Source organism: Thamnophis sirtalis, unplaced genomic scaffold, assembly GCF_051295495.1.
Source record: "Thamnophis sirtalis isolate CommonGarterSnake01/CBP01778 unplaced genomic scaffold, rThaSir2_p1.2 scaffold_4, whole genome shotgun sequence".
NCBI classification, from domain to species: domain Eukaryota; kingdom Metazoa; phylum Chordata; class Lepidosauria; order Squamata; family Natricidae; genus Thamnophis; species Thamnophis sirtalis.
Genome location: NW_028261384.1, coordinates 112455070 through 112527158, shown reverse-complemented (window position 1 = coordinate 112527158; position 72089 = coordinate 112455070). Strand labels below are relative to the sequence as shown.

Below are 72089 nucleotides of genomic sequence, written 5' to 3'. Positions count from 1 at the left end.
GAGAGGGTGGTAGCGGCAGGAGAGGGTAGTGGCAGCAGAAGGAGAAAAAAAACCAAAAAACCCCTTAAAAAGTTATAAAGAATAAATTACCCAAGGCAATAAGAAAATTACAAATATATTTGGGGAACAAGAAGATAGATTATGTTGCCAATTTCACAAGCCACTAGAAAATCTTATGTCATCAAATTAAAGGTAAATGCACCAAGTATTTCTATAAAGAGAAGGAAAAGCTGTTAAACTCAAACTCTATGTGAGCCTTTTACAACTTTGTTAATTTGAAACCTAAAGACTTACAAGTGATTCCACCTCTAAAAGGGCAAAACGGGGTTGATTGTAATGACAATGTTGGTCAGGCCAATCTATTCAATACATTTTTAGTTCAGTTTTTGTGGATAGCAATGGTTGCAGTCTCTCATTCGCAGGTCAAATCATAAATAGTTGTAGCAAATATCTGAATATTAATTTTACAGTAGATAATGTTGAATTAGCATTATGTAATCTAAAGCCATCACTATCCATAGGACTAGATGGAGTATGTGCTTTTTTTTCTTGCAAAAGCTTGCTACTGTCCTAGCTCAACCTTTCTGTACAATTTTTGAAGTATCATTTTGAACTGATCTATGGTCATCAGCTATAGTTATACCAGGGGTGGGTTCCTGCCAGTTCTAATGGGTTCGGTAGAAGAGGTTCCACAAATCTCCCATACCGGTTAGAACCCGTTCCTCACAGAACACCTGCCCCCCACCCCTCACTTATTTTCCCCACCAGTTCCATCTCTGTTCGTGGGTGGTACCTTGTGTGGCATGGCCGGCCTCCTAGAATCTCCACGGGTGTGGCTGCCAGCAAAGCATAGGGGCATTCCAGGGTGTCCCCCCACTGGTTCCCCATCTCCCTTCCTGGTGAAGTTTCCCAAGGTGTGGTTTTCTTTCCATTCCTTGTACCCGGCTCCTGCTGAACTCCAGGAAGGAGGAGAAGAGCCTTTGGGGAGGGTGGAGGAGGAGGGAGGAAGGTGGGGCCATGCCAACTGGGCAACTGGCAGAGACAGGAAGATTCTCAAGAGCACCAAGAACCTTCCTGCCTATGCTGGACTTCACGCTCTTCTCCACACGCTCCTCACGACTGCAAAAGATGTCCAAAAGCAGCAGGGGCTGTCAGGCTGGAAGCCCAAGGCCCGTTAGCCACAAAGCCACTTCTGGACATCTATTGCAGTTGCGAGGAGTGTGCAGAGAAGAACATGAAGTCCAGCAGAGGCAGTAAGGTTCTCAGCACTCCCCAGTCACTTTTGCGGCTTCCCAGAGTGCCCACAACCTTCCTGACTCTGCTGGACTTCATGCTCTTCTCGGGGCACTCCTTGCAACTGCAATGGACATCCAGAAGTGGCTTTTGGGGTTAATGGGGCTTGGGCTTCCAGTCTCTGCCCCTTCTGGATGTTTATTGCAGTCACGAGGAACATGCAGAGAACAACAATTCAAAGGCTGCCTGATCCCCTCCTCGCTCGCCGGGAAGCGAGGAGAAGTGCGTGAAGTCCAGCAGAAGCAGGAAGGTTCTTGGTGCTTTCGCAGCTTCCCAGAGTGCCCAGAACCTTCCTGCCTCCACTGGACTTCACGCACTTCTCCTCGCTTCCCGGCGAGCGAGGAGGGGATCAGGCAGCCTTTGAATTGTTGTTCTCTGCCTAAATATTCAATTGAACTGTACCTTTCACTGCCATTTTTGACTTAGAAGACTTTTGACTTTGCACACATATTCCACAGAATTATTTTAGTATCTGCTTGGATCTCTAAGAGAGCTGTCCCATTTGGAAAGCTGAAGCTGCATTTATCAGAGGATCTAAGCTCTCTCCCACCTTTGAACCACTGGATCTTAATGGGCTGTGATCCAATTACATGGCAAGCAAATTGCAGCATCTTGCCTTCATCTATTGTCTCTGGTTTAAGAGGTCGGTCAAATACCCGAGGCTTTTTAGGTTCTGAAATGTGATAACATTAAGAAAGCAAGAGGAGGAAACTAGTTAGATTGCCATTAATCTTAATTTTTTTTAAAAAAGTACATATCAAGGTAAGAACAATATGATGCAATGAATTAATTCAATTTTCTCAGTACAATTTTTTTATCGGAAAAGGAATTTTCTGTTTGGTATCATATTGAATTCCGATATTTAGTGACCATGTTTTAAGATGATATACAAAATGTTTGATATGCAATATCCACTACCTATCTTTTATCCTAAATGTAACATGAATATTATCAAGATGAAGGTCATTTTAAAGATGGATGGATGAATAATTCTAGCTGGAACATAGATGGGAGACAGTGAAATGAATGCACATTTTATTGGCATACTTTTATCTATAGATGTAGATGCTGGTGAGTCATAAAATTGCATGCATGTATGTAAGTATATATGTATGTATTTATGAATGAATGAATGAATGAATGAATGAATGAATGAATGAATGAATGAATGAATGAATTCTGGGAGTTGAAGTCCACAAGTCTTAGAGCTGTCAAGTTTGAACACCCCTGGAGGTTTTTTTTCTAAACAGTTATGGGTGCAAGGGTCTTGTAACTTGACAGCTTTAAGACTTGTGTGCTTCAAATGCCAGAGTTTCTAAGCCAACATTTTGGTTGCTAAGCAAGAGCGTTATTAAGTGAATTTCACCACATTTTGAAAGTTGGCCATACCCACCCAGTCACATGACTGCCAAGCCACTCCCACCCCAGTTACATGACCACCAAGCCACTCCCATAAAACAGGCCACACCTACAGAAGAGGTTCTAAAAAATTTTTGAAATCCACCACTGAGTTATACCAATCTTTAAAAAGGGTGAGTTTAGTAGAAAATTATAGACCATTCTTTCTGTGCTGTGTTACATGCAAAGTTATCAAATCAATTATAAACCAATCCATCGTTCACTTCTTAGAAACAAATAAATTGCAATCCGACAAACAGTTTGGCTTTAGGAAAAATTCATCCTGTAATTTACAATTTTGCACTGTAAAAACATCTGGACGACATGTCTTGGTCAAGGTAAAGCTGTAGATGCAATTTACATTGATTTTTGTAAGGCTTTTGATACAGTAGTACACTGCTGTTAAAATTAAACTCTTAAAACATTTCTGAACCTTTGTACAAGTAGATTGCTACTTTCCTGTCTAATAGACTGCAGAAAGTCAAAATAGGGAACTTACTGTCTAACCCTGCATCAGTTAACAGTGGTGTTCCACAAGGCAGCATTTTAGAGCCCACATTTTTTTTTGCTTATATCAACGATTTATGCTATCAGCTTAAAAGCAATTGCGTCCAGTTTGCAGATGATGTAAAATTATTTAATACTACGGAAAATTCTGTTGTTTTGCAAATTGATCTTGACTCTGTGTCTGAATGGTCATCTATTTGGCAAATTCAAATTTCAATTAATAAATGCTCTGTCTTACATATTGGTAAATGTGATTGAGGCAGAAGGGGGATGCTCAGGTAAACCCACCCAGCCCCAGAAAGACCAGGGAGTTACAATAGAACTTCATATTAATTTGTACTTAACCTTGATACACTTTAATTCTTTACTTCCTCATAAATAGTACCGATATTACTGGAACTGTGTGGCAAGCTACTGAACAAGGGTGGCCACAGGAAGACAACTGTGGGTGTAAGATAGTAATTGCAAAACCTCTTTTACTGCAAATTAATATAATAACTTCTGTTTCTGTAATTTTCCATAATGTACTGGTTGTCATTTCTCAGAAATATGTACTTCCCTTTTTCCTGGGACACGCGTCAGTTGCTTGCGAAAATGCCCGTCACAAGGTGGTTATCTCAGGGGTGAACCCTGCCACAGCAGAACTGGGAGAAAAGTATAAAGTAACTGTCTTGGGGATAGCCCAGGCAATTCAGATTTTGGTGTGTGAACACTCTGAACTCGATGCATCAATAAAACTGTCTCTCTTGCACCTTCATGGTCTCGAGTCCTGTTCCTTTTGTAGGTAGATTAAGCCCCAAACTCTTGATCTGCTGCAACATTACCTGGTGACTGTGGCAGGACTGCAAGAGGTCTTGGGACCCTCTGGAGTGTCCACCCTGGTGTCGGGGCTCACCCTGTTGAGGGGAACCTCCCTGGCACCTCCCTTGATCCGAGGGACTTCCCAGCGATGGAAGGCACTGGCAGCAGTGGCTGGCGATTCCAAAAACCACCAGAGAAGGACCAGAGACCAGGACCCTGAGGCTGGCTAGCATCGCAGGAGGGAAGCCCCCAGGCAAGTATTGTGGGGACCCCATTAGGCCCGGACACCGTGTTGAGCCGGAGGCGAAGCCCGATCTCCCTCGCTAGGTGGAAGGTTTTGGGAGGATTGTCTAGTGTGTGAGTGAGTGTGTTTGAGGGGGGCTACTCCATTTCCTTACAGTGACCGTGCCTATCCGGGACCCTGGGTCAGAGCCTGAGTGGGGCAATCGTTAACTCTCTTTGTTGTCTGGTGTCCTGAGAGGACCATGGGAGGTGGTAGCAGCATCCCCCTCACCCCCCTCCAATGTATGTTGAACAATTTCAAGGCAGGGTACATGACCCAGGACTATGGTATTGAGTGGAGCAGGCACGAGCTTAGGAAGTTTTGCGAATCTGAATGGCCAACTTTTGGTTTTGGATGGCCCAATAAAGGCACCTTTGATCCCAACATAGCTCTAAAAGTCCATCAATTGGTGTTCGACCCCAATTTGGAACACCCAGATCAGGCCCCATATATTGACATGTGGTACAATCTCTTGAAGAGATCCCCAGCCTGGCTGCAAAAATTCAAAAATGCATGATTATGTACACGCAGGTTACACTCCGAAAGTGTCCCAAGCGAAGCTCACCCATCCTAGCCAGTGCCCCGGAAGAACAGCCCCAGCCACTGCCCTACATGCCTCCACCTGGAATGGCAGTGGGAGGAAGAGGATCGGCGCTACGGCCCACAATATCATGATCATACTCCTTGGGAGCTACCCCCCGCAGCTCAGGTGATTCTAGGGCATCAACTAGCCACTCGTCAGTAGTGTGCATGGAGAGAAGGCTGGACGCCATGTCCCCCATGGTCTCGGAAGGAAGCCCCTTCTAAGGGTAAGGGGATTTAGAGCCTCTTGGGACCCCAGACCCCCTGAGGGCAGAAGATTTAGAGAAAAAGGAAGAGGATTCACAACAGTGGCAGGGGGCTGTAGGAGGGATGCCAGAACAGGGCGAGGACCAGCCGGTCGCAGCTAGAACTCGAGCCAAGAAGGACGTTCATACACTGATGGCCCCCTCCGCCAAGTGGATCAGTTCCTAGTGGATCCAAACAATCCAACCCAAATCACCATGGCATCCCTGTTTCAACATGTCCCTTTTACCACATCGGATCTGCTTAATTGGAAACTCCACTATGGGCCCTATAGCGCCACGCCGAATGAGGTGGCAGATTTGGTTAAAATTATTGTGGATACCCACCATCCTACCTGGTTGGACCTCCAGCAGCTGATGGCCACCCTGTTTAATGCAGAAGAGAGGGAGAAGATTAGGATTGCAGTCTCCAACATTTTAAAGCCAGATGTCCCAGCCCACACCACTCTGCCCGACTTTACCGAGCAAAACTTCCCTTCACGGGATCCCGGATAGAATCCCTATGATGCCCACCAGCTGACACTCCTTGGCAATTATCAGTAGTTAGCTGTCCGTCTGGGAGGAAAACCGGCCACTAACATGTCTAAGCCCAGCCTGATCACTCAGGGGGCTACTGAAAGCCCTGAGGCCTTTTACGTCCGGCTGGTCGAGGCCTATCAAATGTATACTCCCATCGACCCCACTCTCCCAGAGAATGCCCGGATGCTGGCTATGGTGTTTATCTCTCAGTCGGCCCACGACATCCGCCAGAAGCTCCAGAAGCTAGAAGGGGTGCTTGGAAAGTCCCTCAGTGAGCTCATGAAAGTGGCCAGAAAAACTTTTGTTAATAGGGACCTTTTAGAGGAAAGGAAAAAGGACATTAAGATGCAGAAGAAAGCGGAACTTCTGGCAGCTGCCATTAGTGGCGGCTGCCAGGTGGCAGAGGAATTAGGGAAAGGGATAGGGCCCCACCCTTGGGACGGAACCAATGCACCATCTGCTAGAACACGGCCACTGGAAAGGGGAGTGCCCTCATCGGGACCGTGCCCCACCCCCAGAGGAGAGGGAAGACGACCGCCCCAGGATGCCAAGGGACCCCCCACCCCTGCCCAACAGGCCTAATAGGCGTGACTCCCAAAGGTGCCCTTTTAACGGAATGTGGTGCTGGGGTGGTAGGGGGACCTCTCCTAGCACCCCGCTCATTGGATTGGCAGAGGTTGAAGAATGGGACTGAGGCTGATTGGCTTCGACCAGCCTCCCAGAACCTATGGTCTGTATTAATGTCGGAGGCAAGAATATCCCCTTCCTTGTGGACACCGGAGCAACCTGTTCCGTTCTGACTCAACCCCTGGGCCCAATTTCCTCCCAATCCATCAACATCCAAGGGGCAACAGGGACTGCACAACAACAATGCCTTCTGGAACCACTGGTGTGCACCACTGGAGGCCGGACTTTAACTCACAAATTTGTCTACATCCCAAGTTGCCCCATTCTGCTTATGGGTCGAGATTTGCTTTGTAAACTACAAGCACAAATATTTTTTGATGAGAAGGAATCTATGGGGCTGAAATACGGCAAGGTCCACCTAGAAATGCCGACCGAGGAGGCTTGGAGGATCATGGTGGTTAGGGAGGCCACGGGAGAAAAATGGAGGGACTTCGGGGTTTCTAGTTTGTGGGCGGAGGATAACCCTCCAGGGTTCGCCTCTCAACACGCCCCTATAATAGTCGAAGAACTCCCTATGAGACCCCCCATGTGCATCCGCCAGTGGTCGTACCCCCAGACCATCGTGCAAGCCATCCAAGAGGTCATTCAGCTTTATCTCACCCATCGCATTCTGGTGCCTATAGACACCCCAATTCTGCCCATTCCAAAGGGGGATGGACGCTACCACCTGGCACAAGACCTTCGCGTTGTCAATCTGGCAATAGTCACCATCCACCCCACGGTGCCTAATCCCTATGTGTTGTTAGGGCTCATTCTGCCAGGGGCAAAATGGTTTTCTGTCATTGACTTAAAGGATGCCTTCTTTGCCATCTCCATCCACCAGAAAAGCCACCACCTGTTTGCCTTCGAATGGGAAAGCCCGGTCATAGGCCGTAAGCAACAATATACCTGGACACGCTTGCCCCAATGTTTTAAAAACTCTCCCACCTTATTTGGCACCACATTGGCCATGGATTTGGAGCTCTTGGATATTGCCCCATTCGATGTGGTCCTCCAGTATGTAGATGACTTGTTGGTCACTGGCCAAATGGAGGAAGACTGTCATGCCAACACGGCTGCCCTGCTGCTCCTTCTCCAGGAGAAAGGCTACAAAGCCTCCCATAAGAAGGCCCAATTAGTCCAGTTGGAAGTTAGATATTTGGGTTATGACATCCAACAGGGGCAGAGGACCTTGGGTCACAAAAGGAAGGAGGCCATCTGCCCACTGCCTGCCCCTAGGAACAGGAAAGAACTAAGGGGCTTTTTGGGAGCAGCTGGGTTTTGCCGCATTTGGATTCCCAATTTTGCGCTCTTGGCAAAGCCTCTGTATGAAGCTACAAAAGGGAATGAAAAGGAACCGCTGTGGTAGGAGAAGGAGGAGCACAATAGCTTTTTGAAATTGAAGCAAGCCCCAACCCAGGCCCTCAGCTTAGGGCTTCAAGACCTTGATAAACCTTTCCAGCTGTTCGTTGACACTAAACAGAACGTGGTGGTGGGGGTCTTGACCCAAAAATTGGGAACGTGGTATTGCCCGGTGGCTTATTTGTCAAAACAGTTGGATCACGTTGCAAGGTTGGATCACGTTGCAGCTATTTGAGAGACCGCCTTCTGCCAATTACCTCCCTGCGTCCCATCAGATCGCATAGAGTTGGCCTCCTCCGTATTCCATCCGCCAGTCAGTGCCGACTGGCGACTACTCGGAGGAGAGCCTTCTCTGTTGCGGCTCCGACACTATGGAACAATCTCCCCGTGGAGATTCGTACCCTCACCACCGTCCAGGCCTTCCGCACAGCCCTCAAGAACTGGCTAACCCGTCAGGCCTGGGGATAATCTTATTTCGCCCCTCCCGAATGCTGAGTGAATGTTGAGTTTTATTGTCTAATTTACTTTGTGAACATTTCTTTTCTCGTATTGTCCTACACTCCCCTTCCTTTTTGATTGTAAGCCGCCCTGAGTCCCCTCAGGGAAAAGGGCGGCCTATAAATAAATAAAACAACAACAACAACAAGGGGATGGCCAGCTTGTATTAAGGCTGTGGCTGGAACTGCCCTCCTCATTCAGGAAGCCAACAAGCTCAGCTTTGGACAACACCTGGATATCTACACTCCCCATGCCCTTAGGGCCGTCCTTGACTGAAAGTGTCATCTCTGGCTCACCAACCCGAGAATGCTCAAATACCAGGGGCTTATTACACATAACCCCTTCATTAAGCTCGTCCAGTTGTACGCTTTGAATCCAGCTACTTTATTGCCTGAGCTGGATGCAGAAACCACCCACAATTGCTTACAAACCATCGAGGAGACATACGCTAGCCATCCAGACTTGAAAGATGAGCTCCTCCCCAATCTTGATGGCACCCTTTTTATGGATGGCACCAGCTTCCTACACAAGGGCATGCACAAGGCGGCCTATGCTGTTGTCACCCTGGACAAGGTGTGGGAAGCTAAGCCCCTCCCTCCTGGCACCAGTGCACAATTGGCCGAGTTGCACGCCCTCACCCAGGCTCTTGAGTTAGCCTGCGATCTGCGTGTCAACATTTATACCGACTCTAAATATGCCTTTCTCATGGTCCAGGTCCATGGGGCTTTGTACAAGGAAAGGGGCCTCGTCACAGCAGGAGGGAAAGTACGCCCCCCAAATTTTGTGCTTCTTGGATAAGAAGGTGGCAATCATGCACGTCCAGGGGTATCAGCTGCAGAAAGGGGAAACAACAAGGCTGACCACGTTGCCCATGCTGCGGCTTTGCAACCCCTCTCCTTGTAAGCCACCTGTCTTACCTTGTGGTCCCCGCCACAGGAAACTCAACCCCCTGCATACAATCTCTCCGAAATCCAACAAGCTGAGGCTATTGGGGCTGAACTCCTAGATGGATGGTGGGTTTTGCCAGACAAGCGGGTGTTTGTTCCCCAGCACTTAGCATGGGAAGCCATGTCCTCCCTGCATAAGTCTCTGCACTTAGGTAAAACAGCTTTAGAGAAAGCCTTGGCTCGGGAGGCCTTTATCGATAACCTGTCCAGCCTGGCAGCTACTGTTGCCAGGTGTGTGCCGCTAATAACCCATGTCAGGACCCGCTCCTCCCCTCTGGTCACCAGCCCAGAGGGGCCTATCCCTTTGATTCATTGATGATTGATTTTACTGACATGCCACGGGCAGGCCACTACACAGCCATGCTGGTTATTATTTGCACTTATACTGGTTGGCCCGAATGTGTCCCAACTAGAACCAAAAATGCTTTTGAAGTTACCCGTGCTTTGCTGAACCTCATCATCCCTCGTTATGGCCTGCCCTCACGCATCTCTTCAGACAATGGCCCCGAGTTCATCCACAAGACCACTCAGAAAATTGCTCAGATAGCAATAGCAATAGCAGCAATAGCAGTAGACTTATATACCGCTTCATAGGCCTTCAGGCCTCTCTAAGCGGTTTACAGAGAGTCAGCATATTGCCCCCAACAATCTGGGTCCTCATTTTACCCACCTCGGAAGGATGGAAGGCTGAGTCAACCCTGAGCCGGTGAGATTTGAACCGCTGACCTGCTGATCTAGCAGTAGCCTGCAGTGCTGCATTTAACCACTGCGCCACCTTGGCTCTATGATGTTGGGGATCACTTGGAAGTTACACTGTGCTTTTCACCCTAGCTCGGGTGGCTGGGTTTAAAGGGCAAATCACACTATTAAGGATAAGTTGGCCAAAATTTGTCAGGAGACCCACCTCAAATGGCCCGATGCCCTCAGCATGGCGTTGCTGGCAGTTCGGTGTGCTCCTACCAAGGAGCTCGATATCTCACCCTTCGAGTTGTTGTACTGACAGGTTCCTAATTTGCTCGGCCCACAGGTGCTGCCCACCCCCCAGGTTGCCGACTTGGTGAAACTCAAACAATTGCAGTCCCTGAATGCCATAGTCCACCAATAGCAGCAATACATCCTTGCCTGCCATCCTCATGTTATTGTAACCCTGGTCCATAATTTCCACCCAGGACAAGAGATCTGGGTCAAGGACTGGAAGAAGAAACCTCTGGACCCCAAATGGCGTGGACCATATACTGTTGTTAATTGTTGTCCCCTTGCTGTTAAGGTTGCTGAAATTAAGCCTGGGATCCACTGGTTGCATCTCAAATTGGCCGCTCCCGCCACATGGAAGGCCTCCAGCGACCCTGAGGACCCCTTGAAACTAAACCTTTGAAGGAACCGCCGGATGGCCACCCCTTCTGCTGACACTCCAGATGCTGTCGCTCAACGAATGGGTGGTGAAGTACCTGCAGGTGTCACCCCGGATGCTGACACCCGACGCACGGGCAACGTACCGCATCTACTGTGGAGACTCTGCCCCCACCCCGAGCCACAGCACAACCATGGAGACCAGCCAGTGCATGCGCCAAACAGCATACATTAGGAGAGGTCTGATGCCTGCTGTTTGGGTGGTGGCGGCACTCCTCCTAATCTCTATCCTCATTAACTCTATGTACCTTTATGAGGCTATCTTGGCTAAGGCCTGGGACGAGGAGCCATTGGGGAAATGGGATTTTCCGGAGGACTATGACTATGACCTCCCCCTTCCCCCCATTCCTCCTCTTCCTAAAGGGGGAATGAGGCCACACCCCTGCCAACCACCACTTTGCCACCGGTTGAGGAAATGGGGCCAGGGCCTTTCCCTCCTTGTGATAATTGCTTCTATCGGGATCAGGGAGTGCACTTTATACCGACCGCTGGTTTACAGACTGTCATCCCGAGGAGATACTTTCCCCTTGCACGCAGGAAGGGATAAATTACTGGCAGTGTCAGATGGACCCCAACATCACCAGTTGGGCCCCGCACGACCGATATAACTCCACAATCATGTGCCACTATAGAAAGCCCATCCAGAGACCCTTTCCAGACCCCTTCCCGGAAAGAGGGAGGACTTGGGAAAGACGTGCCTCCCTTCTTGTTACCTTGAAGATCTATTACACCATACTCCATCCCAAAATCCCGTCCCAAGTGATGGTGACTTGCCAAATCACAGGCAATGTAGGAAGATGATGGTTCATGGCTTGGTACCAAGCGGGCACTAAATTAACCAACTCAGAGGCCCTAGGGAGGACTATAACTTCTAATTTCAGTTTTAAATCTAGCAACTTGACAGTCTGGGTAACGGACCCCAGGGTGGCAGAGTCATACCAATGCCAAGCTGGAGACACCTGGGAACCTCTCTCCACGACAGTGATGATTACCAGCAATTTGGCAGGGATGGTGAAGGTCACCCTGGTGGACAGCCTGAACCCTGGTAAGACCACCCCTAACCCACCAGCAAAGACCCCCAAGAGGGTGGAGATAGTCATCAAACAACCCACCCCAAGCCCACCAGTGAAGGTCCCTAAGAGGGAGGAAGTAGTTTTCAGAGATCCCCGGGCCATCCCAAAGGTTCTAACCCCCACCCACATGCAATGCACTCAATGTTTGCAGGGCCCCAAGAAGGACACCCTGAAATTCAAAATGGGAAAACCAAACTTCTGTCACCAATTTGACCTCCCTAATTGCACCTTTGGCATACAACAATTCTGCATCTACAACCAATGCAGTGGAACTGAGGGGGTGCTGTGCTATCTCTCCAAAGCCCCCAGTGTGGATGAATATGGCCCTTGCCTCACTAAGGCCAAGGTAGGGCAACGGACTATTGTAACAATGGTCTACCACACGCAGGCACCGTCGGATTGCACCCCTCAAAAACAAATATGTGTGTCTAATGGCACCATGTACAATTACTGCATCCAGCAAAACAAAGTCATTTGTTAACAGCCAAAGTCTCCGTGTGGGCTGGCCTGGCAAAACTTATAAGCCCCAAGGAAACTAAGCTTTACCACATTACTTCGGTAGTTGCCTTGAAGCAAGGGCAGCAGCCCATCACAGTAACTTTTGGTGTATGTGCTGCCATGGACAGGGTGGCATACTGGGGCTGTGGGTCTCAGGCATGGAGAAAAACATACCATAACAATCATAAGTACCTCTGCCCCCGATCCCGCAGATATATCCCTGGGAGCCCTTACCCAGATCCAGACCACTTCTCCCCTTGCCAGTCACAAGTCATCAGATGTCAGAATTGGAGCACAATTGTGGCTACCATCGCTGTCATTGTATTTTTTTATTTTATTCTTGTTCTCATTTTGGTTTAACAAACTCTAATAAATAAAAATAAAATAAAAAGGGCAAGGATATTCCTATTCTAATATAGCCGAAAAAAGAAGCAGGCCCATAAACTATCCCATTAATAAATCACTATGAAAAACATGAACATGCTCCAAAATAAACTTTTCCTTTAATAGCCAAAGGAGCCATAAACAACCTAACAAAATACCGTGCGTGTATGTGTGTATGTGTCTGTGTTGTGTGTCTGTGTATCTATGTCTGTGTGTGTATATACTTTGGGAAACATATGGACACATCTGGTTATATTAATTAAAATTTACATTCAGGTAAACATCATTCACATTAAACTTTATAGAACACATCCATTCTTTGATGTTGAAACAGGGCTTCCTTTTTCCATATAGAGTTCTATGTATAAATTAAGTTAAATTAAGGTCAAGGTGATTTTTATAAATTCTAGCAAGATAAATTAATGTACATAACCTCCCCCAAAAAGTTCACAATAATCTAAAAATATTACATTTAATACAAAAAACCCAGTCACTATTCCTTCCTCACCAAATTTTCCTTCTTATTCATTTCAGGTCTCAGTAAAATGATGTAGCATTTGGGGGAAAATATGCACCCCAGTAGACCAGCACTGGAGGATAAGATAGAGAAGATCTCCACAGCTACCATGTATTTCCCTTTGGTGCTTAGGTAGGTTGGAACAAATGTCAGCCAAACGCTGCAAAAGACCAACATGCTGAAAGTGATGAACTTGGCCTCATTAAAACTGCTAGAAAGCTTCCTGGCTTGGAAAGCAACGTTAAAGCTGACACTAGCCAGGAAGCCCATGTAACCCAAGACAGAGTAAAACATGATAACCGAGCCTTCATTGCATTCCATTATGATTTCTTCCTTCAGTGAGTGCAGATCTGTATCTGGGAAAGGAGGAGAGGTACTCAGCCAAACAGTGCAAATCCCAACCTGGATGAAAGAACCTGAAAGGACAATAGAATTGGACAGTCCTTTTCCTATCCATTTCCTCAGTCCAGAGCCTGGTTTGGTTGCCATAAATGCCAGAATCACAGTCATGGTTTTTGCCAATACAGATGAAAGGGCCACTGAGAAGATAATGGCAACAGTTGTTTGTTTGGAGAAGACAAGTCATATTTTCAGGTCTTCCCATGAAGAGGAAGGAGCAGAGGAAGCAGAGTAGAAGGGAAAGGAAGAGGATGCAAGTGAGGCTCCAGTTGTTGGCTTTAACAATTGGAGTCTCTTGATGCATCCAAAATATACCAAACATGAGGACTGTAATCAAAGAGAAAACAATGGCCAAAGCAACAAAGAAGATTCCTAAAGGTTCATCATAAGAGAGATAGGTCAACACTTTGGGAATACATTGATTTTGGATGTTGTTGGGATATTTATTTTCTGGACATTTCATGCAGGCATCCATATCTGGAAAAAAGAAGAAAATATCTTTCCAACAAACCCAACTTTCTATCAGTATAGAATATAGAGTGTAAAGTTGATGCTAGTACATGTTACATATTTTGTGAAGAGAGGATATCAATTATTTTAAGGAAAAATCATATGTCTCATAAAGTAAATTTGAGCCTGAGTGCCTTCATTATGCACAGAGATTGTTGTTTGAAAATCAAAAGCAAATAAAAGTGTTTTCTATCCCCTCTCTTCAATTGTAAATTGAGATTGTTACTAATAGCACTCTTAAGTAGCCTTCCAGTTTGGATTGGCAATATTTACAGTTTCAGAGACCAGTTTGTAAAATAAATATAAATATAAATATTTGATATTAATAAATTAATTGTCATCAATGTCATTTTAAGATATTATTGGATCAAGAAATTGGAGAATCCTATTTTGTCTAAACTATGGCAATCAACCTGGACAATAACATTAAATGTTTGATGGATCATACTACTTTTATTAGATTTATTGTATTAGATTCATTAGAACTGCATATTTGCTAGAAAACACTAAATTCTCATATTATTACAGATATAGAGAGAAATGTTTCATTGAATTATATTTTGTTACATTGTACAAATTAACTTGTCCTTTATACTAATTTGACCATGAATTTAATATTTTCAGTTTCCATATTGCATACTACCTACCCATTAGTAAGTAATATCTTTATTACGGTCAAAGACCAGCAATATACATTTGTTTTTACACTATATTAAAAAATACTAACATTAAAATATAATTTAAAAGTATTGACATTAAAAGTGGATAATAACATTATGGTCCAAAGATTGTTAAAGGTATGTCTAGATAATTGGTACAAGATGGTATATACTGTAGCCAATTTTTTTCTTATGGACATTGCAGCAGCACAGAACTTTGCCACTGCATACGTGGTAACCGGGTTAGTGTCCTGGAGGAGAAAGCCTAGATAAAAATTGTCTACCCTCCCTGGCAATCTCTCTAATTAGAGGAGAATATATGCAGACCTACAAGCTCTGTATAGCTCGCAGTGTAATAGTAGATGTGAATTATCTTCCACTTCTCCTTTACCACATATACAAATGCATTCGGCTATAGATGTTCTCTTATACCTGCCCTGGAGGAGTGATGAAGGAAGAATGTTAAATCTGGCTCTGAAGAAAGCTATTCTTTGTTTTGGAGAGATTGGGTCATTACCCATTAAATGGAAAGTGAGAGCTAAACAATGGAAATTAACCTCAGCTACTTTTCTTTATGCTCAGAAACTGGTCCTTCCAACAGTGGAAGGATAAATATATGTCACAGATTATTCAGATAATTAATAACCTGGTGTTGCCTTGGTCTATGAATGAATTCCTTTAAAATCCATTTATGCCCTGCTGATTCCACTGCCATGTGTCATCATAAAAAACTTTTCTTTAAAATTTTAATTTCATATATACATGCATGAGGAGATACATAATAGAGCAAGACAGGGGGAGACAGAGAGAGAGAAGAAATAATATTATGAAGTTTTTTCTTTTGTTTTTGCGGTGGTTCATGTGGTTCCCTTAAATAAATCAGAGCTCTGGGTTGGATTTTTACTGATCAATACGCCAAACTCCTCTTTTTGTCCTACCTATTTCATCAGAGATCTGTCCTTCTGGACAGGGAACACAATCATAGCAACAAAATTTCTCTCCTTCCTTCTTCTTTTTGCTGGAGCCTGGATAGCAGTGATCATTGCACACAGAAAGAGGAAGCACCTGAACAATAACAGGTATGATAGAATCAGAGGATAAAGTGCTTGCATTAGTAAAGCTTTCCAAAACAGTAAATCCACAACCAGGATGAAGAAGCAAAAGAAAATGAACATGAGGAAACTTGAGTTAGTGAAAGGGAATTGGTATTGATTTCTTTGGATGTTCTAGCAGAAGACCTAGAATGGCAGAAAATTATATTTTCATCAGATCTGACAAGTATTTGAATTAGTTAGTTTTTTTCTCAAGATAAGCAAATGCAATCTAGGGCCTTTTAGGATTTAGGATTTTAGGATTTTATTGGGAATTTATATGCCGCCCTTTTCCCTGAGGGGACTCAGGGCGGCTCACAACAGTGAAGGGAAGGGAGTGCAAGACGAGACTTAAAAAGAAAAGAACCGTGATTAAAAGAAAATTAACCATAAAAACACAACATTCACTCAACATTCGGGCGGGGTGAGAGTAATCCTATCCCCAGGCCTGACGGGATAGCCAGTTCTTAAGGGCTGTGCGGAAGGCAACAGCCCTTAAGAACTTTTACAGCCTGAATGTTTAAAATCAGATTGTGGCACTACACATAGTCTCAGATATACAAACATCAGGGATGCAGAATTTCAGTCATAAGATACTGCAGTTCAAATTCAGGATACTGTGTGAGAAATTCAGTTTTTGCAACCATTCTTACAATGATTGCAAAGTGAATTACATCATTCTTAATTCAGTTGCATATTCATTAAAAAAATTCTGCCAAATGGGCTTTTTTGTTGCTGGTAACTAGCTACAAATTCTGCAAATCGGGGTTATGTGACTATGGGACACTGCAACTGAATCTGAGCCAGTTGCCATGTGTCAGAAATGTGATGATGTGATGACAAGGGAGGCTGCAGTCTCTGCTTTGAGGAAGGGTCATAAATCACTTTTCTTCAATCTCTTGCCAATTTGAAAGGTTATTAAATAAACAGACATGTGTCTAGTGCTATCTGTAGTTCCATTGGCAATTTTTGTGTCTCAAGCACCATTGGAAGCATTTGTGATAAACCTGACATGGGCATAACAGAAATATAGAAATTTATAGAACATTTACATATAGAATATATGTAGAAAATGTTATACCTCGTCATCTTTAAAGGTTCCAAAAGACTGAAATGTCATTTTTTCCATTATTGCCATGTATTTGACAGTTGTTCCAAAGAGTGCTTTACTTCTAATGTTAGTTGACAATCTGCAGTTACTTCTCACCTGGTTAAAGCTTCTGTGCCATACAATTTGATTGTCATCAAGAGTTAATTTTCTGCCTGGTGGAGCCCAAGGTTCCAATGCTCCAACCTTCACTCGAGAAAATGAATTATTGGGGAAAGTAATCCAGTTTACAACATCAAAACCCGTAATCAGTTGTCTGTTTTCATCAAATGTAATCGTGTCTCCTGCGATGCTTTTCAAGATGGAATGGAACTAATATTTTTTTAAATGAAAGAAATTAACAGCAAGACTTTCTAATCTTAACAACTGCATAACATTATTTCAAGCTGAACTAGTCTGCTTTGAAAAATTCAAATGAGGATTGCATGTGACTTCAAGTTCTTTGGTAAGATGTCCACAACTGCTTTGCCATTGCATTCTTTCTAGGATGAAAAGAGAGTGACTGGTCTAAGCTCACCAGTTGGCTTTGTGCCTAAACATGAGTAGAAGTCACACCTCCCAATTTCTAGTTTGGTATGTTAACCAAAATGGTTGTCCTCTTACAACTTCCATATTTTACTTTCAGCTCATTAAGCTCATTAAGACCCATTTGGGGGGGAGTGGTTAGAATGCAGTACTGCAGGCTACTTCTGCTGACTTCCAAGGTGGGTAGAATGAGGACCCTGATTGTTGGGGGCTATACACTGACTCTGTAAACTGCTTAGAGAGCTTTAAAGCACTGTGCAGTGGTATCTAAATCTAAATGCCACAGTATTGCTATTAATTGTTGATTGTTAATCCTTTTTAACCACTGTTATGTTCGTCCCATTTTTTCAAAATACTAAACATAATTGCTATTATTTTCAAAGCAGAGATTTATTCTATATAAATTGTAACAACTGTTATGATAAATAGAATTTCCAGGAAACCCACAGTTTTTTAGCTGCATAGACTATGAACACACTCGAGAATAGATTCTCAAATAGTGTTCCTCAAATTCCATGACAAAGTGACCAGTCCTCATTGACACAGATGGATTACCTACATCAGTGGTTTCCAACCTCTGGGCCATTGCCCATTCCTGGATAGTAAGTGCAGGTGCAGTTCCATTTACAGAATCACTGGACATGCACTCTTATTGGTGAAGCCCATTGCTTGGACAAATAGACCTTCATGTGTACACATGATAGCGCTAACCACTTGTTCAAGTGGAGCTGCACATCTGCTGCTCACACAGAACCATTTTTTTTCTAGGCACCACTCCCACTCAGTAAACAAAGCCATAAAGGTTGGTGACCTCTGATCTACATTTAATAGCCCCACCGGAACTTTAGAAGACACAGTTTTATTTTTACTGCATTCTGAAACTCTAAACATAATAAAAAAATAATCTTAACATATTGTTCTTTCCCACTTAAAGCATCTCACTTCATAGATTGGCATATTTTCTATGGCTCTTAGATTCCAAAACAAATTAATATGTAATACTACGGCTCTTAGGGAAAAGAACAATGGCCATCCCTGTATAAAGGCTGTGGGTCTAGTAAATTCTGTAGAATAGAAGAAGAATTTGTCCTAAAACTAATATAATTTTTTAAATTAGTAGTTATATTTATTCCAATTTAGGAAATAAATATCCCTACAAAACAACTATTAATATAAAAGCTTTTATTTTCAAATGGAGATGTGTTTTTTTATTGAACAGAATTCATTGGTGTAACACTGCTGTGTAACAACATATGATGGTACAATTAAATGAACAATTTTTATATATTAGGAATAAAATAAAATACCTGCCATGGTTGTAAATCCTTAAATATTACTTGTTCTGTTCCTATAGAATTTCTACATCTGGATCTGGACTTGAGTAAGACATGCAAAGAATGCGCCATAACATGGATTGCATTGTAAATTTTGTAGCTGTGTCCATTCATGCTTGTTTCAAATAATATACTCAGCAGACTCTCTAACTTCTCATTCCCAGTGCACAATACCTTGTTATCTTCATTTATACTGGAAATGTGTAATGGGCAGTCAAATGCCTGCTCCCAAAAATTCTGAATGAAATTGTCTTCTTTGACCCAATATGATCTTACCGTGTGAACAAATTCTTGGAATCCAGGGGGCTCTTTTGAGCGAACTGCAAATGATAGGGCACCATAGAGACTCTGTATGTCCCAAAGTCTCTGAACAGACAATGATTCAAAATTCCAATGGGAAGTAATAATCCACACTTTACCCAAAGGTTGCAGTGAAGTCCAAGATGCTACAACAATGATCACTCTCAGATTTTGCATGGCTGGACTTAGAGCATAGATTAAACATACATTGACTTTATCATCCATAAAGAGTTGATCATATCTTAACTCCATTGACATCAAGTGTATATATTCATCTATATATGCCTTTGGTGGTGTTCTAAGTATGAAAGCATAACAAATGCTGTTTTGGGAAAGCAACAGTTCAATTTTCTGCAAAAACATGTCCCCATTGTCATCATCCACAGCCAAGATGCCAATCCAATTCCATCCAAAAAGTCAATAAATAGAAAATAGTCAGAACCATTACATAAGAATATGAAATGGGATTCATATTCATCACAACTAAAGCAAAACGTTGACACTGAACTATAGCTGGAAATTATGTAGGTAAGTTAGCAGTTAGACTTATATACCGCTTCATAGGGCTTTCAGCCGTCTCTAAGCGGTTTACAGAGTCAGCATATTGCCCCCACAGTCTGGGTCCTCATTTCACCCACCTCGGAAGGATGGAAGGCTGAGTCAACCTTGAGCCGGTGAGATTAGAACCGCTGAACTGCAGATAACAGTCAGCTGAAGTGGCCTGCAGTACTGCACCCTAACCACTGCGCCACCTCGGTTCTTAATAAGTTAATATGTTTGCAATATTGGATCAGCTACAAGGGTGTCTATGTTTCTGAGCCCATTTTAATTGAATGTGAAAATATTTAAAACATAGCACAAAATTGAAAGCAAGGTATTTATTCTCTGCAAAAGTCTTCTTTGATTACCTGAAGGGAATCAAGCAGCATGTTGGAGAAGCATATTCTGTAGTGGCCCAACCACTTTGAAATTCAATGCCAAAAAGAGTTTGCTAATCTTCTCTATTTTGGGGGATCTACAAAGAATCATCAATTTCTAAATTACTCATCCCCATAGTGTATTTTTACAGTGTTCTCCTAGATTTTCCACTTGGAAAGTGAAGTCTGGAAAAGTGCTTTAAGAATCGAAGAAATTAAAGAAATTGGGATTTCTAGAGAGTAATCTCAAAGATCTACCTGTGGAATCTTGTAGTTGGCGAGGACTGTGGCGATGTTGAATGATGTTGTCAAACGTCCTCCAATAGCAGCAGTAAATGTTTTCTTTGAATCACAGATAAAGTTGGGAACAAACATCTGCTGTGTAGAAAGTAAGCTCAGGGTTGCTTTATAGGTAATCTTTGCAGGGAAACAGTTGTTCACAATGTGGAAACCCAATGTGATGTTCTGTAAGAGCTCAGGGTTCCTATTAATCTCCTTGATGGCAAACACCAAAGCAAGGATGTGTTGATATGTCTTTGGCACAGAACTGCAACAAAAAAACTATCACTTTAACTAAAGTATCTCCTATCTTTATCTTGTACGTGTGTACAAGTTCTTGTGTACTTGTGTACTCAAAGCTACAAAACTGAATGCCATGAATTTCAAAGTCATCCATAAACCAGCCCTACAATTAACTGAGAGGCACACTTGAAGCTACATTTGCTGAATAGGTAGGACTCAGCAGTAATAGAAGAAAGAGATGCTTAAACTCTTAAACACTAAGACTTGCTATGCCTTGTATCACTGCAAGTGTTCAAGGAAAAACTCAATGTGACCAGATCGGTGTCTGGATGGACTAGGAGAAAGAAATTCTTGTACCTCTTTGAGGTGACAAAATAATTTCTCCAAAGAAAAGGAAAGTTATTTTTTCATTTAATCTCCTGGCATAATTAGTCTTTGGAAAGAAAGAGTTTACAGCTCAGAGACAGGAAATGTGCTTTGAATCCCTATCTAATTGTTACAGTTCTTATCTAATATGTAGCCTTATTAACAAATCTCCTTTCCCATCAGATATGGTACAATCCCTGGCATGTGTTTTGCTTATAATACAGTACATGAACACTTAGAACATCACTGATATTCTATTTTTGGTAATATCAGACAAGCACAGAACAACTCAAAGAAGTAGTTCAGATTTACAGTTGTGTGCGACTGGCCCATAGAATCACCAAGAGTGAACATGATTGAATGGATAACATCATCATTTTATCCATTCAAGGGGCTGCCACAAAGAAAAGCAGGTTAATCTATTCTCCAAAGCACCTGAAGGCGGGACAAGAAGCAATGGATAATCATGGAGAGAACCAACCTAGAACTAAGGAGAAATTTCTTGACAGAACAATTAATCAGTGGAACAACTTGCTTCCAGAAGTTGTGGTGCTTCAATGCTGTAGTTTTTTTAGAAGAGATTTGAAAACCAATTGCTAAAAGTGATGGTTGGGCTTGAAGACCTCCAAGGTCCTTTTCAACTCTGTTATTCTGTTATCACCATCATCAAAATTGTTGACAATTGCCATTCAAGGAAAAGTAGATTTTCCTATACATAAACATATGTCTATAAAATTAAATTCCATGGCATCATTTTTGACTATTCTTACATATATGGCCTCAAAGTACTGAAATGTTTTCTCCAATATGCGGACGATACCCAGTTGTATCTGTCCGCCCCGTGCCAACTTAACGAAGCGATGGATGTGATGAGCCAGGGTCTGGAGGCTGTTAAAGACTGGATGGGGGTCAACAAGCTTGTGCTCAATCCAGAAAAGACCGAGTGGCTGCTGTGTTTCCCTCCCGCGAATTGGCCAAGTGTTCCATCTCTCAGGCTGGGGGGTCAAATTATACGCCCCTCAGACAGGGTTCGCAACTTGGGAGTCCTCCTGGACCCACAGCTGACCTTCGAACATCATTTGTCAGCTGTGACCAGGGGGGCATTTGCCCAGGTTCGCCTGGTACACCAGTTGCGTCCCTACCTGAACTGGGAGGCCCTCACAACAGTCACTCATGCCCTTGTGACCTCTAGGCTGGAATACTGCAATGTGCTCTACATGGGGCTGCCCTTGAAGAGCATTCGGCGACTTCAGCTAGTCCAGAATGCAGCCGCGCGAGCGATTGTGGGTGCACCTCGCTTCACCCACGTTACACCTATCCTCCGCGAGCTGCACTGGCTGCCTGTTGATCTCCGGGTGCGCTTCAAGGTGCTACTTATCACCTATAAAGCCCTTCATGGTAGTGGGCCTGGGTATTTGAGAGACCGCCTACTGCCAATTACCTCCACTAGACCGATACGATCGCATCGATTAGGCCTCCTCCGAATTCCATCTACTAGCCAGTGCAAACTGGCAACTACCCGGAGGAGAGCCTTCTCGGTGGCTGCTCCGACCCTCTGGAATGAACTCCCCGTGGAGATTCGGACCCTCACCACCCTCCAATCCTTCCGCGCCGCTTTGAAGATCTGGCTGTCCCGGCTGGCCTGGAGTTAAGATTCCAACCCCACCCGAATTGTGTGACTGTTGTGCTCTCTTTTAATAAGTTGTATTGTTTCCATATTGGAATACTGTTTGTCTTCCCCCCCCTCCCTTTTTGAATTGTGAGCCGCCCTGAGTCCCCCCAGGGAAAAGGGCGGCATACAAATAAAGGAAATGAATATTCTTTTTTTTTTTTGCTATGAGTTTTCAGTCTGTCTACATGCATGTGTGTTTGTTTTTATTTCTACCTTTTTCAATTCTTTAATGATCTTTGAACAAATGTTATTTGAGGGGGGCAGTTTTGTATTTCAGAAGCTACTTTGCAATGTTCATTTCTTTTTGGGGAATGAGAAAGTGATGCAATTTTCCTCTGACTATAAACTAAACAAAATTCTGCATCTTGTATTTAATAAAGTTTCCATTTCTTTACATTTCCTTTTATGATCTCTCCACATAACATTATCTAAAGTGATCTAATCAGCAAATACAGAGAGTATGACTGTTTTCTATCTTAGTCCTATTAGAGTAATACCTGAATATTATATGAAATCAGAATAAAAAAGATTCAAATGATACTTCTCTCTACATTTTTCAACAGATGATATATTAAAGATAAGTAGAAGCATGGCTATTACAAGCTTGACTTCTGACAAATTATCATAAACTATTACAAATGATGTATTAATCATAAACTGAACATCAATAAAATCATATATAACTTTGGTGCAATGTGTGAAGTTACATGATGTTTTCTCCTTAGCAGCCAATTTCTGACATTTCAAAAAGAGATAAAAATAATTAACACAAAATTCCCAAGAATATTATGGGTATGAAAATGTTCAAAGATTTATCACTATAATACTGCTGCTTAACTCTTTTTCCCAAAATATTTTGCCATTACTAGTGTGAAGAGGAAAAAATAGAATTCCTTACATCACTTCATTGATCAAAATCTGAGAGGGATCTTCTGTGAAGAAAGGACTGTTATGAAAGAAGAAGGCTTGAGGAACAAGTGCCCCAAAGATAACATTTCCTGGCTGAGCAAATTGATGAGCTATAGGAATAGGATTTCCACCTCACATACAATCTGCAAGGATTCTCTGTATAAGTGGAGCATAGTATCCTCCCCTCAGTGTGACTCTGGGATCCCATGTCAAAATGTAGATAACATCATGACCAACTATAAGCTAAGGGCGTATAGTGATCCAGACATTTATATTTTATTCTATTTTAGTAGTCTAGTTGAAATGTTAATTTATATTACTAGATATACAATATTCCATATGCTAAGTAAATAAGTATTAGCTATTCCTCCCTAGCTTGCAAATAGCTGCAGACTTGATTAATTCCCCTTCTATCCCCTCATCTAAATCATGTTGAAGAGTACTGGGCCTAAGAAAGAATCTTGAGGTAACCTACTGAATGCTTCCCTCTAAGACAGTGGTTTTCAACCTGTGGGTTGGGACCCCTTTGGGGGTCAAATGACTCTTTCACAGGGGTTGGCTAAGACCATCGGAAAACACATATTTTCATATATGGAAAACATAAATAATTTTATGGTTGGGGGTCACCACAACATGAGGGACTGTATTAAAGGGTCATGACATTAGGAAGGTTGAGACCCACTCTATGAGCCTGATTACCTGCTAAGTGTGGTAGGTGAGCTAGTTGGAAATCCATCTGGTGATGGTAGTATTTTTTTCACATTGTTCTATCTTACCCAAAAATAGGCTGTGATCTCATTTATAAATTGACTTCTTGATATCTGTCCCACATTGTTTTATCTTATCAAGAAATAAACTGTGATCTACTTGGTTAAATGTCTCACTGAAGTCTAAGTAAACTGTGTTATCCCCTAATTTAGTCACTATGTCAAAAAAGGCAATAAGGCTTTTTTATTTTTATTGGATTTTGACAAACTCATGGGGGCTTCTTTTAATTGTCTTCTTTGTTTTCTCCTTTTATAGTACATAAAACCTGACACTTTATATACAATTGAAGACAAAGTAAAACTCTTTAAACATTTCATAAATCAGTAATCCCTCTTCTCAACTAGAGTATTAAACCTGTAAGTGAAAAAAATATGCTTTATTCAAGGTGAACCTAGTTTAAACAAGAAGGAAGAACTGGGACAGAAGAGCATTTTGGTGATGGTTCACATATATACAATTAAGAGATAGTTTTAAATTAGATAAGAAAACTGTTTTGAATTTGGGGAAAAAATAAATTTGAAATTGTATTCTGTGCTAGCGATGAATATGACAGGGTTCAGGTTTACAAAATGTTATTGAAACTGAATTTGGAAAATAACTATGTTAAGGACTTCTTGATTCAATGGGTTAGAATGTTGGCTATAATATGATTGACCAATCAGAAAATATATAGACCTATGGACTGAAGTTTACTTTGAATTATAACATGAATCTTCTATAAAGGAGTTTCAAATATCCCAGAAATGTTTGTCCTAATTCAGAAGATTTTTAAAATATAAAACTGAAAACAGAGTTTCTCCTTTCAGCTTTGAGGTTAAAGATATTTAAAAATGGAACTTTATTTTTATATATTGCACTCTTTGAAATGTCTGTCTCATATTTAATTTAATTCCAGTTGAATTAAATCTGAAAAAGGTATTTAATACTTATTTATTTTGAACAGCAAAGTTGTTGGTCTGAAATTAGTATTTAAACACATAGGTTTTTTTAAAAAAAATTATTGAATAAACATTAAAACATTGGATATAGACCAACCTTTCTGGCTTTGTCATTTCCGTGCATATTTTAACATAACAATAAATACAGTTTCTACTTATCGTTCATAGCTACTTTGATCATATAAATATATTCCTTATCTTCCTTTGTATATTTACCTAACACATAGTTATTTTTAAACCTCAAAGCATAATCCCACAAGTTGGTTATTCGTTCTTCCCAGGTAGGTATCAAAAAATATTTCCGGTAAGAAGCATATAGCATTGCACTTACCATATGCAAAAGACATCAAGACTACTTTGAATGAATATATGATTTATTTTAAAATAATATATGTGATTGGATTGGAATTTATTTCAAAACTTGTATATTACATGGCAGGGCAATGTCACTCCAATTAATATATAGTCAAAGAAGGTATGTGGCTATAAACTATCACATCAATGAACCACTATGAAAAATATACGAAATGTGAAAATGTTCCAAAATAAACTTTTCATTTAATATCCAAAGGAGCCATACACAACCTAATAAAATTCCATATTTGTATATGGTAATTCTTTCAAATTTGGGCAACATATGGACACATCTGATCTGTTTACCTCAGATACAAAATTTATATCATTCACATTAAACTGGTTAGGACACATCCATTATTTGGTCTTGAAATAAATCTTCTTTTATAGAATCCTTTCCTCCCTATCAGGTTTGTTTACGAATGAAGTTAAACCAAGGTCAGGAATCTGTCCAAATTCCTTCAAAGTAAATTAATATATTTAAAACCCACAAAAGCAGTTATGATTAATCTAAAGATGCTTCATTAAATTTAAAATAAAAAATTACAGTTATTTCCTTATTAAATGTTCCTTCTTGTTCATCTCAGGCCTCAATAAAATGATATAACACTTGGGGGTAAAAATGCACCCCAGTAAACCAGCACTGGAGGATAAGATAGAGAAGATCTCCACAGCTACCATGTATTTCCCTTTCGTGCTCAGGTAGGTTGGAATAAACGTCAACCAAACGCTGCAAAAGACCAACATGCTGAATGTGATGAACTTGGCCTCATTGAAACTGCTGGGAAGCTTCCTGGCTTGGAAAGCAATGTTAAAACTGACAATAGCCAGGAAGCCCATGTAACCCAGGACACAGTAAAACATGATAACCGAGCCTTCATTGCATTCCATTATGATTTCTCTCTTCAGTGAATGTAGGTCTGTTTTGGGGAAAGGAGGAGATGTACACAGCCAAACTGTGCAAATTCCCACCTGGATGAAAGAACCCAAAAGGACAATAGAATTGGCCAGTCCTTTCCCTACCCATTTCCTCAATCCAGAGCCTGGTTTGGTTGCCATAAATGCCAGAATCACAGTCATGGTTTTTGCCAATACAGATGAAAGGGCCACTGCAAAGATAGTGCCAAAAGTCATTTGCCGGAGAAGGCAGGTCATCTTTTTAGGTCTTCCCATGAAGAGGAAGGAGCAGAGGAAGCAGAGTAGAAGGGAGATGAGGAGGATACAAGTGAGGCTCCAGTTGTTGGCTTTGACAATTGGAGTCTCTTTATGCATCCAAAAGATTCCAAGCACAAGAACTGTAATCAAAGTTAAAACAATAGCTAATGTAACAAAGAGGATTCCCAAAGTTTCATTATAAGAGAGATAGGTAAACACTTTGGGAATACATTGACTTTTAATATTGTTGGAATACTGATTTTCTGGACATTTCATGCAGGCATCCATATCTGGGAAAAGAAAAAAAGAGTTATCTTTCAATATAGCAAACTTTCTATCAGTATAGAATATATAGAGTACAACTGATGTTGATACAAGTTACCTATTTTATAAAGAGAGATAGCAGTTCTCTCTTTTTTTAATACAAAATCATGCATCAGTCTCATAACATGAATTTAAGCCTGAGCTCCTTCATTATGCACAGAGGATGGTATTTGAAAATCAGAAGCAAACCAATTTGTTTTCTGTCCCTTCTCTTCATTTGCAAAATAGACTCTTAATTGCCATTCCAGTTTTGACTTGCAATATTTGCAACTTCAGAGACAAATTTGTAAAAATAAATATAATAAATAGTTGATACTAATAAATCAATTTGAAATGGTATTTTAAAGAATGGATGGAATAAGAAATTGGAAGACCCTATTTTGTCTAAGCTATGAATATTAGTCAGAATAATTAAATTAAACAATTTAATAGATCATAAACTATATTATTAGATATAACTCTATTTTTACTGGAATAGACTAAATTGTCATATTCTTGCAAAAGTAAGAAAGCAATGCTTCACTGAATTATTTTTTGTCACATTGCATATATTAATTTATCCTTTGTATTAATTTGACCATGAGATGTAATATTTACATATTCTTTGAACTACATCTTCAATAAGTGGGTAGCTGAACAATGAAAATCAATTTCCCATGCTTTTCTTCTTGCTTAGATATAAGTCCCTCAGCAGGAAAAGGATAAATAAATGGCCCACATTGCTCATTTATTTAAAATCTGGTGTTGCCTTGGACTATAAATGAATTATTTGAAATTAATGTATGTGCTTCTGATTATACTACGATATATCTTTCTAAAAAGCTTTTGCTTAAAATTTTAATTACATATATATGCATGAGAAGGACATATATGAGAGAGCAAAGTAGAGGAAGACAGAGCGAGAGAGGAGAGAATATTATTGTGAGAGATTCTTTTATTTGTTTTGATCCAAATAAATAAGGGCACTGGTCTGGATTTTTTCTGCTCAGTTAGCCAAAAGTCTCACATTATTTTGTCCTACCTATTTCATCAGAGATCTGTCCTTCTGAACATGGCACACAATCATAGCAACAAAATTTCTGACCTTCCTTCTTCTTTCTGCTGGAACCTGGATAGCAGTGGTCATTACACAGAGAAAGAGGAAGCACCTGAACAGTAAGAGATATGAGAGAATCAGAGAATAAAACACCTGCTTTAAAAAAGCTTTCTTAAACAAGGAACACATAACCTGGTTGAGGAAGCAGAAGAAAATGCAATCCAAGTTCTTTTATAGTTAGAATGTTCAAAACCAGAATGTGACACTACAGGCAGTTCCTGACTTACAACCACAATGTGGTGCAGAATTTCAGTTATGTGAAACACATGATTGTTAAGTGAGTTGCATGTTTGTTAGGAAAATTGGCATTTTATTTTTGGAAACTAACTAAAAACTCTGCAAATTATGGTTATATGACCATGGAACCAGAGGTGGGTTGCAGCTGGTTCTGCACGGATTGGTCAAACTGGTAGTAGTGATGGTGGGAGGCTCCACCCACCTGCCCAGATGCTTCTGCACATGTGCATAAGTGTCGCACTTACGCAAAACTGGTAGTATCAAAATTGGCAACCCACTACTGCATGGGACATTTGCAAGTGTTCATTAATCTGAGCCATATACCCAAAATGTGATTATGTTACAACAAGGAAGGCAGCAGTCTCTTCTTCAAGGATGGGTTGTAAATAGCTTTCTTTTTTAGTCCCTTTTAAATTAGAAAGATTGTTAAATGAACAGTCATTAAGCCTAGGGCTATCTGTAGTTACACTTGCAATTTTTGCATCCCAAGCATAATTGGAAGTATTTACCATAACCTACATGGAAAATATTATACCTCATCATCTTGAAAGCTTCCAAAAGACTGAAATGTCATTTTCTTCAATTACTGCCATGTATTTGCCAATGGCTCCAAATAGTGCTTTATTTTTGTTATTAGCTGACAGCTTCTTCTCACCTGGTTAAAGCTTCTGTGCCATACAATCTGATTATCATTAAGAGTTAATTCTCTGCCTGGTGGAGCCTGAGGTTCTAATGTTCCAACTTTGACTCGGGAAAAGGAATTATTGGGGAATGTAATCCAGTTTGCAACATCAAAACCTGTAATCAGTTTTCTGTTTTCATCAAATGTAATTGTGTCTCCCATACTGTTGTTGAATACGATGCTTTGCAAGAATGAATGAAACTGTATTTTTTTAAAAAAAATATGAAATAAATTAACAGCAAGACTTTGAAATCATGACAACTATATCAAATTATTTCAAGCTGAACATCTTGAAATACAGCTTTCAAAAACACAAATGGGGATTGAGTTTATCTTCAAAGCAATGTTGTCTGGACAAAATTCTGCAGTTCCTTTGGCAAGATATCCAAAATTGGCTTGCCATTACATTTTTTCTAGGATTGAGAGAGGGTGACTGGCCTAAGGTTATGAGCTGGCCTAAACAGAAGCAGAAGTTACATTTCCCAATTTCTAATCAGCGCCTTAATGACTACACCAAATTGCTTGTCATCATATATCTTTCATATTTTATAATCACAGCCATTCTCTTTCATCTCATTAACATGTTAGCCCATTTTTTAAAATATTAAACTATATATCTTTAAGGCAGAGATTTGTGCTACAAAACTTTCAGGAACATAAGGGAAACTAACTGAAAAGATCTAATTAGAAAACCTGCAGGTTGTTGGCTACACAAAATCTGAATGTACTCAATAATGGATACTCAAACAGCGTTTCTCAAATTCCATGACAAAGTGGCCAGATGGATCATCCAAAAATGATAACCAATCCAAACCTTAGAATACCTTTTCTACTCTCTGGACCTCCAAAATAACACCCAAATTAAACTTTATATCACTTTTTCCATCTCTACAACATCACTTCATAGTCTGCCATCTACTCTATAGCTCTCAGAATCCAAAAGAAAATTCACATATAAAACTGCAAGACTTAGAAAAAACAGCAACAGCCATTTCTGGATAAAGGCTGTGGACCCAGTAAATTATGCAGACTAGAAGAACACTATCTCTTAAACCAAAGATAATCTTTTAAATGTATAGTTATATTGTTTCACAAATAGGAAAGAAATACCCCTGAAATAAACCTACTAATGTAAAAGTTTTTATTTTTTTTGCAAGAAGACGAGTTCTTATTCAACAAAAATCATTGGTAAATAGTGCTGTATAACATCATTCCCGGTAGCATTACTGAGATTAGGGAAGTATGACGGCCCTATAGAACAAACAGTGTTTGCATATTAGAAATAAATAAAATACCTGCCATGGTTTTAAATTCTGAAATAATACTTGCTCGGTACCTAGTGCATTTCTACATCTGGATCTGGACTTGAGTAATGCATGCAAAGAATGTACCATAACATAGACTGCATTGTAAATGTTGTAACTGTGTCCACTCATGGTCGTTTCAAATAATATATTTGGCAAACTCTCTAACTTCTCATCTCCAGTGCAAAATGTGTTGCTATTTTCATTTATACTGGATATGTGTAATAGGCAGTCAAATGCCTGCTCCCAAAAATTCTGAATGAAATTGTCTTCTTTTGCCCAAGATGGCCTTACAGTGTGAAGAAATTCTTGGAATCCAGGGGGCTCTTTTGAGCGAACTGTGAATGATAGGGCACCATAAAGACTCTGTATGTCCCAAAATCTCTGCATGGACTGTGATTCAAAATTCCAATGGGATGTAACAATCCACACTTTACCCAAAGGTGGCCATGAAAAAACAGATGCTACAAGGATGATAATTCTCAGATTTTCCATAGCTGGAATTACTCCATAGATTAAACACACTTTTACTTTATTGTTCATAAAAAGTTGATAATACATATATTCCATTGTAATCAACCTTATATATTCTTCCAGAAATGCCTTCCTAGGTGTTCTAAGTAAGAATGCATAACAAATGTTGATTTGGGAAAGCAGTGGTTCAATTTTCTGCAAAAACATGTCCCCATAGTCATCATCCACAGCCATGATCCCAATCCAATTCCATCCAAAATGCTGAAGTAATTGAATAATCCCAGTGTATTGATGCATTTCACTTGGTACCATCTGGTACAAGCATGGAAATATATTCTTCTCTCCATGTACTGAAGAAAATGTCCCATAGGCAAGCTGAAAGTCAATATAGAGCAAATAATCAGAACCACTATATAAGAATATGAAATCAGATTCATATTCATGATAAGTAGGATAGACAGTCAGCATTGAACTGTTGGGGAAAATTATATAAGCAGTTCATATATATGCAGTATTCTATCAATTAAAAGGGTTGTTTATCTGTTCCTGAGAATATTTTAGCTGAGTGTGAAAACATAGCACAAAAGCCAGGCATTCGTGATCTGCAAACACCTGATAGTTCAATTGCTGAAAGAAACCAACCAGCAAGTATAAAAGATAGAGGACATTCTCTAGTGGTCATACCACTTTGAAACTCAATGCCACCACGAGATTGCTAATCTTCAATATTTGGAGGATACTACAAAGAGTTTCTAAATATTTAATTATCCTTATACTTTATTCCTATTTATATTAAATGAAAGTACAATACAATGTTTTCCGAGATTTCCCCTATGAAAATAAACTGTGCAAAGTGGCTTAAAGGTGTTTTAAGAATGGAAAGAAATAAATTACACCTGGGATTTCTAGGGAGCCATCTCAAGGATCTACCTGTGGAATCTTGTAGTTGGCAAGGATTGTGGCCATGTTGAATGTGGTCTCCGTCCAACGTCCTCCAATAGCAGTAATAAATGTTTTCTTTAAATCACAGGTAAAGTTTGGGACAAACTTCTGCTGTGTAGAAAGTAAGCTCAACATTGCTTTATATGTTATCCTTGCAGGGAAGTAGTTGTTCACAATGTGGAAACCTAATGTGATGTTTGGTAAGACCTCAGTGTTCCTGTTGATCTCCTTGATAGCAAACACCAAAGCAAGGATATGCTGATACATCTTTGGCACAGAACTGCAATAAATTTTTTTGAATAGAATAGAATAGAATAGAATAGAATAGAATAGAATAGAATAGAATAATTCTGTCAGGAAATTTCTCCTTAGTTCTAGGTTGCTTCTCTCCTTGATTATTTTCCATCCATTGCTTCTTGTCCTTCCTCAAGTGCTTTGGAGAATAGCTTGACTTCCTCTTATTTGGGGCAGCCCTTTATATATTGGAACACTGCTATCATGTGTCCCCTAGTCCTTCTTTTCATCAGAGTAAATAAACTCAGTTCCAGCAACCATTCTTTATACGTTTTAGTCTCTAGTCCCCTAATCATTGTTTTTGCTCTTCAAGATATTGGTGTCGAAACTCAGCAGTAATAGGTGAAAGAAATCCTGAAAACTGAAATGAGCACACTCTTTAAAAAAAGGTTACAATGCATTGCAAGTATTCAGGGAAAAACATAATGTCACTTCAGAAGGGTGCCTGAAGTAACTGCAAGAAAGCAACACTTGTTCCTGCCTTGAGGTGACAGAACAATTTCTCCAAACAAAGAAAGTTCTCTTTTATTTATTTCCTCCCAAACTTTATTTTTTGGAAAGAAACAGTTTACAGTTTATATACAGGAAATGTACCGGTACTTTGAATCTATTTCTAAATGTTATGCTTCCTATCTAACATGTAGCCTTATTAAAGAATCTTCTTTCCCAACAGATCTGGTACAATCAATGTGTTTTGCACATAATGAAGAACAGGAGCACAAGGAGCAACATTGCTAGCATTCTCATTCTATTGTTGACAACACCAGCCAGATCATAGAAAAAGTCAGAGAAGTAGCACAAGACCTGAAGTTGTGGAGAGACTTGGCCCAGAGAAAGACCAAGAATGAACACAATTGAATGGATAACATCATCATATTATCCATTCAAGGCGCTGCCACAAAAAAGAGGGGGTCAACCTATTCTCCAAAGCACCAGAGAAAACAGGATAAGAACAAATACATGGAAACAAATCATAGAGAGAACCACACTAGAATTAAGGGAAAAAATTATTCATAGCTGCAACAGTTCATCAGTGGGTGCTCCATCACAGCTTACTCCATCAGTTGAGATGCTCCAACACTGGAGGTTTTTAAGACGAAATTGGACAATGATTTGTCTCAAATGGTATAGCATAGAAGGGACATCAAGGTCCCTTTCCTCTCTCTTATTCTGTTATCCTCATAATCATTGTTGACCATTCCCATCCAAGAAAAGACATATTTTCCTATACACAATATTTTCCTAAGGCCACTAAGATAATTAACACAATAGTGAAATGTTTTCTCCAAACAGATTATTCCTTTTTCACCGTGAGTTTTCAGTGAAAGAAAAGTGAGATGATTTCCCTCATTGACTTTGAACTAAAATTCTGCATAGGTTACCATATCTGAGACTTAATAAACCTTCTATGTGTTTACTTTCCCTTCCATGATATCTCCACATGGTAAAGATACATTTGGTCATCAGAGGTAATCTAATCAGCACACAGAGAGAGTATAGGTGCTTTGTATTACTCTTATCCAGGCAATACTACAATATTACATGAGGATTGGAATACCAAGGCTTCAAATACAACTTCTCTAAAACTATTCAACAAATGATATTTTGAAGATAGGTAGAAGCACTGCTATTATTCACCTGACCTTCTGACTAATTATCATAAAATATTACAAATGCTTTATGAATCACAAATTGAACATCAGAAGAATCATATATGGACTTTGTGCAGTGTATGAAGGTACATGGAGTTTTCTACTCAGTGGCCAACTTCTTACACTTCAAAAAGAGAGAAAACTAATTAATAGCAAATTTCTCATGACATTGTGGGTATGAAAAAACTTATAATCCTGCTGCCTAACTCATTTTCACCCAATTATTTTGCACTTACTGGTCTGAAGAGAAGAAAAAAATAGAATTCCTTACATCACTTCATTGATCAATGTGTGAGAAGGATCTTCTGTAAAGGAGGGACTGTTGTGAAAAAAGAAGGCTTGAGACACAATTGCCCCCAAAATAATATTCCCTGCCTGAGCAAATTGATGGGCTATAGGAAGAGGGTCATCAGTTATGCTACAATTGATAGCATATGTTTTGCATGGGATACAGAACAGGAACACAAGAAGGGCCAGTGCCATCCATTCCATCCTAATGTTGACGATTTCAATCCAGAAAAAGATGGATGATAGAGTAAACAACTAGGTCTTAAAGTCAATAAATCTCCCACTTATTCAGGTTTCTTCTATGATTCTCGCCACATGCTAAAAATAAATTCCTTTATCTAACAGTGATCTGAAAATCAGTGCAAAGGAAGAAAATTTCTCAGTGTATGTCTTACAAAATATATCCTCCCATTTATGAACATTAGAAAAACAAATAGGGAGAGGCGGAGGAAAAAGAGGGAAAAAATACAGAAACTATTGAGAATGAATTAGAGACAAAATAGCTTGGAATATGAAATGGGGATTACAAAAGAAATGCTTCAAATGATAGGTCTCTACACACTATTCAACAAATTATATTTTGAAGGTAGGCAAAAGCATTTTCAATAGGCTGACTTTCTAAAAGTTAAGTCGAATAAGGAACCTATAGTTTGGACTATTGGGGAAATAATAAAGACCTCTCCAATTCTCGATATTTTGCACATCTCTCCTGAGAAAAGTGCTTGAAGCGTGTATTTAATTACTGTAAGGGGGAAGAGTTGGGTAATAGGAAGAAATGAGAAGAAGAATACAATCCCAGTAAATAGTTTGACAGTGTTGTGGGAATTAGTTGTTGAGCAAAGTGGTGGCCTTCAGGAAAAAAACTGTCCTTGTGTCTAATTGTTCTGGTGTTCAGTGTCCTATAGCCAGGGATGGGCTCCAAAAATTTCAGCAACAGGGTCTCTGCTCAGTTTCTGGGTGGACATGGACATGGTGGGTGTGGCCTAGTTGCCTTCCTGCACTATGGTGGGGGCGTTTTTGCCCCTCCATCCCAGGTTCCTGAGGTTTTTCTCGAGTTTCTCGGAGGACAAAAACGCCTTCCCCCAGTCCCTGGAGGCACTCCGGAGGTCAGAAACGGACTCATTTCTGGCCTTCCAGAGCTTCTATGAAGCCAGTTTTCCCCTTCCCTGAGCCTCTACACAGCCTCTGCACTTACCTCTCATCCAAAATCGGCCACATGGAGACTCCTGGGAGGGGACCAGCCAAGGGTGGGATTTGGATGTTCTCTGAATCAGCCATAATGTTAGCTATACGTTTTTCAAAATCCAGCCAAACCCATAGCAGCCCAACCCTGCCTATAGTGTCATTTTGAGGGTAGAAGTTGAAACAATTTATGTCCAGGATGTGAGGGGTCCATAGATATTTTCACAGCTCTCTTTTTGACTCATGCAGTATACAGGTATATTGTGGCCCAGCAGGAGCCATTGGAGCTGCCACCAGACTCCGACAGTGAGTGGCCCTATGAGTCGGCTCTGGAAGATGTGGAGGACCCTGAACAGGGTTCTGACTCTGAGCAGAGAGGCTTGTTGGCCACCAAGAGGCGCCTGAGGCCTGGAGCAGCGGTGAGAGCCAAAGGGAGCGTGCTCCCAAAGTCAAGCCTTGGAGCAGTGGGGAGGAGACAAGGGAGTGTGATCCTGACGTCATGCATTGGAGCAGTGGGTAGGAGAGAAGGGAGTTGGTCCTGGTTGCTCAGCAATGAAGGGCTAATAGGCGTAAAGAACAGTTACACAGTTACAGGAGATAATTGAACTCAGCTGATGGTAATTAGGCTCCTCTCAAAACTATAAAAGGAATGGCTTTCCACAAGCTCGTCATAGGAATCAACGTATTTACTAGAGCTAGAGAAGCTATCGTGGCTACCTGGGCAGGCTGGATTGCTGCCAAGATCTGGTCTGTGCTGGATTGCTGCCAAGGTCTAGTCTGTGTGTTAATAAATCCTTGAAGTATCTGTGTCTCGGCGTGCTTTGGTGTATGAAGAGGGGGGTCAGAACACAGGTCCACAATGGAAGGCAGGTTGGTAGTTAAATCTACCACCATTTCTATGGTTTTAAGTGTGTTTAGTTCAAGATTGTTCCGGTCACACCACAAGGTTAGTTATTCAACATCCCATTTGAATGCAAATAAGTCGTTGTCTTGAATTAGACCAATCACTGTTGTATCATCTGCAAACTTCAGTACTTTCACACAGGGATCTTTTGAGAGCCGTCATTGGTATATATCAAGATTCTGAAACCTTAAACACTCAACGAGCTATTTGTACCTGTTTCCCACAGAAAACAAAACAAAGGGGGCCACAAAACTGAGTGGTCATGGCCAATTCGATGTCCCTAACTCCCACTGAGTCACATGACAGGTTTTATGATTCTCCATGTTTTATTTTCTATGAGAAACAGGTATCTTTCTCTCTCTCCTTCCTCTCTCCCTCTCCCCATCTCTCTTTCTCCTTCTTTCTCCCTATACCATCTATCTCTTTCTCCCTCTCTCTACATTTCCCTCTCCCTCCCTCTCATTTCTTTCTTTTTCACTGCCTCCCCCTCTCTCTCATGTCTTTCTCCCTCACCCTCTCTTCATCTCATCTTTTTCTTGTTCACAACCTCCCTCCCCCTATTTCTCTTTCTCCCTCTTTCTCCCTCTCTCTCCCTCCCTCCCTCTCTCTCTCTCTCTCTCCCCAACTCCTTATCTTGTCCATCTTCCTCTTCTGTCTGTATCTCTCTCTCTCTCCATGCTATGGCCTCTCCTTTGCCCTTTTGTGGCTTTCTGCTCTATTACTCTTACCACCTGGCTCTCCTAGCTTATGACCATTTGAGTGTTTATGAACTTTGGACTGTGTATGGACTTTGGACTTTGGTTTTTGGACCCCTGAATTTCCAAACATATAATCCTGTCTTCTCTATCACGACCACTACTACCTATTACTACTCTAGAGGCATCACCTCAACCACCCAGACCTCTGCCTCCCTTTACTATACTACCTGGGAGAGAAGAGAAGACGAACTCTTTCCTTTGCATCCCTTTGTCATCGACTTGACCTTTGTGTCCCTACCCCACGATCCAGAGACCTTACTTGCACAATTTTAACATCAATTTTAATACTTGCGCACCCCCCTTTTTTTCTTCTCTGTATGTGGAGTGTATGTGCATGCCTGTGAATGAATGAACCCACCTTCTTTTAAATTAGTATAATTATTTTTATTATATTGTTATATAATAACATATTTATTATATTATATATTATATTATATTGTTGTATCTTTTAAACTGTAGTGGGGTATGTTTGCGGAGAATGCTTGGTTGACACGTATGAGGGGATTGAGAGTGTGGCCTGGAGCCCCCTCCACTGAGTGCAGTAGCAGAAGGCTATAGGAGGGGAAGAGGGGTCTACGGGTGCGGGGATCGGCCGGTGCATCCCGGTCATAGTTGGGAGAGGCAGGTTTGATGGGAGTTAGAGAGCTAGCCATTACTGGGAAAGGAGGGTTTGCTAAGTCACAGCGATTCCTCCTTCCAGTCCTGATAGCTCCACTCCAGGACCAGATGGCGAGAGTTTTCAGGGCCCTGGTCTCAGGCTGCTGTTGCTAAATGCCAGGTCTATGGTCATAAAGCTCCCCTCGTCCGGGAGCTAATATTAGACGAGGGGGCAGACCTGGCATGTATTACTGAAACCTGGCTGGGCCATGAGGGAGGAGTCCCCCTCACTGAAATATGCCCAGCAGGGTTTCAGGTGCTCCACCAGCCGCGATGCCAGTAAAGGGGTGGGGGAGTGGTAGTCATCATCTGAGAGTCACTAGTTCCTCATAGGATCCCTGCTCTGGAGACTGTCGGGTGTGAGTCCCTTCTGATGAAGTTGGACCTTGGGGGTCAAGTGGGTCTGTTTCTAATGTACCTACCTCCCAACTGCGTTACAACAGCCCTGCCTGTGCTCCTTGAGTCAGTAGCCGAACTGGCGGTTGAGTTCCCAAGGCTTATAGTGCTGGGGGATTTCAACCTGCCGTCGCTCGGTGAACACTCTGATGGAGCACAGGAGTTCATGGCTTCCATGACAGCCATGGACTTGACCCAGGTAATTCAGGGTCCGACTCATACAGCAGGTCACACGCTCGACCTCGTGTTTCTCTCAGAGCAGTGGTGACGTGACCTATATTTGAAGGGCATTGAGATCTTGCCCTTGTAATGGTCAGATCACTTCCTATTGTGGCTTAACTTTCAGAAACCAATCCCCCACTGTAGGGAGGGGAAACCGATTAGGTGGTTCCGCCCCAGGCGCCTGATGGACCCTATGGGATTTCAGACGGCGCTTGGTGAGATACCTGACTCCCTGGCCCACAGTCCGGTGGAGTCCTTGGTCGCTGCTTGGAATACAGTGGCGGCGGAGGCTCTAAGCTGGATTGTGCTTTTACAGCCTCTCTGTGGATCCAGGAGGGCTCCTTGGTTTACCGAGGAACTCCGGGAGATGAAGCGCCAAAAGAAACGCCTAGAGCGACGCTGGAGGGCTAGTAACTCCGAATCTGACCGAACACAATTAAGAGCCTTTATTAGGACTTATCTAGTGGCAATATGGGCAGCAAAATGTGCCCATTTTTCTGCTCTTATTGCATCCGCAGAATCTCACCCAGCCACCCTGTTTAGGATAGCCCGCTCCCTCTTGAAAGGGAGGGATGCGGGTGAACCCTTACAGGGTAGAGGAGTTTGTTCAGTTTCTGTCGGATAAAATCACTCGGATTCGGACGGACCTGGACTCCACTTGGACAGTACCAGCCGAGATGCCGGGGGAGGGTCTTGATCAGATTTCGTGGAGTGAGTTTCAACTTGTCACTCCTGAGGAAGTGGACAAGGCCATGGGAGCAGTGACTGCCTCCACCTGTTTACTTGACCCGTGTCCCTCCTGGCTGGTCTCGACCAGCAGGGAGGTGACACGTGGCTGGCTCCAGAGGATTGTTAACACCTCTCTCCAGGAGGGATCCTTCCCGCACCCTCTAAAGGATGCAGTAATGAGACCCCTCCTTAAGAAGCCTTCCCTGGATCCAGCCATCTTAAACAACTATTGCCCAGTCTCCAACCTCCCATTCGTAGGGAAGGTTGTGGAGAAGGTGGTGGCCTTTCAACTCCGACGGACCTTGGATGAAGCAGATTATCTGGATCCTTTTCAGTCAGGTTTCAGGCCTGGTTACAGCACCGAAACTGCTTTGGTCACGCTGATCGATGATCTTTGGCGGGCCAGGGATAGAGGACATTCCTCCATCCTAGTGCTTCTTGACCTCTCAGCAGCCTTCGATATCATCGACCATGGTATCCTTCTGCGACGGTTACGGGAGGTGGGAGTGGGGTTCACCGACAAAACCGCAAAGCCCTTTTCCGTGCCGACATAACCGTGGAGGGCAAATCCGCGCCATCCGAAGTGCTAAGCAAAATGCGACCCTAACGTGCCGACATAACCGCGGAGGGGAAATCTGCGCCTTCTGAAGCGCTCAGCAAAATGCTTTTACTAGCATTCAAAAGCTAACCCTAACCCTAAACCTAACCCTAAACCTAACCCTAAACATAACGCTAACCCTAAACCTAACCCTAATCCTAACCCTAATCCTAACCCTAACCCTAACTCTAACCCTAACCCTAACCCTAACCCTAACTCTAACCCTAACCCTAACCCTAACCCTAACCCTAACCCTAAACCTAACCCTAAACCTAACCCTAAACCTAACCCTAAACCTAACCCTAAACCTAACCCTAAACCTAACCCTAAACCTAACCCTAATCCTAACCCTAAACCTAACCCTAAACCTAACCCTAAACCTAACCCTAAACCTAAACCAAAACCTAACCCTAAACCTAACCCTTACCTTAACTTAAATCAGCTTTCTGTCGCCGCGCTGTTGTAAAGCGCCCTTCTGTCACCGCGCTGTTGTCGGCGCAGTGATGACGTCACGGTTTTAGCGATGCGGTTGTGTCGGCACGCTTTTGTCATGCATGCTTTTGTCGGGTCACGGGGAGTGGGAGGCACCGTCTTACGGTGGTTCTCCTCCTACCTCTCGGACAGGTTGCAGTCGGTGTTGGTTGAAGGACAGAGATCAACCCCTAGGCCCCTCAAATATGTGGTGCTGCAGGGTTCGGTCCTGTCTGCCCTCTTATTTAACATGATCTCACCCAGCGACATGAAGCTGCTGGGTGAGATCATACGCTGGTACAGGATCAAATACCATCAATATGCGGACGATACTCAATTGTATCTGTCCGCCCCATGCCAACTCAGCAAAGCAGTGAAAGTGATGTGCCAGTGCCTGGAGGCTGTCAAGGTCTGGATGGGAGCGAACAAGCTTGCACTCAATCCAGACGAGACCGAGTGGCTATTGATGTTGCCTCCCAAGGATAGTCCAGACATTCCACCTTTTAACCTGGGGGTGAAATTATACACCCCTCAGAGAGGGCCCGCAATTTGGGTGTCCTCCTGGACCCGCAGCTGACATTAGAACACCATATGTCGGCTGTGACCAGGGGGGCTTTTGCCCAGGTTCGCCTGGTGCACCAGTGGCAACCCTACCTGGACCGGGAGGCACTTTGAATGGTCACTCATGACCTCATCACCTCAAGACTGGATTACTGTAACGCGCTCTACATGGGGCTGCCCCTGAAGAGTGTTTGAAGACTGTAGTTGGTCCAGAATGCAGCCGCGTGAGCGATACTGGGTGTACCTAGATACACCCATGTTACACCCATCCTCCGCGAGCTGCACTGGCTCCCTATTGGTCTCCGAACGCTCTTCAAGGTGCTAGTCATTACTTTTAAAGCCCTACATGGTTTAGGACCTGGCTACCTGAGAGACCGCCTCCTGCCACATACCTCCCAACGACCAACAAGATCTCACAGGTTGGGCCTCCTCCAGGTACCGTCGACCGGACAATGCCAGCTAGCAGCCCCCTGGGGGAGGGCCTTGTCTGTAGCTGTGCCAGCCCTGTGGAACGATCTACCCATAGTGATCCAGACCCTTACCACCCTCCCGGCCTTCCGTAAAGCCACTAAGACCTGGCTCTTCCAGTAGGCCTGGGGCTGTTGAGCAATTTCCAACCCCACTTAGACAGAATGGATGGTGTGTAATTTTAACAATTGTATTTTTTTATCTTTAAATTTTTAAATGCTTTTTATCTTGTCTGTAAGCCGCCCAGAGTCCCAAGGGATTGGGCGGCATACAAATTTTATTAAATTGAAATTGAAATTGAAATTGAAAATCTCCTCTCTCTCTCCTCCCCTTCTCTCTCTGTATCTCTCTCCCTCTGTATCTCTCTCTCCCACTCTCCCTATCTTCCCCTCTCTGTCCTTCCCTCTGTATATCACACTGTGTATCACTCTCTCTATATGTGTGTGTGTGTGTGTGTGTCCTTCTCCTCTTGCAACTCCCTGGCTGGCTGTGTCGGGGTGAGGAGGGTATGCACATATGGAGAAATATTCCTCAAACACACCAAAGGTATGAGTGGGGTGGCCGGCTGCTCACTTAAGGACATAAAATGTCACAGCTTTTCCCCTGCACTAAGACTCTGGAGATTGTCTTGCCATGTCATTCCCCAATCACCTGCAGGTCTTCAGCCAAGCATGGAGGGCACGAGCTCCAGCTAAAAGGGGCAGAAAGCAAAGGCTGCCTTATGCACAACTGTGGCGCTCCTGCACTAAGCCTCCAATGACCCTCCTCCTCCCTCTCATTCTCCTCTCATGACCCTCTTCTTTTTGGAAATATGGGCTGGGTGAGAAATGATTGGCAGCTACAGTGGATGCTTCCCTTCAGGTGACCCTCCTTCTTCTCCTCTGGCAACTCCCTGGCTGGCTGAGGTGGGGCCAGGAGGTTGTTTACTTGCCAAGAGATCCTCCTTAAGTGAGTGCTCACCCACCCCACCTCCATCTTCATTCCACTTGAGGAGGATCTCCCTGTGTGTGCATACCCTTCTGGCCTGTGATACCTGGCCATGGGATCATGAGTGGAGAAGGAGGGAGAGGGTCACCCAAATGGAAGCCTCTGCTATGGCTGGCAATCGTTCCTCACCCAGCCTGAATTTCCAAAAAGAAGAAATAAAATAATTACTGAAGCATCCCAAGGAGAGCTTGCTGGCTTAGCCCAGACACAGCTTTCCCAGAAAGAAGATAAACACACAAACACACACACACACATGCACACACACACACAGAGGGAGGGAGGGAGGGAGAGAGAGCACAAAAGAGAGAGACAGGGTGAGAGAGAGAGACACAGAGACAGAGTCAGACAGACAGACACACAGAGAGAGACAGAGACAGAGAGATTGTCAGACAAAGAGAGAGAGACAGACAGACAGACAGAGACATACAGAGACAGAGACAGAGACAGAGACAGAGACAGAGACAGAGACAGAAACAGAAACAGAAACAGAGACAGAGACAGAGACAGAGACAGAGACAGAGACAGAGACAGAGACAGAGACAGAAACAGAAACAGAAACAGAGACAGAGTGAAAGATAGAAAGAGGGGAAGATTGGCTGATGAGTGAGCATCTTTGGGGATGGCTTACTCCGAGCCTGACCCCCAGGGGGGTATGCAAGGTTCAACAGGGGCAGCCTTGAACCTCTTAAAGCTGTGGCTAGGCGCTACTGGCCCATCTCCCTTTCCTACGTCCCTCCTCCCAGATCCCATTTCCACACAGTCAGCCATTGTGTTAGCAAGGCTGGTGTCAGTTACAGGTGGATAAAGCCATTATCTCAGGACAGAGAGCAGGTTGCGCATTTCCTCAAGCAACAGAGGCATGCCCAGCACCAACAATGGCTGGAAGAAGCTCCACAAGAGTCAGACACCAAGACTCAGCCACGGCCACTTCTCCATCCCCAGCAAATACCCTTATTTTGTCAAGCCAGGTGAGGGAGTGGAGGAAGATGAGTGGGGCCATGGATCTGCAACAGAGGGACCAAAAACCTATGTGCATCTCCAGAGCCATGGGTTGCAGACACCCAGTATATAGAGAGAAGAGAAGTGGAACTAGCACACATCCCTGGGTGGGAGGGGCTCCTGTGCTAATTGCACAGGTATCTGATGTGATTTTGCCTAGCTTCAACTGCTGCTTCCTGTCTGTTAGGAAGCTTATAATCCATTTACAAGTGTGGTCAGATACAACTAGCTGATTTAGTTTAGTTAGAAGAATATCTGGAATGATGGTATTGAATGCTGAGCTGCTGTACAAAGAGGATTCTTGCATAGGACTTTGGAGATTCAAGATATTGTAGGATGTAGTGCAGAGCTGTATTAATAGTATCATAGATAGATATAGATATAGATATAGATTTGCGCATGTGCAAGTTCCAGATGGCTGCCGGCGTTTTCAGCTCTAGCTGGCAGGCGGAATGAAAGCACTGGAAAAGACCGTTTGCCCAGCGATTATTCTGGCGGCGCCCCCAGCAGCAGGTAGAGGATGTTGCAGGGGACCCAGCCAGATGACCGGCTAGAGTGGGGCTGCTTTTGGCTGGTTCCTAGCTTGTATTACCGCAGCTGCCTTGAAGACCTCTTTCAATCCGGGGGCGAAGATGGCGGTGGCGCGTTGACGGCGCCGTTCCGGACAGCTTCTTGCAGTGGCGGGTCCTTTGCTCTTGTTTTAGAGACCTTAGAGACCTTGGGGATTCGGGAGGCCTGAAAGATCTGGCGGTTTTGGGGAGCGTAAGAGAATTTTTGGTCTGTTTTGTCAGTGTGGACTTGGTGAGGGGGTGGTCAACCTGGATGGCGCCTAGGGTGATCGAGCGGCTAGCTTGCGGCCGCCATTATGGCCCTCCTGAACTCTCCCCCCCTCAGCGCTTTTTGAACTGCAATGACCATTTCTCCACCTTATGGCATTTGTGAGAGCCTCTGGGACTTGCAGAATTAGATCAGCTGGTCCTCCGCCTTCAAGGGGGGGGTTACTGGTTTGTGTGGCGCCGGAGAGAGGTGGGCAACTATTGTTACTTGTTATTACTGCTGCCCCTTTGGGCGCCCCCACCCCCATCTGATCAGACTTTCCGCTACGGCAAGCCCCCCCACCGGTTTGCCCCTTTCTGTGGCTGGGGGGGGGCTTCTCTCTTTACCATCTTTTTCATCTGCGCTAGCTGGCTCCCCCAGTTCACGCTTATGGACCACACCCGTTGGACTCCCAGTTCTACACCTTTGTCCCTGGACTATGACTATCACTGCCTGTTACCATCCCAGGAACCCTATTTTAGCCATCTGGACCATTACTTTTCTTCTATCACATTATTGGAGAAAGAGGACACCCTATCTCCTTTGTAGCTCATCGTCTTCGACTGGCCTACTGTGTTTTTGATCCATGAACTTACGATCTTACGTACGGACTTACTCGCCCAAGATCAACATCTCCTTTAATATCTGCGCAATTTCTTCTTTTTTTTCATATGTAGCGTCTATGTGGATGTTTGTGAGTGAATTTTCCCACCTCTTTTAACATAGTGTAATCCCTTTTTCTATTATACTGTTGTATTTTTTAAATTTCTGTGGGGGTTGCGTGAGGGTTTGTATCAGAGGACTGGGAGTGAAACTGGGTATCCCCCACACTGAGTGCTCCGCAGAAGTGTCAGGGGGGCCTGGGCCTATTCCCAACCTCAGGATGACTGATTCAAAGGGCCTGCCGGGGAATGCGGGGGCTATGGGGGTGGGTGGAGGGACCACGGACACGGGAGTGGGCTGGAACATTACGGTCTTAACAGGGAGGGGCAGACATGGCGGGGACTTTAGGGCTAGCCATTACTGGAGAAGGAGGGTTCGCTACGTCACAGAGATCCCTTCTTCTGGCCCTACTAGTCCCACTCCAAGGCCAGATGGGGTGAGTAATCAGGACCCTGGTCTCAGGCTGTTGTTGCTAAATGCCAGGTCTGTGGTTCACAAGGCTCCCCTCGTCCAGGACCTAATTTTAGACAAGAGGGCAGACCTGGCATGTATTACTGAAACCTGGCTGGGCCCGGAGGGAGGAGTCCCCCTCACTGAGATGTGCCCAGAGGGTTTTCAGGTGCTTCATCAGCTGCGACCCCAGAGAAGGGGGGGAGTGGCTATTGTTATCTGAAAGTCTCTAGTTCCTCGTAGGATCCCTGCTCCGGAGCTTGTCGGGTGTGAGTCCTTGTTGGTGAAGGTGGACCTTGAAGGTCAAGTGGGTCTGTTGCTAATGTACCTGCCTCCCAACAGCCCTCCCCTCACTCCTCGAGTCAGTAGCCGAGCTGGCAGTTGAGTTCCCCAGGCTTATGGTGCTGGGGGACTTTAATTTGCCTTCTCTCGGCGAGCACTCTGATGGAGCGCAGGAGTTCATGGCTTCCATGACAGCCATGGGCTTGACCCAAATAATTCGGGGCCCGACTCACTCAGCGGGTCACACGCTCGACCTCGTATTTCTCTCGGAGCAGTGGAGTTGTGATCTTGGTTTGAGGGGTAGTGAGATCTTGCCCCTGTCATGGTCGGACCACTTCCTACTGAGGCTTGACTTTCAGAGGCCAATCCCCCACTGTAGGGAAGAGGAACCGATTAGGTGGTTCCACCCCAGGTGCCTTATGGACCCTCAAGGCTTTCAGACAGCACTTGGCGTTGTTCCTGATACTCTCGTCCACAGTCTGGCGGAGACCTTGGTTGCTGCTTGGAACTCAGCAGCGTTGGAGGCTCTCAACCGGATTGCGCCTTTACGGCCAATCCGAGGCAGTGGATCCAGGAAGGCTCCTTTGTTTACTGAGGACCTCCGGGAGATGAAGCACCAAAAGAGACACCTAGAGCACTGCTGGAGGTCCAGTAAATCCGAGTCAGACCGAGCAATATTAAAATCCTACATCAGAGCATACCTTCTGGCAATCCGGACTGCTAAAAACATACACATTGCCACTATGATTGTATACACTGAGTCTTGCCCAGCCGCCTTGTCCAGGATAACCCACTCACTCCTGAATGGGAGGGATACAGGTGATTCTTTGCGAGGTAGAGCTGAGGAATACGTCCAATTTCTTGCTGATAAAGTTGCTCGGCTTCGGATGGACCTGGACTCCAATTGTGCAGAGCCAGCCGAGGTACCGGAGGAGGGTCTTGAGCGACATCTCTGGACTGACTTTCAACTTGTTACTCCTGATGAAGTGGACAAGGCCATGGGAGCGGTGAGTGCCGCCACATGTGCACTGGACCCGTGCCCCTCCTGGCTGGTCAAGAACAGCAAGGAGGTGACGCGGGGCTGGATCCAGGCGATGGTGAATGCCTCCCTTTGGGAGGGCTTCTTTCCTCCACCATTGAAGACAGCGGTGGTGAGACCCCTCCTGAAGAAGCCATCTCTGGATCCAGCCATTTTGAATAACTACCATCCAGTCTCCAAGCTCCCCTTTGTTGGTAAGGTTGTTGAGAAAGTGGTGGCCTTTCAGCTCCGACGGTCCTTGGATGAAGCCGATTATCTGGATCCCTTTCAGTCTGGATTCAGGCCTGGCTTCAGCATGGAAACCGCTTTGGTCGTACTGACCGATGATCTCTGGAGAGCCAGGGGTGGAGGTTATTCCTCCAGCCTAGTGCTTCTTGACCTCTCAGCAGCCTTCGATACCATAGACCATGGTATCCTTCTGCAACGGTTACGAGAGGTGGGGGTGGGAGGCACCGTTCTTCGGTGGTTCTCCTCCTATCTCTCGGACAGGTCGCAGTCGGTGTTGGTCAGGGGGCAGAGGTCGACCCCTAGTCCCCTGAAATATGGGGTCCCACAGGGTTCGGTCCTGTCCCCCCTCCTGTTTAATATCTACATGAAGCCGTTGGGTGAGATCATCCGGCGGCATGGGATAAAATACCATCAGTACATGGACGATACCCAGTTGTATCTGTCCGCCCTGTGCCAACTCAGTGAAGTGGCTGATGTGATGTGCCAGTGCCTGGAGGCTGTCAGGGTCTGGTTGGGGGTAAACAAGCTTGCGCTCAATCCGGACAAGACCGAGTGGCTTGTGTGTTTTCCACCCAACAATTGGCCAGATATTCCATCTCTCAGGCTGGGGGGTGAAATTGTACGCCCCTCAGACAGGGTTTGCAATTTGGGAGTCCTCCTGGATCCACAGCTGACTGTACAACATTACTTGTTGGCTGTGACCAGGGGGGCATTTCCCAGGTTCGCCTGGTGCACCAATTGTGTCCCTACCTGAACCGGGAGGCACTCGCAACATTCACTCATGCCCTTGTGACCTCAAGATTGGACTACTACAATGCGCTCTACATGGGGCAGCCCCGAAGAGCATTTGGAGTCTTCAGCTTGTCCAGAATGCAGCCGTGCGAGCGATTGTGGGTGCACCCCGGTATACCCACGTTACACCTATCCTCCGGGAGCTGCACTGGCTGCCCATTGGTCTCCGGATACGCTTCAAGGTGCTAGTCGTCACTTATAAAGCCCTTCATGGTATTGGACCTGGGTACTTGAAAGACTTCCTGCTGCCAATTACCTCCAATAGACCTATTAGATTCCACAGAGTAGGCCTCCTCAATACAAAACCTAATAAAATTTCATATTTCTATATTTCAAATCTTGTAGGTTTGGGCACTACATGGATACATCTGATTATATTAATCAGAATTCCGAATTCCATCTACCGGCCAATGTCTCCTGGCTACCACCCAGAGGAGGGCCTTCTCTGTGGCTCCTCTAGCCCTCTGGAACGAGCTCCCCATGGAGTTTTGGACCCTCTCCACCCTTCAGGCCTTCCGCAAAGCCCTTAAAGCCTGGCTGTTCCGACAGGCCTGGGGCTGAAGAGTTCCCATCCCCGCTCAAACTGTGTGGCTGTTGATTGTTTTTAAATTCTTTCTGTAGTTGTTTGTTGTGTTGTTTCTTTTCCCTTGTCTGTATTTCCCTCCCTTCGATTTGTGAGCCACCCTGAGTCCCACCGGGAATAGGGCGGCATATAAATGCAATAAATTCAATTCAATTCAATCATCTGTCAGTCTATTTGATTGGTAGACAAATTGCAAAGGGGCTGATGGTGGATCTGTGATAGTTTTCAGCTGGACTAGCACTAGCCTTTCAAAATGTTTCATAACTACAGATGTTAGAACAATGGGCCAGAAGTCATTCAGTTTTAAACATCAAAGCATAATCCCACAACTTGTTTATTCATTCTTCCCAGGTCGGCATCATACATCCTTTTGGTAGGAAGCATATAATGCAGAATTTACCCTAATCTTGAAATAGTCAAGATTATTTTGAAGGAATGTATGATTTAGTTAAAATTGATATATGTGCTGGGGCTGAGAATTTGTTTCAAAATTTGCATATTACATGGCAAACAGGGCAATGGTATTCCAATTACAATATACTCAAAGAAGATATCTGGCCAAATAAACTATCCCATTAATGAACCACTATGAAAAACATATAAAATATAAATATGCTTCGGAATAAACCTTTCCTTTAATATCCAAAGGACCATACAAAACCTAATAAAATTTCATATTTCTATATTTCAAATCTTGTAGGTTTGGGCACTACATGGATACATCTGATTATATTAATCAAAATTTACATTCAATCATTCACATTAAAATGGATAGGACACATCCATTATTTGATCTTGAAACAGATCTCCTTTTAAATACTTCTTTTTCCTAAATCAAATTTTATGGATAAATGAAGTTAAATCAAGATCAGACAGATTTCTCTTAATTCCATCAAGGAAAATTAATGTACCAACCTCCCCCCCCCCCTAATAACAGTCCACAATAATCTAAAAATATTTCATTACTTTTCAACTACTTTTCTTTCCTTATCAAATGTTCCTTCTTGTTCATCTCAGGTCTCAGTAAAATGATGTAGCATTTGGGGGAAAATATACATCCCAGTAAACCAGCACTGGAGGATAAGATAGAGAAGATCTCCACAGCTACCATGTATTTTCCTTTGGTGCTCAGGTAGGTTGGAACAAACGTCAACCAAACGCTGCAAAACACCAACATGCTGAATGTGATGAACTTGGCCTCATTGAAACTGCTGGGAAGCTTCCTGGCTTGGAAAGCAATGTTAAAGCTGACACTAGCCAGGAAGCCCATGTAACCCAGGACACAGTAAAACATGATCACCGAGCCTTCATTGCATTCCATTATGATTTCTCCCTTCAGCAAGTGCTGATCTGTATCTGGAAAAGGAGGAGAGATACACAACCAAATTGTGCAAATTCCAACCTGGATGAAAGAACCTGAAAGGACAATAGAATTGGACAGTCCTTTTCCTACCCATTTCCTTAATCCAGAGCCTGGTTTGGTTGCCATAAATGCCAGAATCACAGTCATGGTTTTTGCCAATATAGACGAAAGGGCCACTGAGAAGATAATGCCAAAAGTCATTTGCCGGAGAAGGCAGGTCATCTTTTCAGGTCTTCCAATAAAGAGGAAGGAACAGAGAAAGCAAAGAAGAAGGGAGATGAGGAGGATACAAGTGAGGCTCCAGTTATTGGCTCTGACAATTGGAGTTTCTTGATGCCTCCAAAAGATTCCAACCACAAGGATTGTAATCAAAGAGAAAACAGTAGCCAATGTCACAAAGAATATTCCCAAAGGTTCATTATAAGAGAGATAGGTGAATGCTTTGAAAATACATTGGTTTTGGATGTTGTTTGGATATTCATTTTCTGGACATTTCATGCAGGCATCCATATCTGGGGGGAAAAGGAGATATTTTTTTCCAATATAACAACTTTTCTGTTAGTATAAAATATGCATTTATCAACAATTTATATTGATATTAATTATCTTTTTTCTGAAGAGATGATAGCAATTATTTTAAGGCCAAAACATACATCAGTCTCATAACATAATTTTAAACCTGAGGTCCTTTGTTATGGACAGAGATGTTGTTTGAAAAACAAAAGCAAATAAAAGTGCTTTCCATTCACTCTCTGCATTTATACAATGAGAGGGTTAAAAATAGATCCTTAACTGCCATTCCTGTTTGGAAGAGCAATATTTGCAATTTCAGAGACAAATAGGTTTGTATAAATAAATATTATAAATACTTGATGATAATAGATCAATTTGATGTGGTATTTTAAGGAACAGAACAAGAAATTGGATAACCCTATTTTGTCTAAACTATGGAAATCAATCAGAAGAACCAAATTAAATGATTGAATGGATCATAAACTATTTTATTAGATTAAACTATATTTTTACTGGAAAAGACTGTTACTGTTATTGCAGATGTGAAGAGAGTGATGCCTCACAAAGTTATATTTTTCTGACATTGTATATATTAATTTGTCTTTTTATTTGACCATAGGGCAGAATTTAATATTTTCAAATAGTTATATATTTACATATTTTAACTACATTTCCAATAAATAGAAAGTAATCACTGAATTGAATATCCCAACAAATGTCAATTTTTTCCTAATGTGTTCCCCTAATTTACATACATAAATAATACATACATATAGAGGGACTTCTGGTGGCACCCTAGGCTTTGAAAGATGCTTCTGTTGGAACGCCAGCCCTGTGATCACATATAAGCTGCAAGAACAGCATAAATCAGCTGTCTAGCGGCTTGAAAACTTTCCCCTCAGGAAAAAAGGGGGAGGTGAGCAGCTGGGCAAGGGTAGAGCTCGCCTAGACCCTCAGGAGCAATTCTAGGGCTCGAAGGATGAGAGCTCCCCAGCAGCCTGACAAAGCTCCACATCCGGGACATTTCTGCTGTAGCAGAACAAAACGCCGTGACCATCCCTGCAAACAACACTTTAATTTACATTTGAATAAGAAGCAGGCAGAGCAAAGACAGGAGTGATTATAATTGCAAGTACAAACTTTAACTCTGATGCAGTATTACTTCCTTCTGTGAAGATTGAGGGGAACAAAAGGAAAATGAAGATGGTACCTGAAAATTAAAGGGTGGGGTGAAAGTGAAACTTAAAAGGAAGGTACTTGTTATGTGCTTGTTAACGTCGTTAACCTTGTTCTAACCAATGGATTCAATTTTAAAAGAACAAAGAGCTCAAGATTAAAGAAAACAGCATTGGTTTACTAACAAACTATAAAATTTAACAAATTTGGGGATTAAGTGGATTTTTTGGACTCAATAACTTGGCTGCTGGAAAGTGTGATTTGAATATTTGGAAATGGCTTCAAAGTAAACAAAAATAGGTGCTCCTAAGAACGCTGGAAGTTCCCCAGCTCAGCCATCCAAACTGCAGTCTTTTTTACCCCCAGCGGATACACAAACACTGAAACTTGAAGCCCTGCAAGGCGCTTTAAAGGTACAAGCCTCTGTTTTGCAAAAAAAAATTACAATTACTTTTAAAGATGTTTCTGATGAAATGTCTGAAATTAAGGATTTAATCCAAACCCGCAATCAACAAATAAGAGAGAATATTGTGGATGTATTTAAGGACTTGTTTGGTTATGTAACATTGCTGGAGGAAAGGGTGGAAGAATTTAATCAGTCTAATGTGAACTTGGAGAACAAAGTTGATGAGGCTCAAATCAAGATCGAAAAGACAGAGGCAGAAGTTACAATGACACAATACAGAGCGATGGAATTTGCTTTGAGAATAAGAGGCCTGAAAGAAAATAACAAAGAAAATTTGAAAGAGATTTTTGCAGAAGCTTTTGCTCAGTTAATTGGTGAATCAAAGGCAGAATATGATTGGCTGATTGACAAAATCTATTGTGTTAACTCATATAGTGCTAGACAGAGACAACTACCAAGAGATATTGTAATCTATTTTGTCACCAGGAAAACAAGGCATGGAATAATACAAGCAACTCATAAAAACAAGCTACAGGTGGCAGGACAGGAGGTGGCAGTACTGAAGGAAATTCCCCCTAAAATGTTGAGATTCAGAAAGAACTATGTATTCCAAGTTGATGAACTTAGAAATCGCCAGATATAGTATAGATGGGAGGTTCCAGCTGGATTGGTGGTGAATTATTTAGGAGAAAGATATTGTCTTAATTCAGTTTGGAAGGCAAGAGATTTTTACAGTAATGTACTAAGGACTGGATACCTACCATCTCCAGGAGCCAGAAGAAGGAAAGAAGCAGGGGAGGCTAGAAAGGAAGCTATCCAGGTACAAGCCCAAGGAGGTGCCTTGAGTACCCAAGAAGATTTAATGGAACTTTCAGTTGCTGTTCAAACCTTGGAATTATTTGAGGAGACAGAAGGAGTTATGGAACAAAGACAAACTCGAGCAGCAACTAAATGTAAAGAACAAGAATTAAAGATGCAACAAGATCAGACAACAACCCAAGAAACTATAACTACAAATAAAGAAGCTGTGGGGGGAGCCAGACCGAAGAAGAAATTCCAGCAGAATTTCCAAGCAACTCTTTAAAAGGTTCGGGGGGCTAAAGATGACAATTAAACTTTTAACCTGGAACGTTAATGGCTTAAATTCACCACAAAAAAGGGCAAAAATTCACTATTTGAAACAATTCAAAAATGATGTAATTTGTTTGCAAGAAACATATATTAGAACAAATGACCAGAAATATTTGATAAATGCAAAACTGGGAATACACTTTGTGACATCTGCTCCGGAGAAGAAAAATGGCATAGTTAAATATTTAAGGAAAGACATAAAGGCTAAATTAATTGAAGCAGATCCTCAAGGAAGATATATTGCAATTGAATTATTAATAGAAGGTTGAAGGTTTGAAGGTTTGAAGGTTTATTTTATTTATATGCCGCCCTATTCCCTGGGGGACTCAGGGTGGCTAACAAACCCAAGGGGGGGAAGGTAAACACAAAGTAAATACAACAAAGAAAGTACAAGAGAATTTAAAAGACAATCAACAGTCACACGATTCGAGAGCGGAAGGGAACTCATCAACCCCAGGCCTGACGGCACAGCCAGGTTTTAACGGCTTTACGGAAGGCCTGGAGAGAAGCGAGGGTCCGAATCTCTGCGGGGAGCTCGTTCCAAAGGGCCAGAGCAGCCACAGAAAAGGCCCTCCTCCGGGTAGTAGCCAGATGACATTGCCCAGTAGATGGAACCTGGAGGAGGCCTAATCTGTGGGATCTAATGGGCCTTTGGGAGGTAATTGGCAGCAGGCGGTCTCTCAAGTACCCAGGTCCAATACCATGAAGGGCTTTATAAGTGATGACTAGCAACCTGAAGCATATCCGGAGACCTATCGGAAACCAGTGCAGCTCGTGGAGGATAGGTGTAACATGGGTGTACCGAGGTGCATCCACAATCGCTCACGCGGCTGCATTCTGGACGAGCTGAAGTCTCCGAATGCTCTTCAAGGGCTGCCCCATGTAGAGCGCATTAGTCCAGTCTAGAGGTCACAAGGGCATGAGTGACTGTTGCGAGTGCCTCCCAGTTCAGGTAGGGATGCAATTGGTGCACCAGGCGAACCTGGGCAAATGCCCCCCTGGTCACAGCCGACAAATGATGTTCTAAAGTCAGCTGTGGATCCAGGAGGACTCCCAAATTGCGAACCCTGTCTGAGAGGTGTAGAATTTCACACACACCCCAGCCTGAGCGATGGAATACTTAGCCAATTTTTGAAGGAAAGAAAATACTCTTAACAGGAGTGTACGCTCCCAAACAAAAACGAATTTTTTTACAAATTGCTGCATACTAAATTAATACAATGGGATTATAGATCATGTATATTATTAGGTGACTGGAAAGGAGTATTGGATACTATGAAAGACAAGAAGGGACTTTTGCAAAATACTCAAACATGAGCAAGATTGCCTAAATCTTTTTTCGACACGATGGATGATATGGAACTGAGAGATATTTGACATGAACGGAATGTTAAAGAACAAGACTTTACCTTTTTTTCCCGATAGGCACCAATCCTTTTCTAGAATTGACTTTATATTAATTACGAATGATTTTCTTTCCAGGGTGAAGAAGATGAAGATATGCCCGAGAACTCTAACAGATCATAACCCTGGATGGAACTGGAATATGGAGAGGGGTCTAGGAGGTCTTGGAGGTTAAATTAAAATGTATTTAGATATGAGGGAAATGTGATAGAATGTAAAAAATATTAAAAGAATATTTTGTTTTTAACATGCATAAGGGAACACCCATGGAAATGGTTTGGGATGCAAGTAAAGCATATATGAGAGGTTTTCTTATAAATTTGAATAACCTACACAGATGTAGGTGGGGGGAAATGGAGGGAACTAGAAGAGGAGATAAAAAAGAAAGAGCAGGAGCTAATATCTAACCCAGATAATAAGAAGACAAAAGAAGCAATTATTTTACTGGAGGGCAATTTAACATGTTGTTGTCAGACCAGGTAGCAACTAACTTGCCATATGCTAAATACAACACTTTTTGCAATGCAAATAAACCAGGTAGATGGTTAGCATATATGTTAAGGAAAAAACAAAAGTCTCGTACCACAGAGAAAATAGAGTACAAAGGGAAAAATGTGTATCAACAAAATATGATTAAAAAGGCCTTTTTAGCATTTTATACAAGACTGTATGCTGGTAATAAAATACAAGGTATAGCAGCTATAGATAGATATTTGGAAAAGGAGAATATCCCCATAGTTACAGATGAGCAAAGGGAAAGATTAAATCAACCGATAACCGCAGAGGAAATTCTCCTGGTAATTAAGCAGTTAAAAGTTGATAAGACCCCTGGTAGAGATGGATTGACAGCGGTTTACTATAAAAATTTACAACAAGAAATGGTAGAACCTCTTAAGGAACTATTTAGTAAAATACAATTGGGAGGAAGGGTACCACCAACCTGGAGAACAGCCTTTATTTCCCTGATTCCGAAAGAAGTTCAAGATCATAGTCAGCCAAAAAACTATAGGCCTATATCACTACTTAATACAGATTATAATTTTTTTTGCTAAAATACTAGCAAATAGGTTAATGTCAGTTATGCAACAAATGATTTACAATGATCAATCTGGTACAGGGAATTAAGATTAGGCATTATGAATATAGAGTACGAGCATTTGCAGATGATTTGGTTGTAACTTTAACCCAACTGGGCAAATCAGCTATAGGTTTAATGAACATAATTAATCAATATGGTCAAGTATCTGGGTTTAAAATAAATCTAGGGAAAACAAAGATGATAGTTAAAAATATGATTATAAATCAAAAAAAAGAATCAGAAAGAGTAACAGGATGTGAGATAGTAAAAAAGATTAAATATTTAGGAGTTGATATCACAACTTCAAATGGGAAATTATATAAGTATAATTATGAACCATTATGGCACAAAAAACAGACAGAGATGAATAAATGGAAAAAATTACAATTGTCTTGGCTGGGAAGGATACCAGTAGTAAAAATGAACGTTTTGCCTAAGTTTTTATTTCTTTTTCAAATGATACTAATACTCAAAAAAGATGCAAATTTGGAAGAATGACAGAAAGGTATTAATAACTTTGGGCAGGGAAGAGACCTAGAATAAAACTTAAAATAATGCAAGATATACATGAAAGAGAAGGTTTGAAAATGCCCAACTTAAAATTATATTATGAAGCTGTAGTTTTATCAACAATTAGTGATTGGATCAACTTAACAGAGGACAGAATATTGAATATTGAGGGATAGGATTTGGTATGTGGTTGGCATGCTTATTTAGTATACGATAAGAAGGTGGCAGGATTTTTAAAAGCCACATATTTAGGAATGCTCTATTGTGTGTCTGGAAAAAATATCAATATAAATTAAATGATAAGATGCCTATGTGGGTAGTACCCAGATACGTGATAGAGAATATAAGTATAGAACAAAAACAGGGTGCAATTACATATAAAGAGCTTCTTAACATAGAAAGAGGTGTACTACAGTTAAAGCCTTTGAATGTATTAAGAGAGGAAAGGTTAATTCAAATCTGGTTTCAGTATGGACAGTTACAGGCTAGATGGAAAAAAGACCAGAAAATTGGTATCATAGAAAATGAGGAAAATTTGGTAAAACAAATTAGGGACCAGAGTCAAATGCATATAAAAAGGTTGTATAATATATTGATAGAAATAGATTCTGAAACAGAGTTAGTTAAAGATTGTATGATAAAATGGGCACAAAACTTTGAAGAACCAATAGTGATGAAAACATGGGAAAAGATTTGAGTAAGAAATGTAAAATTTACACAAGCTCAAAACCTGAGAGAGAATATTTATAAGATGCTTTATAGATGGCATCTAGATCCCAAAAAGTTAGCTTGTATGTATCCAAATTTACAATCCAAATGTTGGAGCTACGTATTATCATGTATGGTGGACTTGTAAAAAAGTTAAAGCATTTTGGATAAAAGTATGGTGGATTATTCAAAATATTCTAAAAAAGAGGATAAAGTTTACTCCTCAGTTATTCTTGCTAGGTATAATTACAGACTGTACAGTTATAGAGACTAATTTGATTCTGAACTTAATAATGGCAGCAAGATTGTTGTTGGTGCAGTACTGGAAGAAGGAAGACTTGCCTACTATTCAAGAATGGACATTAAAAGTAGTAAATTTAGCAGAGATGGCCAAAATCTCAGCATATTTGAAGGGCCATTCAGATGAGAAATATAAGTTGGAATGAAGAAGATGGATTGATTACATTCAAAATAAATATCGGACTAAGAAATTTCAATTAGCTTATGATTGAAAAAGGAATGTTATAATATGTCTAAATTTAGTTTAGTAAAAGAGGGAGGTAAGATGCTATAGTTAGTTAACTTATGTTAGTGTATGATTGTTAAATGTTTATACCTTGTATTTTGCTCTGGGAAGTTAGGGTGGAGAAAGGGAAAAGGAAGGGGAAATATTTGTAAAATTTATTAAAACCTTTCAATAAAAAAATAATACATACATACATACATACATACATACATACATACATACATACATACATACACACACACACACATCAGAATGGATTTTTGCTGTTCAGCTAGCACACATCCTCACATCTTTTTATCCTACCTATTTCATCGGAGAACTGCCCTTCTGAACATGGCACGCAATCATAGCAACAAAATTTCTCTCCTTCCTTCTTCTTTCTGCAGGAGCCTGGATAGCAGTGGTCATTACACACAGACAGAGGAAGCACCTCAACAATAATAGATATGAGAGAATCAGAAATTAAAATATCTGCATTAATACAAATTTCCCCAAGAAGCTGAAGAAGCAGAAGAAAATGAAAATGCAGAAACTTGAGTTAATAAGAAGGAATTGACGTTGACTTCTTTGGATGTTCTAGCAGAAAAGCTGGAATGGCAGAAAATTATGTTTTCATTGGACATGTGTTTGGATTACTCCTAATGGATTCATTAGTTAATTTTTTTTCTGAAGATGAGCAAATGCAATAAAGGGTCTTTGCAGGCAGAATGTTTAAAACAAGAAAATGGCAGCACAAATAAACACAGGCATAAAATCACAATGGGGTGTTGGATTTCAGTCATAAGATGTTATACTTGGAAGTCAGGATACTATGTGAAAAATTCCATTTTGCAGCCATATTTAAACTGATGGCAACGTGAATCTGCTTCTTCTTGTTGTGCCATATGCATCATCAGATATTGGCGATCATCTTGGCGATCCTATTATGGTCAACAGCCACACAAAAACATTCTACTGAGTTTTGTCCAAAACAGTTCCTTAGATTTTGAAGCCATGATGTTCTTCTTCTGCCTGGACTTCGTCTGCCTTCCATTTTTCCTTGGAGGATTAAGTGAAATATGCCGTATTTTTCCGGGTTGGGCATCAGATGTCCAAAATATTCTAATTTCCATGTTTTTTTTTTGGTTTTGATTATTTCCCTTGACTTTCACAGGTGGCTTATCACCTCCGCATTTCTGATATTATCAACCCAGCCATCTTTAAATCCACATTTCAAATGCTTCTAGTCTCTTCAAATGGCTTTCTGTCAGACACCAACTCTCTACTCCGTAGAGTGAGACAGAAAAGGTGTAACATTTGACAAGCCTGATTTTCAATCTTAGGCTTATGTCGTTACTGACAAAGACCTTTTTCATTTTGTCATGTCCCAGCTTTCATGCATATCTGAACTAATGTAGGTGACCTTTTCAACTTTTTCTAGTGAATCACATGATTAATTCAATTGTGTATTCAATAAAGAAATTAATTCTGCTAAATGGTTGTGGGTTGTTGTTTTTTTGCTGGAAACTAACTAAAATTCTGCAAATCATGGTTATGTAACCATGGAACACTGCAACTGTTCATAAATCTGAGCAAGTGGCATGTGCCTGAAATGTAATGACATGACAATAAGCAAGTCAGCAATCTCTGCTTCAATGCCAGCTCATAGTGTAACAGGCTTTTTTTCCCCAGAGGTGATTAAATGAACAGACTATTAGCAGTTACATTGGCAATTTTTGTTTCAAGCACAATCAGAGCCATTTGCCGTATAGCCCCCCCCCCACCATGAACATATCAATACTCAAGTTTGTATATACAAAAATGTTACACCTCATCATCTTGATAGATTCCAAAAGTTAGAAAAATCATGTATTGACAATTGCTTTATTTTTGTTGTTAGTTGAGAATTCTCACCTGGTTAAAGCTTCTGTGCCATACAATTTGATTTTCATTAAGGGCTAATTCTTTCCCTGGTGGAGCCCGAGGTTCCAATGTTCCAACTTTGACTCGAGAAAATGAATTATTGGGGAAAGTAATCCAGTTTGCAACATCAAAACCTGTAATCAGTTCTCTGTTTTCATCAAATGTAATAGTGTCTCCCATACTGTTATTGAATATGATGCTTTGCAAGTAAGAATTAAGCTGCATTTTTTTAAAAAAAATGAAAGAAATTAACAAGTCTTTGAAATCATAACTACATAATATTTTTTCAAGCTGAACTCCCCTACATTGAATAACACAAACGAGGATTGAGGGTATCTTCAAGTCAATGTTGAACTGCTGTCTCGACCAGACTTGGCAAGATGTACAGAATTGGTTTGCCATTGCATCCTTTCTATGACTGAGAGTGAGTGGCTGGCCTAAGGTCACCAGGAGGCTTTGTGCCTAAACATGAGTAGAATGAAAGAGAATTTACATGTCCCAGGATAATGTTGCAAGATCTAATTTGTGTCAGTTACCAGGACCAGAAATTTTGTCTTCCGAGCTTTCAGACTCGTGGTAGAGCTCATCTTCAGAGAACTTTTCTCTAGAGGACTCTGGCTCCAGCACAAATCTGAAAGCTCAGAAGACAAAACCTTTGGTCATGATGGCTGACCCAGATTGGGTCCTGCAAAAGTTACACCTCCCAGTCCAATGGTTTAACCACTACAACAAAATGATCATCATCATAGATCTTCCATATTTTACAAAATGGAACATGTATGAAGACAAGCAGTCTCTCTCTTTCAGACTAACTGTTAACTATTAACTTGTTTCAACCACTGTTATAGAATATAACAGTATATTATGATATCTAATAGGGAGGAACATGAGGGAACTTAACTCAATTCAATTCAATTCAATTTATTAGATTTATAGGTCGCCCAATCCCGGAGGACTCTGGGCAGCTTACACAGAACAAGAAAAGAAAAACAAACAAAATAAAATAAAAATAAAGATTTAAAAATTCTCCAACACACATACGTTCAGAGTGGGACATAATACATAATAAGGTCAACAGCCCCAGGCCTGCCGGAACAGCCAGGTTTTAACAGCTTTTCTGAAGGCCATGAGGGTGGGTAAGGTCTGGACCTCTGGGGGTAGCTGATTTCACAGGGTCGGAGCAGCCACAGAGAAGGCCCTCCTCCGAGGCCCCGCCAGCCGACACTGTCCAGCTGACGGCGTCCTAAGGAGGCCCACCCTGTGGGATCTTATCGGCCATTGGGAGATATGCGGCAGTAGGCGGTCTCACAAATACACTGGTCCTGAGCCATGTAGGGCTTTAAAGGTAATGACCAACACCTTGAATTCCGTTCGGAGACCAATTGGCAGCCAGTGCAGCTCGTGGAGGATAGGTGTAATATGGGTGTATCTCGGTACACCCAATATCGCTCGCGCGGCTGCATTCTGGACTAGCTGTAGTCTCCGAATGCTTTTCAGGTGTAGCCCCATGTAGAGCGCATTGCAATAATCCAGCCTTGAGGTGACAAGGGTGTGAGTGACTATTTGAAGTGCACCCCGATCCAAGTAGGGCCGCAATTGATGCACCAGGCGAACCTGGGCAAAGCCCCCCCCTGGTCACAGCTGACAAGTGGTGTTCCAGTGTCAGCTGTGGATCCAGGAGGATCCCCAAATTGCGGGCCCTCTCTGAGGGGTATAAGTTTTCACCCCCCAGGATCAAGGATGGACTGTCTGAACTGTCCTTCGGGGGCAGCATCCACAGCCACTTGGTCTTGTCAGGATTGAGCATGAGTTTGTTTACCCCCATCCAGATCCTGACAGCTTCCAGGCATTGGCACATCATGTCCGCCACTATACTGAGCTGGCACGGGGCAGATAGATACAGTTGTGTATCATCTGCATATTGATGGTACTTTATCCTGTGCCGTCGTATGATCTCACCCAGCGGTTTCATGTAGATGTTAAATAGGAGGGGGGACAGGGCCGAACCCTGCAGCACCCCACAATTGAGGGGCCTAGGGGTCGACCTCTGTCCCCCAACCAATACCAACTGTGACCTACCAGAGAGGTAAGAGGAGAACCACCATAGAACAGTGCCTTTCACTCCCACCTCCTCCAGACGTCGCAGAAGGATACCAGGGTCGATGGTATCAAAAGCCACTAAGAGGTCAAGAAGCACCAGGTTAGAGAAGTGCCCTCTATCCCTAGCCCACCAGAGATCATCGGTCAGAGTGACCAAAGTGGTTTCTGTGCTGTACCCAGGCCTGAAACCAGACTGAAAGGAATCCAGATAATCCGCTTCATTCAAGGTCCATTGGAGCTGAAGCGCCACCACCTTCTCAACAACCTTCCCCAAAAAAGGGAGGTTGGAGACCGGACAATAGTTTTTCAGGATGGCTGGATCCAGGGAAGGCTTCTTGAGGAGGGACCACACCACCGCTTCCTTTAATGGTTGCGGGAAAGACCCCTCCTGCAAAGAAGCATTGGTGATCGCCTGGAGCCAGCTGCATGTCACCTCCCTGCTGGTCGAAACCAACCAGGAGGGGCATGGGTCCAGTAAACAGGTGGAGGTGCTCATCGCGCCCATGGCCTTGTCCACTTCCTCAGGGGTGACAAAATCGAACTCATCCCAGGAAAACCAACTTGGACTTGCCCTCGGCACCTCAGCTGGTATTGCCCAAACGGAGTCTAGGTCTGTCCAAAACTGAGTGATTTTGTCCAACAGAAACTGAACAAATTCCTCAGCTCTTCCCTGCAGGGGTTCCCCCACCCCCTCACCTTTCAGGAGGGAGTGGGTCACCCTGCAGGGTGGCTGGGAGAGATTCTGCGGATGCTATAAGAGCGGAAAAATAAGTGCATTTTATCGCCTGTATCGCCACTAAATAAGTCCTAATAAAGGCTCTTAGTAGTGTTCAATCAGATTCAGAGTTACTAGACTTCCAACGTCACTCTAGGCATCTCTTTTGGCGCTTCATCTCCCGGAGTTCCTCGGTGAACCAAGGTGCCCTCCTGGATCCACTGCCACGGAGAGGCTTCATGGCGCAATCCGACATAGTGCCTCAGTCACCGCAGCATTCCAAGCAGTGACTAAGGATTCGGTCAGGTTGCGGGCATTGGAATCAGGTATCTCTCCAAGCTCCCTTTGAAATCCCATAGGGTCCATCAGGCGCCTGGGGCGGAACCACTTAATTGGCTCCACCTCCCTGCAGTGGGGGAGAAGTGTCCTGAAATCAAGCCTCAGCGGGAGTGATCTGACCATGACAAGGGTGAGATCTCTATTCCCCTTAATTCCAGATCACGTCTCCACTGCGCCGAGAGAAATACAAGGTCGAGTGTGTGTCCCGCTCTATGAGTTGGGCCCTGAACTATTTGGGTCAAGACCATGGTTGTCATGGAGACCATGAACTCCTGCACTCCTTCAGAGTGTTCGCCAAGAGACTGTAAATTAAAATCCTCCAGCACCGTTAGTCTGGGGAACTCCACCGCCAACCTGGCTACTGACTCCAGCAGCACAGGCAGGGCTGTTGTGATGCAGCTGGGAGATAGGTACATCAAGAACAAGCCCACTTGAACCCCTAGGTCCAACTTCAAGAGAAGGGACTCACACCCCACAATCTCTGGGGCAGGGATCCTGCGAGGAACTAATGACTCCCGGACAACCATTGCTACTCCCCCACCCCTTTATTGGTGTCGTGGTTGGTGAAGCACCCAAAACCCATCTGGGCACATTTCTGAGAGGGGGACTTCTCCCTCTTGGCCCAGCCAGGTTTCAGTTATGCATGCCAGGTCTGCTCCCTCATCTAATATCAAGTCCCGGACGAGGGGAGCCTTATTCACAACAGACCTGGCATTTAGCAACAGCAACCTGAGAGCAGGGCCCTGAACTCCTCTGCCATCAGGTTCTTGAGGTGAACCTGAAGGGCCGGAATAAGGAATCGCTGTAATGTAGCGAATCCTTCTTCCCCAGTAATGGCTAGCCCTATGGCTCCTGTCATATATGCCACTCCTGGTCATGACCGAAATGCTCCAACCCTCTTCCCCACCCGTAGACCTCCCCCTCTCCCATGGCCCCCGGCAGGCCACACACAGCATTCACTCTAGGGCGAGGGGCAGATCCGGGCCCCCATCCACTTCTGCTTCTGCACTCAGTGGAGGGGGCTCCAGGTCGCACTCCCAATCCCATCACTTTCACTCAACAGGCATTCCACACAAACACACCCCACGATAATCGTTAAAATACAAAACAGCAATAAAAATCATTAACTAATTAATTTAAAAGTGGGCGCATTCATTCTCATAATCGTACTTTCATACACTCAACACACAAGTTAAAATGCAGATTCTTAGGTCAGCGCAAATTTGGGGGGAGGAAAACTCCTCACTCTTCCCCCACGCAGTCTGGGAAAAGGTGGTAAAGTCTGAGGGGACTGGAAAGGCTGGTGCTGGTTGAAAGGAGCAAGTTCCCCAGTCTCTTCAACCCTGTCCTCCCGGGGCGACAAGGAAAGAAGGGCCCACGCTGATCGAAACGTCCAGTGACAATGGTGTCCAAAGCCAACGCCACAGTGAAGAAAGAAGAGGAGGGAGGGAGGGGGAGCTGCATCCAAGATGGAATGGCGGTGGCAGAAAGGCCAGCCACCAAGCCCCAGGTCACACCAACACAGGCTTCTCCAGGTGTCTCCATGGCTCAACGGGTAGCAGGGCAGGAAAAGCAGCATGACCCAGCGCCCCCCCCCCCCCGAAGCAGCAATGATTGGCTTAATTAAAAAAACATGCTTTTTTGGGGCTGCATAGAATATGAATCCATTCCAGAAAGGACACTTAAATAGAGTATCTCAAATTACATGACACAGTGGCCAGTCTTCATTGACACAGTTGGATCATCTACATCAGAGGCTTCCAACCCTCAAACCATGACCCAGAATTCATTGGAGTAAGAGTGCTATGTAACATCATTATCAGTAGCATCACAAAATGACGCAATTAAACAAGCAATTTTTGCGCATTAGAAACAAAATAAAATACCTGCCAAGGTTTTAAATTCTGAACTATTAATTGTTCTATTCCTATTGCATTTCTACATCTGGACCTGGACTTGAGTAATGCATGGAAAGAATGTACCATAGCAAACACTGCATTATAAATGTTGTAACTGTGACCACTCATGCTCATTTCAAATAATATGCTTGGCAGATTCTCTAAATTCTCATTCCCAGTACATAATAGTTTTCTATTTTCATTTAAACTAGAAGTGTGTAATGGGCAGTCAAATGCCTGCTCCCAAAAATTCTGAATGAAATGGTCTTCTTTTGCCCAATATGGTCTTACAGTGTGAAGAAATTCTTGGAATCCAGGGGGCTCTTTTGAGCGAACTGTGAATGATAGGGCACCATGAAAACTCTGTATGTCCCAAAGTCTCTGAATGGACAGTGATTCAAAATTCCAATGGGAAGTAACAATCCACACTTTACCCAAAGGTGGCCATGAAAAAACAGATGCTACAAAGATGATAATTCTCAGACTTTCCATGGCTGGTGTTAGGGCATAGATTAAAAACACTTTGACTTTATCATCCATAAAGAGTTGACCATATCTTAACTCCACTGAAATCAAATGTATATATTCATCTATGTAAGCCTTCTGTGGTGTTCTAAATATGAAAGCATAACAAATGTTGGTTTGGGAAAGCAATGGTTCAATTTTCTGCAAAAACATGTCTCCATAATCATCATCCATAGCCAAGATCCCAATCCAATTCCATCCAAAATGCTGAAGTAATCGAATAACCCCAGTGTACTCATGCATTTCATTTGGGACCATCTGGTACAAGAATGGAAATACATTTTTGTCTCCATATACTGAAGAAAATGTTCCATAGGCAAGCTGAAAGTCAATAGAGCACAAATAATCCAGGCAATTACATTAGAATGTAATTGGAATTCATTTTCATCATAGCTAAGGCAGACAGTCAGCACTGAAATGTTGGTGGAAATTAAGCAGTCAGTTCATATATATGCAGCATTGTATGAGTTAAACATTATCTTTTTCTCACCACGTATGAACTGAATTTGAACACACTGAAAAGTCTTCAGGTTTGCCTGGATTTGTAAGTTCTGGAGTGGCCCAACCACTTTGAAATTCAATACCAACAGTTATTTGCTAAACTTCAATATCAGTGTGAAATTACGAACAGCTTCTAAATACTTAATCATCCCTATAGTTCATTCATACTTATATTAACTCTATGTGCAATGCAGTGTTCTAGATTTTCCCCTGTGAAAATCACCTCTGCAATGTGGCATAAATGTGTTATAAGAATGAAAGACAATTGGGATTTCTAGGGATCCATCTCAAGTATTTACCTGTGGAATTTTGTAGTTGGTGAGAACTGTGGCCATGATGAATGAGGTCTCGATCAAGCGTCCACCAATAGCAGCAATAAATGTTTTCTTTAAATCACAGGTAAAGTTGGGGACAAATTTCTGCTGTGTAGAAAGAAAGCTCAGGGTTGCTTTATAAGTAATCCTTGCAGGGAAACAGTTGTTAACAATGTGGAAACCTAATGTGATGTTTGGTAAGACCTCAGTGTTCCTGTTGATCTCCTTGATAGCAAACACCAAAGCAAGGATATGCTGATACATCTTTGGCAGAGAACTGCAATAAAAATTGTCAATTTAGAATAGAATAGAACAGAATAGAACAGAACAGAACAGAACAGAACAGAACAGAACAGAACAGAACAGAACAGAACAGAATAGAATAGAATAGTTCTGTCAGGAAATTTCTCCTTAATTCTAGGTAGCTTCTCTCCTTGATTAGTTTCCATCCATTGCTTCTTGTCCTCACTTAGGTTCTTTGGAGAATAGCTTGACTCCCTCTTATTTGGGGCAGCCCTTTATATATTGGAACACTGCTATCATGTCTCCCCTAGCCCTTCTTTTCATCAGACTAAATATACTCAGTTCCAGCAACCATTCTTTATAAGTTTTAGTCTCTAGTCCCCTAATCATTGTTGTTGTTCTTCAAGCTATTGGTGTTGAAACTCAGCAGTAATAAGTGAAAGAAATCCTGAAAACTGAAATGAGCACACTCTTTAAAAAAAGGTTACTATGCATTGCAAGTGTTCAGGGAAAAATATAATGTCACTTCAGAAGGGTGACTGAAGTAACTGCAAGAAAGCAACACTTGTTCCTACCTTGAGGTGACAGAACAATTTCTCCAAACAAAGAAAGTTTTCTTTTATTTTATTTCCTCCCAAACTTTATTTTTGGAAAGAAACAATTTACAGCTTATAGACAGGAAATGTGCTTTCAATTGATTTCTAAATGCTATGCTTCCTAAATAACATGTAGCCTTGTTAAAGAATCATCTTTCCCATCAGATCTGGTACAATCAATGTGTTTTGCACATAACGAAGAATAGGAGCACAAGGAGCAACATTGCTAGCATTCTCATTCTATTGTTGGCAACACCAGCCAGATCATAGAAAAAGTCAGAGAAGTAGCGCAAGACCTGAAGTTCTGGAGAGACGTGGTCCATAGAATCACCAAGAATGAACACAATTGAATGGATATCATATTATCCATTCAAGGCGCTGCCACAAAAAAGAAGGGGTCAACCTATTCTCCAAAGCACCAAAGAAAACAGGATAAGAAAAAAAAGGACACAAATCATAGAGAGAACCACACTAGAATTAAGGAAAAAAATCTTGATAGCTGCAACAGTTCATCAGTGGATGCTCCATCACAGCTTACTCCATCAGTTGGGATGCTCCAAAACTGGAGGTTTTTAAGAAGAAATTGGACGACCATTTGTCTTAAATGCTATGGCATAGAAGGGACATCAAGGTCCCTTTCCTCTCTCTTATTCTGTTATCCTCAAAATCATTGTTGACCATTCCCATCCAAGAAAACACAGATTTTCCTATACATAATATTTTCCTAAGGCCACTAAGATAATTAACACAATAGTGAAATGTTTTCTCCAAACAGATTATTCCTTTTTCACCATGAGTTTTCAGTGAAAGAAAAGTGAGATGATTTTCATCATTGACTTTGAACTAAAATTCTGCATAGGTTACCATATCTGAGACTTAATAAAACTTCTATGTGTTTACTTTCCCTTCCATGATATCTCCACATGGTAAAAATACATTTGGTCATCAGAAGTAATCTAATCAGCACACAGAAAGAGTGTAGCTACTCTGTCTTACTCCCATCAAGGTAATACTACAATATTACATGAGGATTGGAATACGAAGGCTTCAAATGCCACTTCTCTACAACTATTCACCAAATGATATTTTGAAGATAGATAGAAGCACTGCCATTATTCACCTGACCTTCTGACTAATTATCATAAAATATTACAAATGCCTTATGAATAACAAAGTGAACATCAGAAGAATCATATATGGACTTTGTGCAGTGTATGAAGGCACATGGAGTTTTCTACTCAGTGGCCAACTTCTTACACTTAAAAAAGCGAGAAAACTGATTAATAGCAAATTTCTCATGACATTGTGGGTATGAAAAGTCTTATAATCCTGCTGCCTAACTCTTTTTCACCCAATTATTTTGCACTTACTGGTCTGAAGAGAAGAAAAAAATAGAATTCCTTACATCACTTCATTGATCAATGTGTGAGAAGGATCTTCTGTGAAGGAGGGGCTGTTGTGCCAAAAGAAGGCTTGAGACACAATTGCCCCAAAAATAATATTTCCTGGCTGAGCAAATTGATGGGCTATAGGAAGAGGGTCATCAGGTATGCTACAATTGATAGCATAAGTTTTGCATGTGATACAGAACAGGAACACAAGAAATGTCAGTGCCATCCATTCCATCCTAATGTTGATAATTTCCATCCAGAAAAAGATGGATGATAGAGAAAACAGAAAAATATCCAATCACTACACCATTACACTGCAGTGAATTTTTTTTCATTATCCTTATATATTGTTTATAGTCTCTAAGACTGTTCCCTCAGTACTAAAAAAAACTTAAATTAATGATTATGTATATAATTGAAAAACTACATTTAGATCTTCATTTCCTTTGAAAACTAAAAGTAGGACAATTTTTCCTCATTGTGTTTACATTAGGTTAATATAATTCTTCATGGACAACCAGGTCTAAAAGTCAATAAATCTCCCATTCATTCAGGTTTATTCTATGATCTCTCCACATGGTAAAAATAAATTCCTTTATCTAAAGGTGATCTGAGAATCAGTGCAAAGGAAGAAAATTTCTCAGTTTATATCTTACAAAGTATATCCCCCCATTTATGAACATTAGAAGAAGAAATAGGGAGAGGCAGAGGAAAAAAGAGGGAAGAAATACAGAAACTATTGAGAATGAATTAGAGACAAAATAGCTTGGAATATGAAATGAGGATTACAATAGAAATGCTTCAAATGATAGCTCTCTACACACTATTTAAGAAATTATATTTTGAAGACAGGCAAAAGCAGTCTCAATAGGCTGACTTTCTAAAAGTTAAGTCGAATAAGGAACCTATAGTTTGGACCATTGGGGAAATAATAAAGACCCCCTCCAATTCTCAATATTTTGCCCATCTCTCCTGAGAAAAGTGCTTCAAGCGTGTACTTAATTACTGTAAGGAGGAGGCGATGGGTAATAGGAAGAAATGAGAAGAAGAATACAATCCTAGTAAACAGTTTGACAGTGTTGTGGGAATTAGTTGTTGAACAGAGTGATGGCCTTCAGGAAAAAAACTGTCCTTGTGTCTAGTTGTTCTGGTGTTCAGTGTCCTATAGCCAGGGATGGGTTCCAAAAATTTCAGCAATAGGTTCTTTGCTCAGTTGCTGGGTGGCCATGGCCATGGTGGGTGTGGCCTAGTTGGCTTCCTGCTCTATGGTTTTTGCCCCTCCATCCCAGGTTCCTGAGGCTTTCCTTGAGTCTCTGGTCTTGTAGAAAATGACAGAACACAAGCCGGCCCTTTAGAGAAGGAAAAGTTTATTTGCACAGGTTCAAAGCATAGAGTAAATGGCCTGAACCCCAAGTGGGATTCAGGGACTTCCTTATATAGTGGTGATGACACATCCTCCCCATCTTGCCATCAACCATCTCTTAGTTTTGGAAACACCTCTCAGGAGTTGTCCTTGGGTTACAGAGATATAGTTTCTATAGAATGTCATAATACATGGGTCACCCAACGGACAGCACATCTAGTCTTTTGAGGAACTAACAATATATGTCTAATATACAAATTAACAGATAAGCAGGTGGATGGGCTAAAATAGATTCCTTGCCTCAGCATATTTTGGATACAGACATCAGCCTTCTGCTGATACTATAACTCATTTCTAACTATGCTATATCCTAAAAGCAAGCTAAGCAGTTTATTTTTTGAGAAGTTCAAGCTCAATATCATGGAGCCTTAGTATGGTTCAGGCTTGAGGCCTACCTTTTGGTTTAGCCTGCCATCTTACTGGGAGGACAAAAACTGCTTCCCCCAGGCTCTGGAGGAGGCACGCCAGGTGTCAAAAACAGGCCCGTTTCTAGTCTGCCAAAGCTTCCATGAAGGCAGTTTTCCCCCTCCCTGAGCTTCTGGATAGGCTCTGCACTTTTCTCTCATCCAAAATGGGCCACATGGAGACTCCTGGGAGGGGAGGGTTGAGCAGGGCCAGCCAGGGGTGGGATTTGGAGGTTCTCTGAACCAGCCATAATGTTAACTACAGGTTTTTCAAAATCCGGCCAAACCCATAAAAGCCCACCCCGGCCTATAGTATCGTTTTGAGGGTAGAAATTGAAACAACTAAGGTCCAGGATGTGAGGGGTCTGAAGATATTTTCACAGCTCTCTTTTTGACTCATGCAGTATACAGGTCCACAATGGAAGGCAGGTTGGTAGTAATTGTTTTTTCTGCAATTCGAAATATAGTTGAAGTCTGTCTTGTTTGGTTTCAGAGGCAAACCAAACAGTTATCGAGGTGCAGATGACATACTCAATAATTCCTCTATAGAACTGATTCAGAAACTTCTTGGGCAGTTTGAGCTTTTGGAGTTGGCACAGAAAGAACATTCTGTGTTGTGCTTTTTTGATGACGTTTCTGAGATGTCCATTTTGGCTCCTGAGATATGATAGAACCTAGAAACTGAAGGTCTCTATTTTTGATACTGTGATGTCAATTACTTTAAGAGGTGGCAGTATAGGAAAATCTACCACCATTTCTATGGTTTTGAGTGTGTTTAGTTCAAGATTGTTCTGGTCACACCACAAGCCTGGTTATTCAACCTCCCATTTGAATGCAGATACATCGTTATCTCAAACTAGACCAATCATTGCTGTATCATCTGCAAACTTCAGTACTTTCACAGAGGGATCTTTTGAGGTGCCATCATTGGTATATATCAAGATTCTGAAACCTTAAACACTCAATGAGCTATTTGTACCTGTTTCCCATAGAAAACAAAACAACGGGAGGCACAAAACTGGGTGGGCATGGCCAACTCGATGTCCCTATCTCCCACTGAGTCACATGACAGGTTTTATGATTATCTATGTTTTCTTTTCTATGGGAAATAGGTATCTTTCTCTCTCTCCTTCCCCTCTCCCTCTCCCCATCTCTCTTTCTCCTTCTTTCTCCCTATCCCATCTATCTCTTTCTCCCTCTCTCTACATTTCCCTCTCCCTCCCTCTCATTTCTTTCTTTTTCACTGCCTCTCCCTCTCTCTCATCTCTTTCTCCCTCACCCTCCCTTCATCTCATCACTTTCTCTTTCACAACCTCCCTCCCCGAATTTCTTTTCTCCCTCTTTGTCTCTCACTCACTCACTCACTCACACTCTCTCTCTCTCCTTATCTTGCCCATCTTCCTCTTCTGTCTGTATCTCTCTCTATCCTCTCCCTCTACTCCCTTTCTCTCTGTGTGTCTCTCTCTCCCTCTGTATCTTTCTTTCCCACTCTCCATATCTTCCCCTCTCCCCCCCCCATGTATCATTCTGTGTATCACTCTGGTGTGTCTCTCTATAAATATCTCTTCCCCCCCCCCTTCTTCTCCTCTCGCAACTCCCTGGCTGGCTGTGTTGGGGCCGGAGGGTACACACATGTGGCAAAATCTTCTTCAAGCACACCAAAGCTATGAGCGGGGTGGCCAGCTGCTCCTTAAGGACCAAAATGTCACAGCTTCTCCCCTACACTCTGGGTATCACTCTGTCTCTCTTCCTCCCTCTCTCTCTCTCTCTCTCTATCTATCTATCTATCTATCTCTATCTATCTATCTATCTATCTATCTCTATCTATCTCTATCTATGCCTATGCCTACGCCTACGCCTACACACACACACACACACACACACACACATATATATGCTCCATCTAAAAGTGGCAGAAAGCAAAGGCTGCCTTATGCACAACTGTGACACTCCTGCACTAAAGCTCCAATGACTCTCCTCCTTCCTCTCATTCTCCTCTCATGATCCTCTTCTTTTTGGAAATATGGGCTGGGTGAGAAACGATTGCCAGCCACAGTGGAGATTTCCTTTCAGGTGACCCTCCTCCTTCTCCTCTTGCAAATCCCTGGCAGGCTATGGTGGGGCAGGAGGTTGTTTACTTGCCAAGAGATCCTCCTTAAGTGAACGGTCGCCCACCCCACCTGCCCCGTCCATACCATTGCTGCACTTTGACATTCACTTAAGGAGATCTCCCTGTGTGTCCAGACCTTTTTGGTCCTGTGACACCCAGCCATGGGATCACGAGTGGAGAAGCAGGGGGGGAGGGTCACCCAGAGGGAAGCCTCTGCTGTGGCTGGCAATCATTCCTCACCCAGACAGAATTTCCAAAAAGAAGAAATAAAATAATTAGAGAAGCACCCCAAGGAGAGCTTGCTGGCTTGGCTCACAAACAGCGTTCCCAGAAAGAAGATACACCGAGACAGAGAGAGAGCACAAGAGAGAGAGACAGAGAGACAGAGAAAGGGAGACAGAGAGAGACAAAGAGAGACAGAGACAGAGAGAAAGATAGAAAGAGGGGAAGATTGGGTAATGAGTGGGCATTTTGGGGGAGGGCTTTCTCCGAGCCTGACCCCCAGGGTAGGAATGCAAGGTTCAGCAGAGGCAGCTTTGAACCTCTTAAAGCTGTGGCTAGGCAATGCTGGCCCATCTCCCTCTCCTATGTCCCTCCTCCCAGATCCCATTTCCACACAGTCAGCCATTGTGTTAGCAAGGCTGGCGTCAGTTTAAGGTGGATAAATCTTGGGGCAGAGAGCAGGCTGCGCAGTTCCTCAAACAACCGAGGCAAGCCCACCACCAACAATGGCTGGAAGAAGTTCCATAAGAGTCAGGCACCAGAGAATCAGCACCAGCCACTTCTCCATCCCCAGCAATCACCCTTCCATTCTCAGGGCAGGTGAGGGAGGGAGCGAAGGAAGATGAATGGGGCCAGGAATCTGCAACAGTGGGACCAAAGACTTGTGTGCAGATCCAGAGCCATGGGTTGCAGACACCCAGTATATAGAGGGAAGAGGTGGAACTAGCACATATCGGGGGGGGGGGGACTCCTGTGCTAATTGTGCAGATATCTGATGTGATTTTGCCTAGCTTCAACTGCTGCTTCTTCTCTGTTAGGAAGCTTACGATCCATTTACAAGTGTGGTTTCGTTAGGTTTTCATTACGTTTCATTTTATTTATATGCCGCCCTATTCCCAGCGGGACTCAGGGCGGCTCACAAACCCAAGAGGGGAAGGGAAACACAAGAACTACAAATAGAAGCATTTAAAATAACCAACAGACA

At 42.5% G+C, this 72089-nt stretch overlaps 3 protein-coding genes and 3 pseudogenes across 3 annotated transcripts in view; 2 read left to right on the top strand and 4 right to left on the bottom strand.

Annotated features, from left to right (window-relative positions):
• Nucleotides 1-5064, bottom strand: part of LOC148046238 (vomeronasal type-2 receptor 26-like) — a 15664-nt gene extending 10600 nt beyond the window's left edge. The window contains exon 1 of the mRNA XM_087714595.1: nt 4895-5064. Coding sequence (XP_087570721.1) covers nt 4895-5064 — 170 coding nt within the window. The remainder of the gene's footprint in view (nt 1-4894) is intronic.
• A 7913-nt stretch (nt 5065-12977) lies between these two features.
• LOC148046237 (vomeronasal type-2 receptor 26-like) lies at nt 12978-25133 on the bottom strand (annotated as a pseudogene).
• Nucleotides 25134-25922: 789 nt separating this feature from the next.
• On the bottom strand, nt 25923-31854 carry LOC148046236 (vomeronasal type-2 receptor 26-like). Its single transcript, XM_087714594.1, has 5 exons — nt 31576-31854; nt 30163-31020; nt 28841-29068; nt 27874-28000; nt 25923-26818 (listed from the first exon to the last, which is right to left on the bottom strand). Exons 1-5 carry the CDS (start codon nt 31852-31854, stop codon nt 25923-25925), a joined length of 2388 nt encoding a protein of 795 aa, XP_087570720.1.
• Nucleotides 31855-33322: 1468 nt separating this feature from the next.
• On the top strand, nt 33323-38565 carry LOC148046235 (uncharacterized; annotated as a pseudogene).
• A 10014-nt stretch (nt 38566-48579) lies between these two features.
• Nucleotides 48580-64979, bottom strand: LOC148046233 (vomeronasal type-2 receptor 26-like). The gene is made up of 5 exons (XM_087714593.1): nt 64701-64979; nt 63364-64221; nt 58315-58542; nt 56725-56851; nt 48580-49481 (listed from the first exon to the last, which is right to left on the bottom strand). The coding sequence occupies exons 1-5, from the start codon at nt 64977-64979 to the stop codon at nt 48580-48582; spliced, it is 2394 nt and encodes a 797-aa protein (XP_087570719.1).
• LOC148046234 (uncharacterized) lies at nt 50462-52148 on the top strand (annotated as a pseudogene).
• Nucleotides 64980-72089: the final 7110 nt, after the last annotated feature.

Bases quoted from the DNA above. Each gene is read 5' to 3' on its own strand.
- LOC148046236 (XM_087714594.1), bottom strand. From the start codon at position 31,854: ATGTATCAGCATATCCTTGCTTTGGTGTTTGCTATCAAGGAGATCAAC. The intron at 29,069-30,162 runs GTATTTTATTTA...AAAAAAATACAG, and splicing joins AGAATTTAAAACCATGGCAG to TTTCATTCATTCTTGCAAAG. The intron at 26,819-27,873 runs GTAGGACAAAAT...TTCTTTTCCCAG, and splicing joins ACAGATCTCTGATGAAATAG to ATATGGATGCCTGCATGAAA.
- LOC148046233 (XM_087714593.1), bottom strand. From the start codon at position 64,979: ATGTATCAGCATATCCTTGCTTTGGTGTTTGCTATCAAGGAGATCAAC. The intron at 64,222-64,700 runs GTAAATACTTGA...ATTGACTTTCAG, and splicing joins CCAACTACAAAATTCCACAG to CTTGCCTATGGAACATTTTC. The intron at 58,543-63,363 runs GTATTTTATTTT...AAAAAAATGCAG, and splicing joins AGAATTTAAAACCTTGGCAG to CTTAATTCTTACTTGCAAAG.